At 53.7% G+C, this 60948-nt stretch overlaps 3 protein-coding genes across 6 annotated transcripts in view; 1 reads left to right on the forward strand and 2 right to left on the reverse strand.

Moving 5' to 3' along the window:
• TMEM128 (transmembrane protein 128) overlaps window positions 1–2347 on the reverse strand; it is a 9207-nt gene extending 6860 nt beyond the window's left edge. For both annotated transcript variants that reach the window (XM_060188336.1, XM_007529214.3), the window contains exon 1: window positions 2192–2347. In XM_060188336.1, the coding sequence (XP_060044319.1) occupies window positions 2192–2288 (97 nt within the window). In that variant the 5' untranslated portion in view covers window positions 2289–2347. The remainder of the gene's footprint in view (window positions 1–2191) is intronic.
• Window positions 2348–17163: 14816 nt separating this feature from the next.
• On the reverse strand, window positions 17164–35943 carry LYAR (Ly1 antibody reactive). 2 transcript variants are annotated; one of them, XM_060188338.1, is made up of 9 exons: window positions 35815–35943; window positions 29106–29287; window positions 25469–25583; window positions 23772–23879; window positions 23581–23664; window positions 22466–22868; window positions 20026–20112; window positions 19291–19376; window positions 17164–17520 (listed from the first exon to the last, which is right to left on the reverse strand). In XM_060188338.1, the coding sequence occupies exons 2-9, from the start codon at window positions 29225–29227 to the stop codon at window positions 17386–17388; spliced, it is 1140 nt and encodes a 379-aa protein (XP_060044321.1). In that variant the 5' UTR covers window positions 29228–29287; window positions 35815–35943; the 3' UTR covers window positions 17164–17385. The 2 variants fall into 2 exon arrangements, with proteins under 2 accessions (XP_060044321.1, XP_060044320.1); XM_060188337.1 differs by having other exon boundaries at window positions 20026–20115.
• Window positions 35944–36031: 88 nt separating this feature from the next.
• ZBTB49 (zinc finger and BTB domain containing 49) lies at window positions 36032–60724 on the forward strand. 2 transcript variants are annotated; one of them, XM_060188546.1, is made up of 7 exons: window positions 36032–36135; window positions 40686–41515; window positions 45277–45323; window positions 54273–54346; window positions 56014–56096; window positions 56914–57075; window positions 59989–60724. In XM_060188546.1, exons 2-7 carry the CDS (start codon window positions 40738–40740, stop codon window positions 60495–60497), a joined length of 1653 nt encoding a protein of 550 aa, XP_060044529.1. In that variant the 5' UTR covers window positions 36032–36135; window positions 40686–40737; the 3' UTR covers window positions 60498–60724. The 2 variants fall into 2 exon arrangements, with proteins under 2 accessions (XP_060044529.1, XP_060044528.1); XM_060188545.1 differs by lacking the exon at window positions 36032–36135 and adding an exon at window positions 38408–38605.
• The last annotated feature ends 224 nt before the right edge of the window (window positions 60725–60948 follow it).

The raw sequence follows: 60948 nt of genomic DNA on the forward strand, positions 1-60948 counted from the left end.
CCCAGCAGGTGGGTATCGGGGGCTCGAACCCAGTCCTTTCACATGGTGATATGTGTGCTTAGCCAGGACCCCTTTTGTTTTTTAATTACTACTCATAACAACATATTTGAATTAGTCCTAAGATGATCCCTTAGAACTGCACTCTCTCTCTGTTCATGTAAGAACGACTGGCATAAATCTGAAGTTTCCCTGCTTTGGGGCTGTCAGGGAGGGGTGTGTGTGTGTGTGTGTGTGTGTGTGTGTGTGTGATACAAATTCTGCAGAATACTCTCAATATTAGTCAACCAGCATCCCTGAGTGTAGTGTTTCTACTTATTCATTTACCTTTCTATATATAGTTTATTTTCTAATGAAAGGGAGACGCAGAAAGATACAAAGAGACCAGAGCCTGGCTCAGCTCTGGCTGATGGTGGTGCTGGGGCCTGAACTTGGGACTCTGGAGCCTCAGGTACGAAAGCCTTTTTTGCCTAACTATGTTGTTGCCTCCCCCACACTTGTTTATTTATGGATTGGTTTCTCTTTGAATGGAGCCAGTGAGCTACAACACACAGGACAGAACCATTCGGAAAGAGAAGCCCATCTCTTCCAGCTCCCATGAGCTCAACTCCTACCGCACACACGTCGCACCTTGTGCTTTGTGGCCCAGCGACTGCAAACCACAGCCTGTTCCGCACACACCCTTTGAAGTCGTCCGCCCTTGGCACCGAAGCCTGCGCCGGTGTCGAGCGTGCAAACCAGGGGCATTGAAGCAGCCGGTCTGCACACCCATCCCGGCATGTTGGCGACATCGAACCCAAAAAGGTAGCTTTGCTCAGAAAGAGAACCGCAGGGAGTCGGGCGGTGGCGCAGTGGATTAAGCGCACATGGTGCAAAGCCCAAGGACCGGCGTAAGGATCCCAGTTCGAGCCCCCGGCTCCCCACCTGCAGGGGAGTCGCTTCACAGGCGGTGAAGCAGGTCTGCAGGTGTCTGTCTTTCTCTCCCCCACTCTGTCTTCCCCTCCTCTCTCCATTTCTCTCTGTCCTATCCAACAACGGCATCAATAACAACAACAATAAAACAACAAAGGCAACAAAAGGGAATAAATAAATAATTTAAAAATAAATCTTAAAAAAAAAAAAAAAAACAGGCAACGCAACGATTGCCACCTCAACATGCTTCAGCTCAGACTGTGTCCAGAGACTTCAGATGTGGAATGACAACCCTTCAGCTTCATTACTCGGGTGAGACCTTTCCTTTCATAGTACACTCTAATTTCATCTCAGGTGGTTCACTTTCTAACAAAGTCCCATAACCTAGATATACACCAGTTTCTGTGAGAGAGAGCGTATGTGCACACGTATCCATAAACTACTGCAAAATATATACCTGAAAGCAGAAGTGCACTAGAGTTTGCAGTGAGTATCCCCCTAACACTTCCTCTCCACTATTCCAAGCTTTGGGTACATGATTGCTCAACAATTTGTTTGGCTTCATATGTTAACTCTCTTTTCAGCCACCAGGTTCCAGATGCCACCAGGATGCTGGCCAGGCTTCCCCGGACTGAAGACCCCACCAATGTGTCCTGGAGCTCAGCTTCCCCAGAGACCCACCCTACTAGGGAAAGAGAGAGGCAGACTGGGAGTATGGACCGACTAATCAACGCCCATGTTCAGCGGGGAAGCAATTACAGAAGCCAGACCTTCTACCTTCTGCAACCCTCAACGACCCTGGGTCCATGCTCCCAGAGGGATAGAGAATGGGAAAGCTACTGGGGAGGGGATGGGATATGGAGATTGGGCGGTGGGAATTGTGTGGAGTTGTACCCCTCCTACCCTATGGTTTTGTTAATTTATCCTTTCTTAAATAAAAAATAAATTTAAAAAAAACAGGGCAATAAAAGGGGACAAATAAATATTTAGAAAAAAAAAGAGAAAGAGAGAAAGAAAGAAAGAATGAATGAATGAATGAAAGAGAACCGCGGGGGAGAGGTGTCATTCTGTGCGCTGTCACCCAACAGGAGCGACACCAGCTCTCCTCCACGGCCACCGAGGACCCTATCTGACACTAAATAAACATCAGCAGCCGGCCATGGCCGGGCCCGGGCCCTTCCTGCGGGGCGGCGGGGCGGCGGGGCGGCGGGGCGGCCGTTTGCGGGGCCCTCGCCCCCGGGGACCCCGGCGCTGCGCAGAGAAGCCCCGGAGAGCGCCTCACCCTGCCCGGCAGAGTCCCCGCGGTCCAGCAGGGCCTCGGCGTCCGGCAGGAGCAGGTGCCGCCTCCGCAGCTGCTCTCGGGCCCGCGTAGCGTCCATCTTGGCGGCGCCTAGCGACGCGGCGGAAGTGACGTCTCACCGCACTTCCGGCGCCGCCTCCCGCGTCCCTAAATCATTGACACCTTAAGTTAAGGATTGTAGGATCCAAAAGTAGGACTTTCAGCCTCTTAGCTTCTGGGCTCAGGTTTGCAGAAGAAAAAAAAGTTGAATCTTAACAGCGGAACCTTTTCCGGAAGTCGACCGAATGTGGTCAAGCTACGGAAGCGCATGTGGACCAAGCTTACCGGGCGGCGAAACGCAGACTCCCTTTGGAGTAGCTGCTGCCTCTCCTGTGCCAAAGCATCTAGCCGATGACATCTGCTGTGCAAGTCAGGCATCCAAGTTCGACATCCTCGAGGAAACACTCATGAAAGTGTTATCTGATATCTGATTACTGTAAAAAATGGCGACTAATCCCTAGCACTGTAAAAACGGTATCATCTGTTTTCCATCTACACCATGCCTCGGCCTCGTGTGAGCTTAATGTGCAGCTTGGCAATACGAGAATCCGGCATGAAGCCCAGCCAGTCTATCTTGGCGTTACTCTCGATTGCACCCTGTCATTTCACGAACATCTCATAAAAACTGCAGCAAAGGTGGGCGCGAGGAGTAACATCATTGCAAGACTGGCCAGCTCCTCATGGGGCGCGAGCGCTTCCACACTGCGATCATCATCTCTGGCATTATGCTATTCCACTGCAGAATACTGTGCCCCAGGATGGTTCCGTAGCCCCCATGTCCACTTGGTCGATTCCAAATTATATTCCTCCATGAGGATAATTTCTGGAACCATCCGTTCCACCCCGGCTCCATGGCTGCCAGTTCTTAGCAACATCGCCCCGCCAGATATTCGTCGGGATGCGGCATCATCTAAGTTCATTTCCCACGTCTACGCTCCACCGGACCTACCAATATAGGCGGATATCTTCGCCCACCCTGTCCAACACTTGACGTCTCGTCACCCAATCTGGTCCCCTACGCCTACACTGAACGTCTTTCTCTGTTCCAGACTCTTGGAAACAGAGTTGGCAGTCAGCTGAGGTCAAGAACAAACACCTCATCACAGACCCCTGCGAGCGTCAACCCGGCTTTGACCTAGCACGTTATGATCGGGCCCTCCTCAATCGCTATCGAACAGGCCATGGCCGGTGCGCCGCTATGTTCCATCGCTGGGGAACCAGAGACGACCCGAACTGCCCCTGCGGCTCCAGACAGACTATGACCCACATAGTCAACGACTGCCACCTCTCCAGATTCAAAGGAGGTCTCGAAACTTTACATCAGGCTCAACCTGACGCTGTTGACTGGCTACGGAAGAAGGGCAAACGCTAGAAGAAGAAAAAGTCCCCAGCCGCTTTCCTGCCCCTTCTTCTCTGAGGTCGCCCTGGTAGGCTCCAAAGGGCCCCAGGCAGCCGGGAGAGAGAGAGAGAGAGAGAGGAAAGGCCTGATTGGGACTCGTTGGGCATGAATCACATCTCTGGGATTCCTCTTCTGCACAAGGACTCTATACCCCAATGAAAAGCACCCCTACTTGGTCCGGGGAAGAAGTCCCCTTCCCCTTCTTCTAACTTGTGAGAAACTGCTCCAACTTGGAGCTAGATGTCCTTTCCCAGGAAAAAAAGAGAAAAAAAGAAAAAGCCATTCTCCACGCACTCCCTTCCCCCATCACCACCATCCTAGTGTCCAAGCAAATGTGTGACCTGCCCCAAGTTGCTTGCTGATGGAAGCCCACCACCTCCACTGTGTACCTGTGAGCTGAGAGTCCACATGCAGCTGGCCTGGTTCTTTGCAGAAACTGCACCCCAACGTCCGATGCTCTGCGAGGGAGGCAGACACAGTGTCCTGAGATATGTTACTGTCAAGAGGGGCTAGAGAGACAGTGCACTGGGTAGGGAGCCTGCATTGTCATGCACAGCACCCCAGACTCCAGCCCCTGCACCACATGGGAAGTGCTGCCGTCTTGCTGCCCAACCCACTCACCCCACCCCTCACACACACACTGGAATGAAAAATTAAAAAGTGGCACAGCTATATACAAGATGCTGGGTATTATACAGCAAACCCTAACAAAGGGACTTTTCAAAGTTAACCCCATTACCAAATAATGTGATGATAACAATAACTATCCATTGTCTTCTTGAACCCTAAGACAGCAGGAACCTCGCATCTCCACTACAGAGCCTATATTTCCCCCAGTCCTGGAACCTTAGGATGGGGCCCACTTTCCTGCATGCTTCTCTCAATTCATATCAAATAATATTGCATCCGCCAATCACAACCTAATCAACGCAACGAGTGCCACCCCAGCATGCTTCACTTCAGACTGTGTCCAGAGACTTCAGGTGTGGAATGACAACCCTTCAGCTTCATCACTCGGGTGAGACCTTTCCTTTCATAGTATTCTCTGATTCCATTCCAGGTGGTCCACTCCCCAATAAAGTCCCCAAACCTAGATATAGTCCAGGTCCAGCATAGGTTCACCCATGCCCATAAACTAGGGGAAAAATATATACCTGAAAGCAGAAGTACACAATAGTCTGCTGTGAGTACCCCCCAACACTTTATCTGCACTATTCCAGCCTTTAGGTCCATGATTGTTCAACAATTTGTTTGGCTTTGTATGTTAACTCTCTTTTCAGCCACCAGGTTCCGGATGCCAGCTTGATGCTGACCAGACTTCCCTGGACTGATGACCCCACCAATGTGTCCTGGAGCTCAGCTTCCCCAGAGACACACCCTACTAGGGAAAGAGAGAGGCAGACTGGGAGTATGGACCCACCAGTCAACGCCCATGTTCAGCAGGGAAGCAATTACAGAAGCCAGACCTTCCACCTTCTGCAACCCACAACGACTCTGGGTCCATACTCCCAGAGAGATAGAGACTGGGAAAGCTATCAGGAGGGGATGGGATATAGAGATCTGGTGGTGGAAATTTGTGTGGAGTTGTACCCCTCCTATCCTACGGTTTTGTTAATGTCATCTTTCTTAAAAAAGAAAGAAAGAAAAGAAAAGAAAAAGAAAGAAAAATTAAAACGTGGCCCAGAGCTGCAGAATAGTGTTTGAACAAGGCCCGGTCCACCCCACTCCTTAGTCCACACACACACCAAAAAAAAGACACACAAAAGAACAAACATTCCTTGATATCTAAACTCCCAGTTTCCTGAAGAATGGGTCGAAAATAGGGCAGATTGGGCAACAAAAAGGAATAAATGAAAAAAGGAAAAAGTAAGAGCAAATGGAAGTTACATGAGAAACTTATCTTTATGCTTTCCTGTTTCAGGGCTCAGCTCTAGTCCTGTCTGTGTGAAGATGTGGACTCCACCTCCTCTGACCCTGAAAACCTATGGCACTCAGGACATGGGTAAAGCTATCTGTCTCCACCATACATATCTGTAGCCTGGCAAGAAACAGCAAGACTTATTCCAGACCCCAGTTCTCATTCCTGCTACAGCCATCATAGACACCTGCTGACACTTAAGAAGAAAAAGACTAGAATCCTCATAAAAGAACATTCTTGAACCCTGGAAGCCAAAGAGAGAGATGAATGTCAGCTTTTAAAAATTACCTCTTCTCAGCAGACTGGGAGTATGGATCAACCAGTCAACGCCCATGTTCAGCGGGGAAGCAATTACAAAAGCCAGACCTTCAACCTTCTGCAACCCACAATGACCCTGGGTCCATACTCCCAGAGGGATAGAGGGTGGGAAAACTATCAGGGAAGGGGAGGGGAGATGGAGATCCGGTGGTGAGAATTGTGTGGAGTTGTACCCCTTCTATCCTCCAGTTTTGTTAATGTCTCCTTTCTTAAATAAATAAATAAATAAATAAATAAAAAGAAAAAAGAAAGAAAATAGGGCAGATTAAGGAAAATGCAAGTCTGTTTACAACTAACACTGTCAAGTACCTTCCAACACTCTGCTGTGTTATGTGCTGAGAGTACTTGTGCTTTAACCACTCAAACATTGACAGAGCACCTGCTATGAGCTCGTAACACTGGGCATCACCTTCTAGGGAAACAAGGTGAATACAATGAAATGTTGGCCTCTAGCAGCTCCTGGACCAGAGAAGGCCACAGAGGTGGACAGCAGCAGAGTGCCGCTGAGCTTACACGTGTGCAGAAGTGTTGGTATGCATGAGACCCCTTCTGTTTCATTTGGCTTAAATCCCCCCTGCTTAACACTATTCTATTTACATAACCACTTCATTCTATTTACATAACCGCTGTTAACAAGCATCTCCCTCCAGGGCATTGGTTCAATCCCCACTGTTTCATGATATGTTTTTGCTCCACCCCCCCTCCTTGTCACACCCTGATCCCCTCTTTGTCACACTCTGATTTTCACCAGTCACTTTTCTCTCCACCCTCTCTATGTCACATCCTGTTTCCACCCTACTTGGCAAGTATATATAAAGACAGCATTGTGAGTTTTAGAGTACTGTACTGTACTTTGAGTTTAACTTAGCTCGTCTTAGATTGTGCTGAGTCCTGCATGAATAAAGAGATACTGCCTACAGCTCAACCATGAGTCCCTGGTCGTCTGTTACCCGCCGGTGAAGCTAACCCGGCGAAAACAACATAACCTGTCGAAAACAACACAGAAGCACTTGGTTAACTCAGTCTACACACATTTTCCTAGTAGCTGCAGGAACCAGAACACTAAAAGGAGAGATATGTTTGAGCCTAGTGAAGGAGACATTTCCAACTCAGTGCCATGATAAAGGCTGCACTGTGGGTAGTGGGTTCAGCGAGACCAGGCAATTTATTCTGCTGGTGTGTGGGTAAAGCAGGGAGAGTGACTTGAGGTGGGACGGATACTGGAACAGACAGCCCAGGAATTTTACAGGAAGTGAAATATGTGACATATATTTATTTATTTTCCCCTTTGTTGTCCTTGTTTTTTATTGTTGTTGTAGTTATTATTGTTGTTGTTGTTGATGTCATTGTTGGATAGGACAGAGAGAAATGGAGAGAGGAGGGGAAGACAGAGAGGGGGAGAGAAAGACAGACACCTGCAGACCTGCTTCACCACCTGTGAAGCGACACCCCTGCAGGTGGGGAGCTGGGGGCTCGAACCGGGATCCTTAAGCCAGTCCTTGTGCTTTGCGCCACGTGCGCTTAACCCGCCCAACTTCCAAAATGTAAGTGACTTATAGACACTCTTTAATATCTTTATATAGCCTGGCTATTTGCAGGGAAAGTTTAATAAGAAATATTCACCAAGGAGCCACAGGACATGGTGTAGCCAGTTGAGTGGATGTATTATAATGTACAAGGGCTCAGGTTCAAACATCCAGTCCCCACCTGTAGGGGTGAAGCTTCACAAGGAGTGAAGAAGGTCTGTAGGTATCTCTCTGCCTCTAGATATCCTTCTCCTCTCTCTATTTCTCTATGCTATAAACAAATGAAATTTTTAAATATTTATTTTTAAAAATAAAAATGGGGGGTGCCTGGGTGATGGTGTACTTGGTAGAGTGCACGTGCTACCATGTGCAAAGACACATGGGGGGGTTGAAGCCCCCGCTCCTCACCTGCAGGGGGGAGGCTTCATGAACAGTGAAGGAGGTCTGCAGGTGTCTCTCTTTCTCCCTCTCTATCTTCTCTTTTGTTCTCAATTTTTCTCCTATCAAATAAAGCGTAGGAAAAAAGGAAGAAAGGAGAAGAAAGAAAGAAAGAAAGAAAGAAAGAAAGAAAGAAGGAGAGAGAGACCAGCAAGCAGGTAGGAAGGAAGGATGGATGGATGAGGGGCAGGGTGGTGGATGAGGGCACATGTTACAATACACAGGGACCCAGGTTCAAGCCCCCAGTCCCCACTTGGCAGGAGGAAAGCTTTGCGAGTGGTGAAGCAGTATTTCAGGTATCTCTCTGTATCCCTCTCTCTATCAGTCCCGTCCCTATTTATTTCTGGCTGTCTTTATCCAATAAATAAATAAAGATAATTAATTATTTTAAAGCATCAGGGACTTGGGCGATAGTGCAGTGGGTTAAGCACACGTGGCACAAAGCGTTAATGGACCGGCATAAGGATCCCGGTTCGAGCCCCTGGCTCCCCACCTGCAGGGGAGTCACTTCACAGGCAGTGAAGCAGGTCTGCAGGTGTCTATCTTTCTCTCCCCCTCTCTGTCTTCCCCTCCTCTCTCCATTTCTCTCTGTCCTATCCAACAATGACGACATCAATAACAACAACAACAATAACTACAACAATCAAACAACAAGGACAGCAAATGGGAATAAATAAATAAAATAAATATTAAAAAAAGGAAGGATCATTGGGAGCTGTGGATTCATAGTGCTGGCACCAAACCCCAGTGATAAACCTAGTGGCAATATAAATAAATAAATATGAATGAGTGAATGAATAAATAAATAAATATTCACCATACGAATGTCAAGTTTCTCTGGTTTGTTTCCATCACTTCTTCAGCCTTTGGAGCAAACTACTTTGAACAGATGGTTTCACAGCTGGGTGGATCATATGGCCTTTCTACACAGTACCTTCTTTTACCTGTTGTTTTTTTTCCCCTCCCTTTTCAGACTCCTAAGGAATCCGAGTTCATCTCTTCAGCCAACAAGGGTCTTTGGCCTCCCTCTTCTCTCTTGTCCAGGGTAGTTAGAAGCCTTGTGAACAGGACCTGCGTTCCTCTTCCCAAACATAGTCTGCTTTGATGGTCTCCTTGCGGAGGGTCAGTGCTGGGTCTCTCCTGTAACCCAATATTCCCCCGAGCTGGACAGCCCTACCAGAGTTCCTATATGGAGCATGTTCAGGTCAGATCTGATTTCTCTAGCCTTTGTAATTGGGTCTGAAATCCTTACAACTGTCACCTGCTGATACTTTAAATGACCTTACTTATACACACTATTGATGACACTGAAAAGCAAGTTGGAACAAATCCAACCCTTAATGGCAGCATCATCCTTGCTGAGGCCTACTAAATAAGCTTCTAAATGTGTGTGCTCGACACCTTGATTATACTTGCAGGAGAGCAGACTGCTCATTTTCAATGTGGATTCCTCCTGACTGCATTTCTTTTCTGCCCCTAAGAGAGAGGCAGGGCCTCAGAAAAGCAGCACCAGTTGGCAAGAATTGATAGGGCTTATCAGGACCTTTTGCTGACCTGGGCTGCAGGTGCTATTGTGTCAATGGGAATCAAAGTATTGTTGTCACTATACAACAGCCAAGCACTAGAAACAACTTAGGCACAGATGAGTGGATAAGGCAGACACCATAGATAGTATGGCTGAAATACTGTGCCGTTATGAAAAAGGTGAAGTCTTAACCATTTGCAACAACATTTATTGCCGGGCTAGCCTGAGGGTGTTTCTTCCTGGGCACGTGCTCTCTGGGTTGGAGAGAATTCGACCAGAGCCAACCTGCTTACTCAGCGATGCGGGGGAGAAACCAGGAACTCTCGTAGCTGAGCGGGAACGCAATGCAATTCTTTTATTGATCAGAGAAAAATGCCTTTCTATCTTCTGTAGTGGAAGTGGCAGGTCGGAAAAGGAAATTGGTAGGATAGGGGATGGAGAGGAGAAAAGAGCACAAAAGTAGCAAGCTTCCATCTGACCAGTGGGGATTAAACCAATACCCTACAGGCAGGGCGGGTCTCAGGCAAAACAATGATTATGTAAATAGACCACAGCATCAAGTAATGCAGGGGGCCTGGCGTAATGACCAACAATTTATTCCATTCTATAGGACAGGACAGAGAGAAGTTGAGAGGGGAGGGGGAGATAGAGAGGATGAGAGACAGAGAAATACCTGCAGACCTGCTTCACCGCTTATGAAGTGTCTTCCTGCAAGTGGGGACCAGGGACTCAAGCCCTGGTCCTTGTGTGGGTCCTTGCACTTAGTACTATGTGTGCTTAACCAGGTGCACCACCGCCCGGCCCCCAATAGTTGTGTTTCTTTATCTTGTTTTTTTTAATTTTTAAAAAATATTTATTTATTTCCTTTTGTTTTCCTTGTTGTTATATTGTTGTAGTTATTATTGTTGTTGTTATTGTTGTTGTTGGATAGGACAGAGAGAAATGGAGAGAGGAGGGGAAGACAGAGAGGGGGAGAGATAGACACCTGCAGACCTGTGTCACCGCCTGTAAAGCGACACCCCTGCAGGTGGGGAGCTGGGGGCTGGAACCGGGATCCTTACACAGGTCCTTGCACTTTGCGCCACCTGCGCTAAACCCGCTGCACTACTGCCCCACTCCCGTTTCTTTATCTTCTACAGGCAAGTGGTTTCAGTGGAAGTTGGTCTTCCTCCTGACTTACTTCATTGGGCATAATCCCTTCTTCATAAGCAGTGAAGCAGGTCTACAGGTGTCTCTCTGTCTCTCTCCCTCTCTGTCTCCCACTCCTCTCTTAATTTCTCTTTGTCCTGTCCTATAGAATGGAACAAATGGCCTCCAGGAGCAGTGAATTCATAGTGCTGGCACCAAGCCCCAGAGAAAACCCTGGAGGGAAAAAAAAACTAAAGAGATCTATGTGCACCTGTGTTCAGAGTAGCACAGTGATAGCCTAGACTTGAAGGCATCTCAGATGTCCAACTCTTATTTTTATGTGTGTGTGAGAGATAAACAGCAGAGCACCATGCAATCATATGCAGTGCTGAGAATCAAACCAATAGGCCCTCAAATTGAAAACCTAGAAAATGAAAGGGGAGGGAGCCGGGCGGTGGCGCAGCAGGTTAGGCGCAGGTGGTGCAAAGCGCAAGGACCAGAGTAAGGATCCCGGTTTGAGCCCCCGGCTCCCCACCTGCAGGGGAGTCGCTTCCCAGGCGGTGAAGCAGGTCTGCAGGTGTCTGTCTTTCTCTCCCCCTGTCTGTCTTCCCCTCCTCTCTCCATTTCTCTCTGTCCTAGCCAACAATGATGACATCAACAACAACATTAATAACTACAACAATAAAACAAGGGCAACAAAAGGAAATACATATATAAAGGAAAGAGAATCATAGAGGAGAGACCACCAGCCTGTGAAGACTGACTGCAGAGAGCAGAGTCCAGGCTTCGAGGCCACAGCACAGAGAGGACGCCCAGCCCTGGGTTCAAAGAACCCTCAGGATTCAGCGCCCAGCTGCCAGGATGCAGTGCCTCTCCTTGCGGCTCCCCGACTCTCAGGCTGATTCAAACAGCAAAGCACCTGGAGCCATTGTGTGACGCCAGGTAATCAGAATAGGGTGAACAGAAAAGACGCACGTGCTGGGCGAGGACAAGGTGCTGCAATGGCTGGCGCTCAGGGTCCAGGGGCCTGAGGGTGCAGTGCAGGGGCACCTTGAAGCTGAGAATGTTCTAGCACCTTTGTGCTGCAAACTAGAAACCAGATAGTCATTTGAAGTTCAGCTGCAAAATGCATCTCTGGGGGCCTGACAGTGGCACACTCAATAGAGTAGACACCACTTGTGAAGCTTTCCCCATACAGGTGTGAACTCGGGGCTTGAACCCAGGTCCTTGCACTTTGTAACATATGCGCTCAACCAGGTGAGCCATCACCCAGCTCCAAGATAAATTAGGTGTTTAGAATCCGAATCAAATAAAATTCATCTCTATTAGGATTAAGGCAAGTCCCACAAGCAGTGGCGTTAGAAGTCAACCAGTAGATCCAAGTCTTCTCTCACCTTCAATCTACAGCTGGGAAACAGAACCCAGTGACCGGCCAGGACTGGACAGAAAGCAGTTGGGGGTCACCTGAGAAGCAAGGCAGAGGCCCAGGTCACATTTCAGCCTCTGACAATGGCAGCTCTGTGGCCAGACAAAGGCCCGGCCGTCCCCGGTGCTGTCTGACCTCTCAACTCTGACAAACATGTGTCTCTGCTCCTCAATTACAACCTGCACCACACAAGGAGCTCGGAGCTCACTCCTGTGAGACGGAAGAGGCGAAAGCTTCCCAGGGTCCCCTAACAAGGAGGGTGGAGCAGGTGCTCGTGACGGAACAAAGACGCCTCTCTTTGCAGCTGGGCTCACAACTGTTTCTCAGAGGCTCCTCAGCAGAGACAGCAAGATGGGCAGTTAGAAGGGAGCCTCCCCCACCCCCCAATTACAGAAGCTGCAACGGCCAATAAGTGAGTTAGTGAGATGTGGGAATTCCTGAGATGTTTGAAGAGCAGAAGAGTGTCTTTGAAGATGCCACTCTTTATTTTTTATTTATTTACTTATTTATTTATTGCCTCCAGGGTTATCACTGGGGCTCAGTGCTGGTGCTACACATCCGATACTCTTCGAGGCCATTTTTTTTTTTTCCTGTTTTTACTGGACAGGACAGAAAGAAATCGAGAGAGGAGGGGAAGATAGACAGGGGAGGAGAAAGACAGACACCTGTAGACCTGCTTCACCACTTATGAGGCGACCCCCCTGCAGGTGGGAGGCCGGGAGCTCGAACCAGGATCCTTGTGCTTAGTACTATGTGCACTTAGCCAGGTGTGCCACTGCCTGGCCCCTCACTTTTTTTTCAATTTTTTGTGGGGGGGATTAATGGTTTACAGTAAATACAGTTGTTGGTACATATGTAAAATTTCTCAGATTTCAGCAAAACTCTCTCACCCCCAGCCTAGGTCCTCTTCCACCATCATGCAACAGGACCTGAAAGACGCCCTGCCACGCCCAAGTCCTTAACTTTGGCACATCGTGTAAGCCCAGTTTAAGTTTTGCTTTGCGTTTCCCTTTCTGTTCTTATTTCTCCACTTCTATCCATGAGTGAGGTCATCCCATATTCCTCTAGCTCTTTCTGGCTGATTTCATTGAACATGAGTCCTTCAAGCTCCATCCAAAAGTGTGGTAAGGTGAATTCATCATTCTTCAAAGCTGAGTAGTATTCCATCGTGTATCTAGACCACAACTTTCTCAGCTGCTCATCCGTTTTGGACACCTGGTTGGTGCCACTCTTCTCTGATGCATGAAGGAATGGCCCAGGGGTATCCTCTCCATGTAATGCCATTTAAGTGACCTCCCCAGACCAGTATTTCATTCTGCACACTCAGAGAGGCAGAGATGGAGGAACACCAAATCACAGCCCTAGTAGCCATGAAGTTCCCCCCTGGGGTGCTTATGGTATCTTCTGGTCCCTGTGTTCTTTTTCATATATATATATATGGAGAGAGAGAGAGAGAGAGATATTGCATAAAAGAAGGGCCAGGCAGTGGTGCACTTGGTTAAGCACACACAACAGTGTGCAAGGACCCAGGTTCAAGCCCTTGATCCCCACCTGCAGAGGGAAAGCTTCACAAGTGCTGAAGCAGGGCTGCAGGGGTCTCTCTCCCTATTTCCCCCCTTCCCTCTCAATTTCTGTCTTTACCCAATAGTTTAAAAGAGAGAGAGAGATTCCTTCAGTGCTCTGGTGGAAGCCAGGCTCTCTCACACTTGGCAAAGCAGCACACTGTCTGTCTGTACAAGCTACTTCTTTGGCTGTTTATTTCAAGAATGAGATATAACTATCTATATATATATAGATATAGATATAGATATACATATTACATTTAACACAGTATCTACATATACACATAGAGACACAAAGACATGTAATTTGTTTTTCATTGGATAGAGACAGAGAGACACTTTAGCACTGAGTCACCTCTCGTGAAGATCCCCCCTCCCCCCTCCCCCGTAGACAGGGGATGAGGCTTGTGCATGGTGACCACTGAGGCCTGACTGACACAACTGCAGAAGTAAGGACTCCACCGGTCCAGGGACGTGTTTTAGTTGGCTTGGCATCCATTTGGTCTAATAGCAATCTCAAGGAGCCGAGTCCTTAGAGAGCAGCTCTGCACCCCTGCAGGTGGAAGCCCCCAGGAGCAGGAAGCCCCCCGTCACACTCATCTGTGGGGACAGCCACCCCCAAGTGATACCAGCTCTCCCTCACCCCACCCCAGCCCAGGGACTACACCGCCCCATGTCCCGAGGAGAAAGGGACCTTCAGAGGGTCACTGTTAGAGACCCAAAACAGGATGGGACCCCGAGTCCCCGTTCACCCTGACACAGGGCCCCCAAGCTCCATCTCTGTACAGCACCATGTCCCCAGGTCAGGAGGGACAGGCTGTGGGCCCAGCTGTAGCTCAGACTTCACCAGGGGCCCAGGCTCAGGCTCCTCCCTCCTGTCCCTCCAACACGGGCTCCAGGCTCCTCCTGCCCTTGTCCCTGCTCTTGTCCCTCCTTCCTTCCCTCTAGTCCCTCCTTCCTTCCATCCTGTCCCTCCAACACGGGATCCAGGCTCCTCCTGCCCTTGTCCCTGCTCTTGTCCCTCCCTCCTTCCATCCTGTCCCTCCTTCCTTCCATCCTGTCCCTCCAACAGGAGCTCCAGACTCCTCATGCCCTTGTCCCTGCTCTTGTCCCTCCTTCCTTCCCTCTAGTCCCTCCTTCCTTCCACCCTGTCCCTCCTTCCTTCCCTCCTGTCCCTCCAACACGGGCTCCAGGCTCCTCCTGCCCTTGTCCCTGCTCCTGTCCCTCCTTCCTTCCCTCCTGTCCCTCCAACACGGGCTCCAGGCTCCTCCTGGCTTTGCCTGTAGGTGGCGCCAGGCAGCCGGCAAGCTCACCAAGTGCTCCAGCTTCTAAGGGACTTGAGGGGAAAGTGCTCAGATGTCAGCAAAGGTGCCCGGCTCCCCTCAGTGGAGCCAGCTCAGCCCCGAAAGACCATTTTGCAGGACCGCCACCCAGCGGAGCCCTGGGACGGTCCTGGGCCAAAGGGTGGGCTCTGTGTTCAGGGAGCCACTTGCTGCCCTGGCCACAGCTCACACCTGGAGTCCAGTACTACTGACAGATCTGCCCTGGAGCACAGGCAGACAGGACCAGAGCAGAGGACGAACCTGCCTCAAGGGGCTGGGCGCTGCTGCACCTGGCTGAGCACACATGTTATCACGCACAAGGATCTGGGTTCGAGCCCCCGCTCCCCAGCGGGAATGGGGAATATGCTTCACAAGCAGTGAAGCAGGTCTCTCCTTCTCTCTCCCTCTTGATCTTCCCTCCTAATTTCTCTCTGCCTCATCAAAAATACAAATGGAAATAAAAATAAAAATAGTTTCCAGAGAAGGAACTCTGGGCGGGGGGCTGGGTGGTGGCACACCTGGCTAAGCACACATGGCACAAGGACCTGAGCAAGGATCCAGGGTTCGAGCCCCACCTACAGGGAGCATGCTTCACAAGTGGTGTCTCTCTGTCTCTCTTCCTCTCTATCTCCCCCCCTCAATTTCTCTCCATCCTGTCCAATAAAATGGAAAAAAAATGGCTATCAGGGACAGTAGATTCATACTGTTGGCACCGAGCCCCAGTGATAACCCCGGAGGCAAAAAAAAAAAAAAAAAAAAAAGGAACTTCTGGCTTCATGAGGATGGTTACATACATAGTACTAAGCACAAGGACCCAAGTAAGGATTTGGGTTCGAGTCCTCACTCCCCACCTACAGGGAGGACTGCCTATAGGTGTCGGGTTGTGTCACAGGGGAGAGAGACCATTTGAAGAACCTGATTCACAGACTCCAAGGGCAGAACGTTACCGCCTTTCCCTCGCCCATCGCTGTCTGCCCTTCCTGCTTCTGCTTCACCTGTCACCTTTTGGTGGTTCCAGCTCACTCTCTACAGAGAAGCAAAGTCCCAATGGCTGTCCTCCCCCATCGAGATAGACGTGCTGCATTTCTTCCCCTGGTCGTTGGTATTGGACTGACGCTTCTATCGGACTTGCTGGTACACCTCTGGACACTCCCTTTACAGTGCTGGACTTCTCGAGGACTGACTGTAGCAGTCCACGGACCTTGCAGCCAGCTGTCTCGGGACTTTGCAATGCCAGGTCACCCCTCTCACCCCTCGGCCTATCAGGCCCCCACTCCTCCGCCTATTAGGCAGTGCCCCCTTTCTGGCCATCAGGCAGCCCCTCTCCACCTACCAGGCCTCTCTCTTCAGTCTCACGCTGTCCCTTACTACTCTTATTTATCACTCCCTGTCTTATTCCAGTTCTTTTAAATAAAACGCCTGCACGATATCATTTAGGTTTCTGCCCAACAGGTTTCTGTTCACCCCTACACTACTATTCCTCTGTCAGAGATGGAGTCTTTTACAGACATTGATCCATTTAAATGTGGCTATTGGAAAGAGGGAGATGTCGGGAAATTGTGAGGATGTGGTTGAGCTTGGTAGGGCTTGAACCTGAGGAGTGTGTCAATCCTGTTAGTTTCTCTACCGAGAGGTTGAGCAAGGAGAGACAGGAGTAACCCCAAAGGTGTGCCTTGTCCTATCAGACTCCCTGCCTCACAAAGAACCCCACATTCCTGATACTATGGCCATCAGATAAAAAGAAAGGGGGAGATGTTGGGCCTTAAAGCCAGCCTCCCTGCTCTGCTTACATAATCATTGTTTTGCCTGAAATATCCCCACCACGTTATCCCCTCAGGGTATTGCTAATTCAGTTAAAACCATCCCAACAGTTGCTAAGGACGCTTTCACCTTCCCAGCATGCCTTTTGCCTCTTTCTTAGCCATTTCCAACTTGCCACCTCTGGTTTCTACCCTATAAAACCCACTGCTGTTCCAATTTCACCGCTTCTCTTCAGCATCCTGACCCGGAGAAGGGCTGGTGGACATAGTGGGAGGCGGCCATTTTGCTAGCTCCACGTGGCCTAAACCCGCTGTGCCTGCACCCAACTCTGGGGCGTCCGCGTGAATAAAGATCTGCGTTCCCGCTCCGCCACGAGTTCCTGGTCTCTTCTCTCTCCCCAGCGACGCAACCTGACATATAGGATTTCACTCACACATACACACGCACTCGAGACTCACACTCAAACATGGCCAGAGATGACATAATGAAAATGACTCAACTCTTTCCAGAGCTGTGACTGACTTAGCATCCATTAAGGAAAAAAAAAATTTTTTTTTTCCATATGACAACTTTCACTACTATGAATGTGGAGTTTGGGGCAAGAAATATACACTTTATTCTCACATAAAAGTTCTACCAGAAAATATATTTCACTTAACTTAAAATACATTTTCAGAAAGACAAGTAGGAGCTGTTACAACGGACCATAGTGCTTCCCAAACAGAGCGTGAGGAAGAAGGGAAGAAAAAAAATATATGAACAGAACAGGGTCCCTTTTTTTTTAAAAAAAAAATATATATATATATAAAAATGTTCATTTCAATAGCATGACTTTGTCCTTCAGCAACTTGAAGCTGGGGTTCTTGCTGATCTTCCTGTTGAAGATGACCAGGAGTTCTTCCTCAGACTTGTGATGCTCGTTGGTCACTGCGTGATACTGAGCTAACACCTGACAGAGGAAAACAGTTGTCACATGGAGAGGCTTTGTCCTGGAAATGAACCGGTATGTCTAACCCAGAAGCAGGCCAACAGTAAACGCAAATAACAATAATCAGGAAAATTGGAACCAGATGCTGGCCTGTTCTGTCTGTGGAAAAGTGGGCCTCTGGAGTCTGTGTGGGACAGAAAGGCCAGACACACAGACACTGGCGCTTTGAGTCAAAGTCATGCAGCAACCTAACTCCCGTCAGCAGACAACTGGATCAAGTGCGGTCTGAGACTTAGGATGCTACTGCACTACAGGTAGTGGCGAACCTGGGTAAGCGCACACACTACCGCGCACAAAGACCTGGGTTCAAGCCCCTGGTCCCCACCTGTAGGGAGAAAGCTTCATGAGTGGTGAAGCAGGGCTGCAGGTGTCTGTCTCTCCTCCACCCCTCTCAAATTTCTGTCTCTATCATAATAAACAAGAAAAATGAAAAGACTACTGTTATTGGGGACAAAATGGAGAGAGCTGGAGGTGATGAAGCTTAGTAGTTAGGTAAACAGATGAAAGACAGCTCCCATCTGGCTTCCCCATACAGACAACAGAAACACATGAATTGCAGAAGATGCATGACTCAATCTCCTTGGACTTTTGTGGAGATTAGGAGGACCTGGGCAGTGTCGCACCTGGTGAGCACACACGTTACCATTAGCAAAGAGTTCGAGCCCCCATCCCCACCTGCAGGGGGGAAGCTTCACATGCAGGGAAGCAGGTCTGCAGGTGACTGACTCTTTTTCTCTTTTTTATGGTGGTGGGGGGAAGAGGGCACAAACACAGAGGGGTGAAACCTTGCTCTTGGGTGGAAGGAGACAGCATAGTGGTTCTGCAAAGACTTTCCTGCCCAAGTTCAACCCCCAGCACCACCGTCAGCCAGAGCTGAGCAGGACTCTGGCAGGGAAAAAAAAAAATTGCAATTATGTCCCTGGATTTGTACAGAAGCCTCTGCGCAGGAGTGATCAGCAGGTAAGAAAACATGCAGAATGGGACCAGGTGGTGGCACGACTGGTTGAGCGCACATGTTAGTATGTGTCAGTTCAAGCCCCTGGTCCCCATCTGCAAGGGGAAAGCTTCACAAGTGGTGAAGCAGGGCTGCAGGTGTCTGTCTCTCCCCCTCTCTATCTCCCCCTTCCTCTCAATTTCTGGCTGTTTCTATCAAATAAATAAAGGTAAAGAAAGAGAAAGAGAGGGAGTCGGGCGTAGCTCAGCGGGTTAAGCGCAGGTGGTGCAAAGCGCAAGGACCGGCATAAGGATTCCGGTTGGAGCCCCCCCCCCCCCCCGGCTCCCCACCTGCAGGGGTGTCGCTTCACAGGCGGTGAAGCAGGTCTGCAGGTGTCTGTCTTGCTCTCCCCCTCTCTGTCTTCCCCTCCTCTCTCCATTTCTCTCTGTCCTATCCAACAATGATGACAGTAATAACAACAACAACGATAAACAACAAGGGCAACAAAAGGGAAAATAAATAAATAAATGTAAAAAAAAAGAAAGGAAAAGAAAAAGAAAAGAAAGGGAGGGAGAGAGAGAAGGAAGGAGGGAGGGAAGGAAGGAAGGAAGGAAAGAAAGAAAAAAGAAAATACGCAGATTTAGCCCCTGCAGTGAACCCCAAAAGCTTTTGGGGAAGCCTAGTGTCTCCTCATGGCCACAGCTGTGACGCTGCTGGCTGCTTGAACGCCAGGCCGTCCCTTCGGAAAGAAAAAGCAGCTGTCCCCCACCCCGCACACCTGGGTTCAAGCACCATACCTTTTTCCTCAGCTTTTTGACAGCAATCTCGTGGTCGGGGGCCTGCTTTAGCACGGCCTTGATCGTGCCCTTCCAGTTGAATTTACCTGCAAGCCCGAGGAGGAGGAGGAGAGACTGGGTTTGGCTGTGATGGCTCCAAGGGTTGAGGAGATGCTGTCTACAAGGCGCCCGTGTGAATCGCCCTGGCGGAGACAGCTCAGAGGCGAGGCCTGAGCCGGTAGTTACAGACGCTCAGGGGCTGAGGCCTCCTTTCCCTGCTGGGTCCCGGGGGAGACAGGACCCCAGGGATGCTGGAGGTCTGGGGGGTGGTGGTGGATGGGCACAGCTCTGAGGAAGGACAGCCTCCAGGAGGGAGCCAGTAGGTTCCCCTGACCTGGACAGCTTCCAGTAGGGGGTGGGGTAGGGCGCAGAGCTCTAACTATTGAAACAGCTGGGGGACAGGCAGCCTGGGGGACTCAGGGGTGAGCAGAGCAGCAGGACAGGGAGGGTATGGGAACCCCCCACTCTCAAGAGGCCACACTAGGTTCATGCGACATGCTGAGGTTACCTACTCTAGATGTCTCTGCAGAGACAGAGAGATGCTCTGACTCCTCAGAGTCACGAGGCCATCAGACCGCAGGCTCCCCTCAGGTCTCTTTCATGACTTTGGGGGGGGGGGGGTCCCAGCTACGGAAGTGACACTGGGGCCAAATCCTCCCTGTGCCTAGTGCCTGTTCCCCAGGAGGGGAGCAGTACCTCTCGCAGGGGTCTCCTCGTGGTTCTCTGCCTCCTCCTCGTCCTTGTCCTCTCCCCGAGACTTTATCTTCTTACACTCGGCTTCAGCCGCTTGGAGACAGGGAAGAAGCCACAGTCACGATAAAGGGCCCTGTGACCACTGACAGAGGGCTCCCGGGCTGGCCCAGGCCACCCGCCACCTTGCTAGTTCCCCAAGCAGCCCAGCCCCAGGGGGACCCCTCCTTGGCTGAGGAGGATATGGGGTCCTGCCTGGCTGGCCCGAGCCCCAGTTCCAGAGCTGATGCTCTGCCTCGCGCGGCTTGAAACACAAAGTCGAACAGACTCTCTGTGCCACAATCACCTCAGTTCTCCGCTTCTGTCCTCTTTTTTTTTTTCTTTACTCAAATAAACTATTCAACCAGACCCTATAGATTAGCTTTTTCCCCCCCATCTCTCTTTTACTTTTCTCTCTCCTTCCTTCCTTAATTTTTTATTTCTATTTTATTTGCTATGGCAAGACGTTACTGCTCAGGCTCAGGGCCAGCACTACAAATCCACCGCCCCTGGCAGGCGTTTTTTCTTTTTTCTTTTTTTTAAATGTTTATTTGTTCCCTTTTGTTGCCCTTGTTGTAGTTATTATTGTTGTTGTTGATGTCATCATTGTTGGATAGGACAGAGAGAAATGGAGAGAGGAGGGGAAGACAGAGAGGAGGAGAGAAAGACAGACGCCTGCAGACCTGCTTCACCGCCTGGGAAGCGACTCCCCTGCAGGTGGGGAGCCGGGGGCTCGAACCGGGACCCTTACGCCGGTCCTTGTGCTTTGCGCCGCCTGCGCTTAACCCGCTGCGCCACCGCCCGACTCCCGTGTTTTTTTCTTTTCTTTTCTTTCTTATGCTTTCTTTCTAATTTTTATTAGATAGGACGGAGAGACGCTGAGAGAGGAGGGGAAGTAGAGAGAGGGAGAGAAAGATAGACACCTACAGACCTGATGCACACCGCTCATGAAGCTTCCCTCCTGCAGGTGAGGAGTTGGGATTCGAACCTGGTCCTTGCACACAGTGATGTATGCCATCTACGCCCTTAACCCTGCCTGTCTTCTTTCTAGATTATTTCTTCATTGATGACAGGGAGAGAACCAGAGCATCACTCTGGCACATGTGACGCTGGACCTCAAACTCGGGATCTTGTGCCTGGGATGCGACCCCACCCCCCCACCCCCAGCTGCTCAGAGCTGATTTCTTCAGCTAGAAGGAGACGAGAGAGAGAGAGAGAGAGAGAGAGAGAGAGAGAGAGAGGGAGAGAGGGAGGGAGGGAAGGGAGAGAGAGACGGGGGGGGGGGGCACGGCATCAAGGTGCTGTGCTCAGGCCCGGGTCCCCCATGCAGACAAACCCTCTTACTGGCCCATCCTGAGCCTTGGGGGCCTCAGGGTGGCCGCCGTCTGGTGCCCTAACTTGGTGGTGCTGGGGATCGAACTGGGAACGTCATGCTTGAGAGTCCAGCGTCTTATCCACTTTTCAACAAAACCCAGAGAACAGTGCAGTCAGCACAGTGGTTCTGCGAAGAGCCCTTTGTGCCTGAGGCTTCTGAGGTCCCAGGGTTCGATCCCCAGCACTACCATCAACCGGAGCTCAGCAGGGCTCTGGTCTCCCATTAAAATAAAATTTTAAAAAAGTGCGCAATAAACAGATCAACGAGATATTTAAATGAACAAATGAGGCCCGAGGGACTTTGCTCCCCCAAAGCACCCAGACCCAGGGGACCCCCTCATTGGCCGATGAGGACATGGGGGGCTCTCTGTAGCTTTCTCTCTGTCTGTCTCTCCATTAAAATAAGTAAGTAAGGGAGTCGGGCGGTGGCGCAAAGCGCAAAGACCGGCATAAGGATCCCGGTTCGAGCCCCCGGCTCCCCACCTGCAGGGGAGTCGCTTCACAGGCGGTGAAGCAGGTCTGCAGGTGTCTGTCTTTCTCTCTCCCTCTCTGTCTTCCCCTCCTCTCTCCATTTCTTTCTGTCCTACTCAACAACATCAATAATAATAACTACAAGAATAAAAAACACAAGGGCAACAAAAGGGAATAAATTTTTTTTAATATTTATTTTTTCTTTATTCCCTTTTGTTGCCCTTGTTGTTTTATTGTTGTAGTTATTATTGATGTCGTCGTTGTTGGATACAACAGAGAGAAATGGAGAGAGGAGGGGGAGACAGAGAGGGGAGAGAAAGACAGACACCTGCAGACCTGCTTCACCGCCTGTGAAGCGACTCCCCTGCAGGTGGGGAGTGGGGGGCTTGAACCGGGATTCTTATGCAGGTCCCTGCGCCTTGCGCCACCTGCGCTTAACCTGCTGCGCCACCGCCCGACTCCCAATATTTAAAAAAAAAAATAAAAACAAGTAAATTACTTTATTAAATAGCAAGAAAAAGATGGCAGACAAGCCAAGCGGGAGCAGGGAGCGGCCACCCACCTTGGGAGTCCTTGCGCTTGCGTTTCCTGGGTGCGTCGGCCTCCGTGCCCCCGGCCGGGGTCTGCTCGCTCCGGCTGCTTTTGCGCTGCCGCTTCTTGCCGGCGCCCTGGGCTGCGCTCCCCTCCTCCCCGCCTTCCTCCGGGCCGGCCTGGCGCTTCCGGGCCTTCTGGCTCTTGGCCGCGTTCTCCTGCTGGCTTCCCAACTTCAGCTCCTTCTTCTCCTTCTTCCTGTTCTTCTGCCTCTCTTCCTTCCTCTCCCGCTTACTCTTCTTCACCTCCGCCTGCTTCTCCGTGGCCTCTTTGCCTTTGGAGGCCGGGGCCTTGGCGAGGGTCTCCGCCTGAGCCTTGGCCCCCGGGGCCTGTGACGGCTGCTCTGGCCTCTTGTTGTTGGCTGGTTCCTGATCCTGAGGGGACACACGGGAGGCGCAGACGGGTCAGCGCCCACGGCAGGTGCGGCTGCACCGGCTCTGCGGAAAGTGATCTTGGGGCTCGGGTCGCATCGACTGTCGGCCCTCGAGTCCACACACCGCAGGAAGACCCCTCCCCAGCCCAGGCCTGCTCTGTCCCCCCAGACACTGGATCTCGGGGACAGGGAAGACCCAGGAAGCGGGCAAAGTCAGAAGGGGACTCCAACTCTGCTTCCGGCTTCTGTTGCCGACAGAAGCAGAGCGCACAGGCGAGGCAGGAACCATGTGTCAGAGCTGCCCAACTGCTAAGCAAAAAGTTCCCACCGGCTGGGACCGTCACCAGGTGTAGACTCCCCACACAGCAGGTGCAGAGAGGCTTTCTGAAGAAAGGGCAGTCCCATGCTGCAGGCGACTGGCTCTCACCCTCCCCCCCCCCCCAACACACACACCTCTTTTTCTTCATTTTTATTAGCTAGGACAGAGAGAAATTGAGAGAGGATGGGAGACAGAGAAGAGAGGAAGACAGACACCTGAAGGCCTGCTTCACCGCTCGTGAAGTGCCCCCCACTGGTGAGCAGCAGAGGCTTGAACTTGGGTCCTTGCGCTCGTAATATGCACGCTTTACCAGGTGCACCACCACCCGGCCCCTGGGTTCCCCCCCCACCCCACTCTCTGTAACCCATCACTTCTGCCACACTGCTGGACTCACACTGCTGGACGCTTCAGAGAAGACAGCCCACACCTGCTCCAGGACAGACTCGTTGTAAATCTTCAAACTGTTCTTCATCCAGTTCTGAGAGGCAGGAAAGGCACAGGCTGAGCCCACAGCAGCGGTCCTGAGGGCGCCACACCCCCTCAGCTGGGTAGTGGGGGAGGTCGTCCCTGGCCACGCACACGTACCTGGAATTTCGCCTTTTTCCTGGGAACGTTGTCAAATCCACTGATTTGCACTAAGAGATCCCTCACTTTGGGGCTGACGTTGGGCTTTTTCATTAATTCGTTAATTTTCTAGCACAGAGAAAGGAAGAAGGTGAGACAAAAGGCATTAAGATTAAAAAAAAAAAAAAAAAAAAGAGGGCCGGGCGGTAGCACAGCAGGTTAAGCGCAGGTGGCACAAAGCCCAAGGACCAGCTTAAGGATCCCGGTTCGAGCCCCCGGCTCCCCACCTGCAGGGGAGTCGCTTCCCAGGCGGTGAAGCAGGTCTGCAGGTGTCTGTCTTTCTCTCCCCCTCTCTGTCTTCCCCTCCTCTCTCCATGTCTCTCTGTCCTATCCAACAATGAACATCATCAACAACACTAATAATAACCACAACAAGGCTACAACAACAAGGGCAACAAAAGGGGAAAAAAAAAATGGCCTCCAGGAGCAGTGGATTCATGGTGCAGGCACTGAGCCCCGGCAATAACCCTGGAGGCAAAACAAAAAAAAAAAAAAAGCATCAAGATTAAGCAGATGACACAGGAGCTTCACAGAAGCCAAAGGGTTCTCTGTCTCAGGGTTCCTTCCGGTGAAGACCGCCTAGCACTGCACAAGCTCCCTGAACAGACCCAGCTGTCTTCCCTTCCCTTTTCTTTTGAACAAGGTTGAAGGAGGGACGGAGGGAGGGTGAGAGAACAAGTGTGTGAGCAAGCAGGGAGGGGAGAGACAGAGAGGGAGAGATGCCTGCAGTGCTGCCCTACTGCTCTTGAAGTTTCGCCCTGCAGGTGAGGCCCAGGGGGCTTGAACCCGGGCCCTCACACACAGTTGAGTGTGTGCTCTTACTATGGGGCAACACCGCCCAGTCCCGTAGCTTTTGAACAAGCCCAGTAGAGCACTGGAGGGTCTCATCACAGCAGTCGGGCAGGGAGAAGAAAGAAAGGGGCGTTCAGGGAGTTGGGCGGTAGCACAACGGGTTAAGCGCACGTGGTGCAAAGCGCAAGGACCGGCATAAGGATCCCGGTTCGAGCCCCTGGCTCCCCACCTGCAGGGGAGTCGCTTCACAGGTGGTGAAGCAGGTCTGCAGGTGTCTGTCTTTCTCTCCCCCTCTCTGTCTTCCGGTCCTCTCTCCATTTCTCTCTGTCCTATCCAACAATGACGACAACAACAACAATAACTACAACAATAAAACAAGGGCAACAAAAGGGAATAAATATTTTTGAAAGAAAGAAAGAAAGAAAGAAAGAAAGAGGCGTCCAACTCAGAAAGGAAGAAACACTTCTCAGGACACACAGCTAGTAAGCAAACAACATGTGGGTTTGGAGAAGACAAAATATCTACAAGTCGCAGCCCGCAGACGTGAACATGGTTTGAATGTCAAAGTCTCGTTATCCCTGACAGCGGATGCTGCTGAGAGTGTCCCCAGGGAGAGCTAGTGGGGGCGTGGAATCGTTCCAGAGGAAATACACAACGCACATGGCGGTTAACAGCCAAACCCGGGGCAGCTCAGTTCACACGAGGGAACTCTTTGTTTCCTTGGGCCTGGAAGGCCGGAGCAGGACTGCGGAGCCACCTCTCTGCCCCGAGAGAGGCCTTCATTCGCCCTTCAATTACTCAGGCCCCATCGACCATTACAAGTGGGGCTCCCAGGCCGCCCCCCCCTCCCGCCAGGCCAAGCTTACCTGCAGCCACACCTGCTGCTTGGCGTCTCCTTTGTAAGTCTTCCCCTCATAGCCTTTGCCTCCGTACTTCTGGTCCTCACTGATGCACTTCACGTGGCTCTTATAGTCATCCCCCCTGGAAACGAGGTGACCATGGGACACCCTTCCCCGTGCCAGTGTCACCCCGTCCTCCCCGCCAACAGGGCTCATGACAGGGCAGTCACTGTCCTCCCTCCAGACTGCTCAGATGCCCCTCCCACTCCAATTTTTTTTTTCTATTTACTGATTCCCTTTTTTTGCTGTTGCCCTTGTTGTTTTTTATTGCTGTAGTTATTGTTGTTGATGATGTGGTCATCATTGCTGGATAGGACAGAGAGAAATGGAGGGAGGAAGGGAAGACAGAGAGGGGGAGAGAAAGACAGACACCTACAGACTTGCTTGCGAAGCGACTCCTCTGCAGGTGGGGAGCCCGAGGCTCGAACCAGGATCCTTAAGCCGGTCCTTGCGCTTTGAGCCATGTGCGCTTAACCTGCTGCGCTACCGCCCGATTCCTTTTTTTTTTTTTTTTAAGAGATTGATTTGTGTGCTTACGAGAGAGGGAACTAGAGCATCACTCTGGCTTCTGCAGGGTCCAGAACTGAACTCCGGACCTGACGCTGAGAGCTCAGGCCTTGAAGCGCTGTGCCCCTCCCCGGCTGCCACACCCACCTTACATCCAGGTGAGTGAGTCCTCGCTTGTTGTGCCAGGCAATGGCACACCTGGTTGATCAAACACATCACTGTGGGCAAGGACCTGGGTTCAAGCCCTGGTCCCCATCTGCTGGGGAGAAGCTTCATGAGCTGTGAAGCAGGTCTGCAGATGTCTCTCCCCTTCTCTACCACTCCCTCCCATCCCAACTCCTTTTCTCTCTGTCCCAGCAAATAAAAATAAAAAGGAAATAAATAAATATGGCTGTTAGTGGTGGATTCAGCATGCAGGCAGCAAGCCCCAGTGAGACCCTTAGAGGCAAAAAACAAAGAAAAGAAAAGAACTTGTGGGGGTCGGGCGGTAGAGAAGCGGGTTAAGCGCATGTGGCGCCAAGCGCAAGGACTGGCGTAAGGATCCAGGTTCGAGCCCCCGGCTCCCCACCTGCAGGGGAGTCGCTTCACAGGCGGTGAAGCAGGTCTGCAGGTGTCTGTCTTTCTCTGCCCCTCTCTGCATTTCTCTCGGTCCTATCCAACAACGACAACATCAGTAATAACTACAAGAATAAAACAACAAGGGCAACAAAAGGGAATAAATAATAAATAAATTTTAAAAAATAAATAAAATGAAGACAAGAACTTGTGGCTTTCAGCAAATCAATGTGTAGTGGAAGTAGTGCCTCTTCAGTGCTGGGATTCTTTCTTTTCTTTTTATTGCTACCAGGGTGACTGCTGGGACTCAGTGCCAACAGCACCACGAAGCCACAGCTCCCAGCAGTCATTTCTTTCTTTTTTTTTCGTTCTCATTTTTATTAGATAGGGCAGAGAGAAACTGAGAGAGAACGGGGGGATAGAGAGGGAGAGAAAGGAAGAAAGACATTTGCAGATCTCTGGCCCACCACCTGTGAAGCTTCCTTCCTGTAGGTGGGGAGCAGGGGCTGGAACTCAGGTCCTTGCCCTGCCAATCTGTGTGCCTAGCCAAGTGCACCACCACCAGCAAACCCCCCCCCCCCGGGACTCTTTCCTAAAATAACATTGTAAAGAAACTACATTCCACGCAAAGTTCTTCTATACTACTTGGTTTATTTATTGGTTTGTTTCCTACCACAATGTCTTCCTGTTCCAGCTGCTCAGCACTGGCTTCTGGTAGTTTCAGGGATTGGACCTGGGACCTCGGAGTCTTGAGTTTGGAAAGTCGCTTGCATGACCTCTATGCTCTCTCCATAGCCCTTGATAAATGTCTTCCGCCATACTGATAGGCGGGTTGTTTCTGGTTATACATGACCGTGTGTGATAAAAAGGGAAATAAATAATCCTCTGTAATCGAGTGTCTCTATCGTTAACTACAAAGTCTGAACAGCTTCTTTGAGACAGCAGGCCAGCAGGAATGTGGTTCTGAATAAGTTAGAACTTGATGCAAAACAGTGGTCAGGTCAAACAAATGTTCCGATCTCTGACTTTTAGGAGACAACGGGGGGAAAAAACTAATGTGTTTACTGTCAACCACTAATTCCCCAAATTTAAATTTAAAAAAGAATTTGCAAAAAAGGGAAAATAAACTATTAATAGCTAGTCATCCAAAAAGAGGAGGAGGTGGAGGAGGAAATAAGGGAAGGAAGGAAGGAAGGGAGGAAGGGAGGGAGGGAGGGAAAGAAGCTTGGTTCTACCTCCTCTAGGAGGTCCATGGGGTCTCTTTGGGGAATGTTCTGGACTAGGCCAAGAGCTGAGGCCCTCAGTGAGAAACAGACGAGCTTTGGGCTGGGGAGACAGCACAATGGCTCTGCAAACAGACTCTCCTGCCTAAGATCTGGGGTCCCATCAGCCAGAGGAGAGCAGGGCTCTGGCCTCTCTCTGTTTATCACTAAAACAAACAAACAAGCAATTCCCTGAGGCTCTAAGGTCCTAGGTTCAATCCCCATCACCACCAGTCAGAGCTGAGCAGGGCTTTGGTAAAAATAAATAAATAAAAACAAAAAACACTCCAGTCTCCCCTAATTCACACCTGCCTTCCTCCAAGGATGGGGCAAGAAGGAAGACTAGCCGTTTCTAAAAAACAAAACAAAAAAACCTGTTTTTCTTTTTCTTTTTTAAGTATCTTCATTTATTGAATGAAGCCAGAAACTGAGAGGCAAGGGGGAGATAGAGAGGAAGAGAGACACCTGCAGCCCTGCTTCACCACTTGACAAAGCTTTCCCCCTGCAGGTGGGGACCAGGGGCTCAAACCCGGGTCCTTACACACTGTAACATGTGTGCTCAACCAGGTGTGCCACCACCCAGCCCCAAAAGTTTGTTTTTCTTCATCATCATCATCATCATCATCATCACTGCTTTTCCAGTGGGTAAAGGCCTTGTGGACAGCACGGGGTAGGGGGGAGGTACAGGGGGTGTCCAGCCCGTAAGGCCACAGGGCGTGACACTGGGTCCATTCCCCAGAGCAGCTAATTAATTAATTAAAATCAGACAGTGGTACAAATGTCCCAGGTGCCACTAAGGATGGGGACAGAAGGATTGTGAGCTGCTTTTTATCTAGAAACGTCTGACGCTGAATCTGCAGGAGCCAGGCCGGCAGGTCCAGGGCTATCCTGCCCAGACCCCTGCCTCAGCTTGGCTGACACACTTGACACACCTGCACCCTCCCCATGACCACCATCACCTCCCACCAGTCAGCCGGACCCTCCCTTCTGTGCCTTGTGACACTTACAAAGCCTCACCCCCTGGGGACAGCTCACTGGAGCAAGGCTGGGCAGCTGTGAGGTGGCAGCCACCGGCTGAGGCTAGGTGTCACCACCACCCCCTCCCCAGCCTCCCACAGAGTTGTCCCCAGGAAGGAAGTGGCCTCATGGAGTGAGGCCGTGAGCCCTGCTGTCCCTCCCTCAGGTCTGCCCCATGGCTCGAGCCCCGTGACAGCCAGGACCCCTCCCCACACACACTGGACCTCGGCTCCGGGTCCCCTCGAGTGATGCGTGGAACTTACCAGAAGTCCTTCCCGCAGTCGATGCACGAGAGGCACTCACAGTGGGGGCACACGGCCACGTGCTTCTCCACCTGCACCTTCTTCACGGACTCCCCGCAGGCATTGCACGTGAAGAAGACCATCTTCCGCTGAATGCTTGGACGGCTGGGTACTCTCTGGCGAGACAACCCTGACTCCTTCCCCTGAGAAGCGGGAAATGTCAGAGAACCACTGAGCCCTGGCCTTGTCCCTGATATCTTGTCCCTGATCCACCAATCACAGGCTTGACTTGGCCATCACTGGTTCAGGGGTCTCTAAACGCCAATCACAGGCTTTATCCTGGAGTCTCCCTCCACCCAGATAATCTTGAGGGTGTGTCCTCTACCTGCCAGGACCTGCTCTAAACAGATCTGGGGATTATCCCACAGAAATCCCACCAACCCTCAGGCCTGGGGGAGGGAAGGGTTAGAGGTGCCTGCCACAGAGAGTCACAGGCTTCCCCGGGGTCACACGGCAGCGGAAGCAGCTCTGAAACTGAGCTTCACTGAGGTCTGCAGATGGAGACTTGTCTCAAGTGGCCTCCCCCAGGGCTCTGTTCCGGCTCCTACGCTATTTAATATTTACATCAATGACCTCACAGAAACTTCTTCAAGGAAGTTCATCTACGCCGATGACATCTGCTGTGCAACTCAGGCATCCAAGTTCGACATCCTCGAGGAAACACTCACGAAAGACATGTCTCTGATATCTGATTACTGTAAAAAATGGCGACTAATTCCTAGCACTGCAAAAACGGTATCATCTGTTTTCCATCTACACCATGCCTCGGCCTCGCGTGAGCTTAATGTGCAGCTTGGCGATACGAGAATCCGGCATGAAGCCCAGCCAGTCTATCTTGGCGTTACTCTCGATCGCACCCTGTCATTTCACAAACATCTCATAAAAACTGCAGCAAAGGTGGGCGCGAGGAGTAACATCATTGCAAGACTGGCCAGCTCCTCATGGGGTGCGAGCGCTTCCACACTACGATCATCATCTCTGGCATTATGCTATTCCACTGCAGAATACTGTGCCCCAGTATGGTTCCGTAGCCCCCATGTCCACTTGGTCGATTCCAAATTATATTCCTCCATGAGGATAATTTCTGGAACCATCCGTTCCACCCCGGTTCCATGGCTGCCAGTTCTTAGCAACATCGGCCCGCCAGATATTCATCGGGATGCGGCATCATGGAAGTTCATTTCCCACGTCTACGCTCGACCGGACCTGCCAATATAGGCGGATATCTTCGCCCACCCTGTCCAACGCTTAACGTCTCGTCACCCAATCTGGTCCCCTACGCCTACACTGAACGTCTTTCTCTGTTCCAGACTCTTGGAAACAGAGTTGGCAGTCAGCTGAGGTCAAGAACAAACACCTCATCACAGAGCCCTGCAAGCGTCAACCCGGCTTTGACCTAGCACGTTATGATCGGGCCCTCCTCAATCGCTATCGAACAGGCCATGGCCGGTGCGCCGCTATGTTCCATCGCTGGGGAGCCAGAGACGACCCGAACTGCCCCTGCGGCTACAGACAGACTATGACCCACATAGTCAACGACTGCCACCTCTCCAGATTCAAAGGAGGTCTCGAAACTTTACATCAGGCTCAACCTGACACTGTTGACTGGCTACGGAAGAAGGGCAAACGCTAGAAGAACTGACGTCTGCTGAGCTGGCTCGAGTTCAGTAGCAACTAAGCCAAGCACCCTAGTTGCTTATTTGGCCCAGAGCCCTGCTCAGCTCTGGCTGGCGGTGTTGTTGGGGATGGAACCTGGGAGCTCAGAGCTTCAGGTACAAAGAGTGTTTTTGAAGAACCATTATACTATCTACCCAGCCCTATTTGTTTTAGTCTAATGAAAGAGAAACAGAAAGAGACAGAGCCCAGAGCCCTGCTGAGCTCTGGCTGATGGTGTTGCTGGGGATTGAAACTGGGACTTGAGAGCCTCAGGCAGGAGAGTCTTTTAGCCAAAGCATCATTCTATCTTCCCCGCCCTAAATTACCTTTTTCTAAGAACAATTCCACATTATTTGTTAACGAGAAAGAAAACACATATGAACTCTGAGTACCACTCTGGCAAATGCAATGGGACTCTGCCCGCGCGTCAGGCGCACTGCCTGCTGGGCCACATGGAGGGACCCGTTCTAGTAACGGCTCAGCACATGTGGGTTCCTCCCTCCCCGTTCCCCTTCCCTTGAACCCTCCAATGTCTTTACATCTGCCCTGACTCTCAGTTCGGCCCCCAAACACAATCAGAACGTGCCCTGGGCAGGTGAGGTGGGATTAAGGAAAGTTTAGACGGTGGAGAAGTCTAGGAACTAAGAAAGCAGCTTTTTTGCAGTGTGAGCGCCTCATGCCTGTGTGACTCCACCGCTCTGGCCCATTTCCTTCATTCTTTCAATCTGAGAGACACCACAGCACTGCCCCCGCCATCTCTGGAGCTTTCTCCTGTGCTGTAGGGCACCACAACTCCAGCCCTGGGCTGCTGGGCGAGTTCTCTCCTGGCCCCTCAGATAATTTCTCTGAGCACTGAAAATGCCCCCTTCCCCCTCCCCCACATCAGTGAGCCCTCCTGGGTGGTGACAGTGAGGCTGGGGGTCTCTTCTGTCCCAAGAGATGGGGAAGTGGGGAGGGGCTGCTCTCACACACTCGAAACTCCCCTCTGCACCCCTCATTCCCACCGGGTCACCTGAGCCAGGACCGTCCCCTGTTCAGTGTGGGGAGATGACGAGAGCCCATGACTCTGGCGTGGGGTCACGCAGACACCCCGCCCCGCCCGTAGCCAGGGGCCCCACGCTCGCAGTGAACCAGAGCTGCCCAGAACGTCCATGCGCCACTCCGTGTCCACTAACGGGGCGCGGGGACACTGGGGTCAAGGACAAGACAGGTCCCTCGGCAGTCACCAGGCCTCTGTCTGGGAGAGGCCGCTGCCATGACGGCCTGCCGAGAAAGGGACAAGGACTTCGCTTCCTTCGGTTGGTGGAACCGGGGACAGACATGCGGCGTCACCACTCGGGGCCACTCGTCACTCAGACCTAGAGACAGAGAGGCAGGGGGACACCACAGCCCCAGAGCTTCCTTGGTCGCCAAAGCTCATTTCCAGGTGATGCTGGGGCTCAGACCTGGGTCACAGGCACGGAGAGGTGGAAGCCCTCCCCGGGAGCAGGCTCTGCGGCTCCCCAGGACTCCATCAGGATGGCAGCCCCCCTCCCTGAAGCCCCAGCTGCAGCCTGCAGGGTAGCTGATTGGGGGGGTGGGGTGGGACTTGGGGCGTCGGCAAGAAGCAGCTGGGAACAGCATGCAAACATGGGGTCCCCTGGAGGCTGGGCTCCCAGAGCCGCTGTGAGGTCAGGACACCTGTGCAGACAGACAGACACCTTCTCCGTCTCTGCAGCAAAGGCTGGCGGGTGGGGCGGGCTGCTTCTCTGGAACAGGGCGGGGTCTGCGCAAACCACCTGCAGGCTGGAGACCCCCCCCCCAGGCCTTGGACTTAAACCCTGGCACCACCATGAGCCAGAGGTGAGCAGTGGGGATAATGAAAGCCAGCAGAAAGAAAGGGAGGGTGGGGGGGCGGCGCACCCATATAGCACACACAGTATCGTGCACAGGGACCCGGGTTCGAGCCCCCGCCTTCCCCCCACCCTCCACCTGCATGGGGGAAACGTCAAGAGTGGTGAAACGGGTCTGCAGGTGTGTGTCTCTCTCCCTACCTCCCCTTCCTTTCTCACTTTCTCTCTGTCCTGTCAAATAAAATAAAACAAAATAAAATGGAAGGATGGAAGGCGGTGAAATAGCTCAGTTGGAAAGTCTGCTGTTGGGTCACATATGTGACCCAGGTTTTCAAGCCCAGCCTTGAAGGCATTTAAAAGGGCTTCAAGGGAGTCGGGCGGTGGTGCAGCTGACGCAAAGCGCAAGGACCGGCGTAAGGATCCCGGTTCGAGCCCCCGGCTCCCCACCTGCAGGGGAGTCGCTTCACCTGCGGCGAAGCAGGTCTGCAGGTATCTGTCTTTGTCTCCCCCTCTCTGTCTTCCCCTCCTCTCTCCATTTCTCTCTGTCCTATCCAACAACGACAACAATAAAATAAGGGCAACAAAAGGGAATAAATAAGTAAATAAAAATAAAAGGGCTTCAGTTTTGTGGTCTTTTTTTTTTTTTTTAACTCTACCTAAAAATAAAAATAAATAAATAAATGGCAGGGGTATATATAACATAGTGGTTATGCAAAGAGATTCTCATGCCTGAGGCTCTCAGGTTCCAGGTTCAATCCCCTAAACCACCATAACCTAGAGCTGAGCAAGGTTCTGTAAAAAATTAATTAATGAAAAAAAAAATCACTAGACTGGCATGCGAGGAAGCAGCTTCAGTAGTGGAGTAGTCCGGAGTGCTGCTCGTGTTTGCCTGTGTCTCTGGCTCCATCCCCAGCACTGGTGACTGCAGTGAGTGGAGTGCTGTCTGGCTTCTCTCTCTCAGTCTCTTTAGTTTCATGTGAAACACTGTATCTGTCATATGTATCAGGAACATCAGTTTAAAATAAAAATATCAATACACTCAGAACTCAGCCTGGGGGCGCCTGAATCCAGAATGGTGAGTGCTGTACTGACCAAGGTGGGGACAGAGGGCGAGGGACAAGGGGATTAGGTTTGTGAGGAGCTAACACCCCCAGCCCAAAATATGAGCCCCAAAGAGCAGTGAGCTTGTAGGCCGGGCAGTGGCACATGCATTTAAGCGCATGTAGTACTAAGTGCAGGGACCTGCTCGAGGATCCAGGTTCAAGCCCCCGGCTCACCACCTGCAAGTGGAAGGTCTGCAGGTGTCTTATCTTTCTCTCTCTCTCTATCTTTCTCTCCCCTCCTCTCTCAATGTCTCTCTGTCCTATCCAATAAGATGGAAAAAATGGCCACCAGGAGCAATGGATTCGTAGTGCCAACACATCGAGCCCCAGAGATAACCCCGGAGGCAATAAACAAACAGCAAATTTAAAACCTCCCCAAAACACAGCTGAGCCCCCCCCCCCCCAGTCCAGCTCAGGCTCCACAAGCTCAGAAGAGGATGTGCTCCCTGACTTCCTAAGGACCCCAGGAGAGAACTCAGCACCTCTCACTGATGGAGCAGCATTGGCCTCACATGCGGGCTTGGCTGGGTGCGTCCTGGCTTCCCGAATACCAGCGGAAAAATGCAAATGCTCACAAGAGGTTTTAGAGCAAGAAGCACTGTTTCTCCTCGGGGAGTGAGGGGGCCTGGAAATACAATGTCCAGACTCCTGGACATCCCTGAGGTCCCCTCCTGTGTGGTCAAGCCCCTCTACTCCCACCCTTAGCCCCAAGGGTGCTAAGATGTCACTCTTTAGGGGGCAGAAGCTGAACAAGACCGCCCCCTCCCTTCTTTCTCTCCCTGGCCACGAAGATCACCCTAATCTAGCCACGAAGATCATCCTCTGAGGTCTCGTAGAGTGGAGAGTGAGCGTGTGAAGAGAGAAAGAAGCAGAAAGTGACATTGACGGAGCAGCTGAGAACAAGCCCGGTTCTCCTCCTGTCAAGTCTGGGTGAGCCCTGAGGTCCTGAGTGGGGGGTGCTGAAGCCCCCAACCAAGAGTCTGGCGGTCTGGAGTGAGGGAAGGACAAGTGAGTCCAGGCCTCCCCCCATCCTCCCCGGGCCCTGTGGAGAGGGCTGCCAGGGACCGTCCTGAATCTCTCTGCATCCTCTTTGCAAAAACCCAGAAAGGACCAACGGAGGCTGGAGGCTGGGAGAGGTCGGGGGTGCCCCTGAGCCTCTGAGAATCCCCCCAACTCTCCTGCCCAGCACGCAGGGCATCAGCTGCTTCAGAATAGCCTGGCTGAGCTGGTCGCACGACCACTCGGGCAGGGTCCCACCCCTGGGGGCTCGCAGGGGGGCTGGAGTGGAGGTGCCGGCTGGGCGGGTGTCCGGGGAGATGGGTGGTCGTGGAGGGCAGGACGTGCAGGCCTGGGTCCCAGGTTCCATCCCCGGCACTGCGTGTGCCAGAGCGGGCTATGGCCTGTCTCCTTAAATCAACCTGGGGGTTCGGGGAGGTGGGGGGCAGCAAGTTCCCAGGGGGCCTGTCTGCAGGAACTGTCCCTCTTGCCAAAGGTGACTCAGCTGCAGCCCCCTCCCTGTCCAGGCCCACACCCCGTGCTCATGCAACCCTCACGATCGGTCCTTGATCTAAGACTCTTCCCCCTGGGGCAGACGAGGGAACTGAGGCACAGAGAGGAAGGAGGTCGCCCAGCCAGCTGGAGGACAGCAGAGAGATGAGCTCTCGGTTGTAGCGGTCCTGAGTCTCCGTGCTCTCAACCCTCACTGAGTCCTCCTCCTCCTCCTCCTCCTCGGGGACCGGGATCCCCGGGACTCCCAGGGGACAAGCTATGGGTTCCCAGCCTACAGGCCAAGGTTTTGCAGCAAGGCTGAGCCCTGCATGGGGCTGCCCCGGCCGGGGGTGGCGGAGGCGGGGACGCGTCCCGATGCACCTGCCTCGCAGGCTTGCAACCGGGGAAGCCGATTCCCAGCAAGCGCAGGACCAGCCCGGAGCTCGGCTGCACGCTGCCCGGCTGTAACACCCCTTCCCCGGTGCAAGCCCGGAGGGGGGGGGCTTGCAGAGTGACAGCGCAGGCCCCGATCGCGCCCTCGCCCCCTCACCCTGCGAGCCCGGCCCCGGCATCGGGCCGCCGCGTCCTCACCTCTCGGCCTGCGCCCGCCAACGGTTTCAACCGGCCGCCGGGAGCACGTGGAGCCGCTGCCGCCCGCCCAGCTCTGCCGCCGTCGCCTCCCTCTCCGCCTGCCCGGCGCCGAACTGGCTTCACAGTCACACCGTGCGCCTGCGCGGACAGGCCACGCCCCTCGGGGGGGGTTTGGGGCGGAGGTGACGTCACCGGAAGCCAGAGCGTGGGTCCGACCGTCCGAGGGGGCGTGGTCGCGATGGTTCCGCGAGCGGCCGGTGCCCGCCGGCGGCGCTGAGTTGGCGGGGCGGTGAGGCTGCGGGGCTACAGCGGCCTCCGCGGGTAAGGCGGGCCGGGCGGGTGCGTGCGGGGCCCGCAGGGCGCGGGGGGGGGGGGGTGGGACGCGGAGAATGTGGCTGCATGGGGGGGGGGAGGGCGGAGTTCCGGGGGGCCTGGGGCTGTGTCTGGGACCGCTGACCTCTGACCCCCTGACCCCTGACCCCTGACCGCATGGGGCTCCCCCGACCCCGGTCGGCAGACACCCCCCCCCGCCCCGCACAGGACCCCGGACACGCTGTTTCCGGCCGTGCAGACCCCGCCCCGGCCTCCCCCACCCCCCCCCCCGCCGGCCCCGGTAGAAGGGAGGGCGGGCTGGCCGTTACTGTTATTCGTTATTGTTGCGGGGGGGGGGGGGGCTCGCTGCCCCAGAGCGCTTTGCGGCAGCCTCCTCAATCTCACTGTTGATTGGATTTTACTCCGTGTTGCCTCCAGGGTGCTCGCCGGGGCGACTCGCTGCCCGCACTAGGAATCCAGACCCAGGGCTGCTGGAGGAGACCCAGTGTGGGCCCCATTGTCTCGCCCTTGTTGTCTGTCTGTCTGTCTGTTTTTTAATTGTTGTTGTTGTTATTATTATTGTGGTGGTGGTGGTGGATGTCGTCGTCGTTGTTGTTGGCTAGGACAGAGAGACATGGAGAGAGGAGGGGAAGACAGACAGAGAGGGGGAGAGACAGACAGACACCTGCAGACCTGCTTCACCGCCTGGGAAGCGACTCCCCCTGCAGCTGGGGAGCCGGGGGCTCGAACCGGGATCCTCACGCCGGTCCCTGCGCTTCACCCGCTGCGCCACCGCGGACTGCCACTCGTTTTATTTATCTATTTTCCTCCGGGGTTATTGCTGGGCTCGGTGCCTGCAACCCATGAATCCACCGCTCCCGGAGGCCATTTATTCCCCCTTTTTGTTGCCCTTGTTGTTGTAGCCTCGTTGTGGTCATTATTATTACCATTGTTGATGTTGTTCATTGTTGGACAGGACAGAGAGACATGGAGAGAGGAGGGGAAGACAGACAGAGGGGGAGAGAAAGACAGACACCTGCAGACCTGCTTCACCGCCTGGGAAGCGACTCCCCTGCAGGTGGGGAGCCGGGGGCTCAAACTTTGCACCACACACTTTGCACCACTTGCGCTTAACCCACTGCACCACCGCCGACCCCCCCCACACACACACTCGTTTTATTTTAAAGAGACAAGGAGTCGGGCGGTGGCGCAGCGGGTTAAGCGCAGGTGGCGCAAAGCACAAGGACCGGCGTAAGGATCCCGGTTCGAGCCCCCGACTCCCCACCTGCAGGGGAGTCGCTTCACAGGAGGTGAAGCAGGTCTGCAGGTGTCTGTCTTTCTCTCCCCCTCTCTGTCTTCCCCTCCTCTCTCCATTTCTCTCTGTCCTATCCAACAACGACAACAACAACAATAACTACAACAATGAAACAAGAGCAACAAAAGGGAATAAATAAATAAAAATAAATATTAAAAAAAAATTAAAAAATAAATAAATAAAGAGACAGAGAGTGAGCGAGCCCAGAGCTCTGCTGGGCTCTGGCAGATGGTGGTGCTGGGGGACTGGATCCCGGGGCCTCAGAGCCTCAGGCAGGAGAGTCTTTTGCAGACCCCCTGTGCTGCCTCCCCAGCCCCCAGCCCCCAGCCGCCACCACCCATCCCACAGAGACAGACAGATGGGGAGAGAGAGAGGGGGGACGCACCCCAGCACCCCAGCACGAAGTCCCCTCCACCCCAGGGTGGCGCAGGCCTGGACGTGGGCAGCAGAGCAGGTGCACCCGCGGGAGGGCTGTCTCCCCAAGGTCCTGGCTTCACCCCCGTCCTGGAAGCCCACCTTGCCCTCCCATCTCCTCCTCCCCGGCCGAGAGTCTGGGGACTCTGCAGCCCCAAGGGGGGGGACCAGCTCCTGTCCCTCGGCCCGACATCCCCTAGCCAGTGCTCAGCGCCCCTCTCGTGTCCGCGGGAATGTGGCTGGGGAGGGTGGCCCAGCCGCCGGGTCATCCTGTCGCAGGGTCACTCCCCTTCCTCTCGCTGGCAGCTGCCACCAGGCCACAGGTTGGGTCCCCAGCAGGCCTCCTGCCAGGCCAGGGCAGGGTCTGCTTTGCCTTGCCCTGCCCCTTCCCCACCCCAGCCCTCCCCTTCAGGGGTAAAATGCGCTCATCCATCCGGTCTGTCCCCACGCTGCCACCCAGCATGGACAGTCCTCTCCAGGCTCGAGGGGTCGGCTAGCTGCCCAGGGCCACACACACACCCCGCGTGGACCGTGGTCGTGCAGGGGCAGCCTCCCCACCGTCACCGTCTGTCCTCCCGCAGGTCCTCGCCGTTGGAGCATGGACCCCGCGGCCGCCCACAGCCGCCACCTCCTCCAGCAGCTGCAGGAGCAGCGCATCCAGGGCCTGCTGTGTGACTGCATGCTGGTGGTGAGGGGCGTCTGCTTCAAGGCCCACCGCAGTGTGCTGGCTGCCTTCAGCCACTACTTCAGGTGGGCGGGGCGGGGACCTCAGAGACACACACACACACACCCCGCCACCATCCAGGGCCCTGAGGTTGTCCCTTTAGAAGGCCTAGTGGGGGATATGCCATGTGGAAAACTGGGAGATGTTACACATGTGCAAACTGCTGTGCTTACTGTCAACTGCAAAGCATTAACTCCCTAATAAAGAAAAGAGGAGAAAATTTAAAAAGAAAAACCAAACCCTTTAAGGAGGACTGACAGCTGTCTGGGTACAGTCCCTCTCAGCATGTCAGTCCTCTCTGTGTGTTTTAATTTGACCTTTTCAGGAGAGAGAGAGAGAGATCCCTGCTAACGTGTTGTATAATAAGAGGCCAGCAGCCCAGGCTCTGGGCCAGCTCCCCGCCCCCAGACCCCAGAGCAAACTCTGCAGCCAGGAGCGCTGGGGGGGCTGGGGGGTGGGTAGGGGCCTTGCAGCCCCACGGGGTCTGTCTCCTCCCCGCAGCTGTGATGGAGAAGGGAAATGAGGCGCTGGGAGCAGTGGAGATGCTGGTGTGAAGCCCCAGGGGCCAAGACCAGCCATCCTGTGCAATTGACTGAATCGGCGGCCTCTGCTTCCTGGGGCCTTGTGCCAGCACAGTTTCCCCACTCCGGGCCACTTGTCTTTTTTCTTCTTTCTTTCTTTTTTTTTTAATATCTTGTTAATTTATTGGGTAAAGACAGAAACTGAAAGGGAAGGGAGAGATGAGAGAGAAAAGGGAGAGACCTGTAGCCCTGCTTCAACAACTCATAAAGCTTCTTCCCTGAGATGGGGAGCTGGGACCTCAAAGCTGGCTGATTGCTTATGCCAGCGTGTGCTAGCAGCCCCCTCTATTGCAATCATTTTTTTAAATTTATTTTATTTTATTTTTTAACCAGAGCACTGTTCAGCTTTGGCTTATGGTGGTGCGGGGGATTGAACCTGGGACTCTGGGGGCCTCAGGCATGAGAGTCTGCTTGCTATCTACCATATGCATTATGCTATCTACCCTCCGCAGTCTTTTTGTTTTAATACTTATTTATGTATTCCCTTCGGTTGCCCTTGTTTTTTTGTTGTTGTTGGATAGGACAGAGAGAAATGGAGAGAGGAGGAGAAGACAGAGGGGGGAGAGAAAGACAGACACCTGCAGACCTGCTTCACAGCCTGGGAAGTGACTCCCCTGCAGGTGGGGAGCCAGGGGCTCAAACCTGGATCCTTATGCCGGTCCTTGCGCTTTGCGCCACCTGCGCTTAAGCCGCTGTGCTACCGCCCGACTCCCTCGATTATACTCTTTAAATCTTGGCATTTAGAGGGTGGTGATTTTGAACAGTAACAGTGTCATTGGATTCTCAGGCAGAGAGACTGGACACCCCAAGGCTTTAGTGCAGGAAGCCGTGTCTGTGCTGCCTGCAGACCCAACCGGACTCGTGTCCACAGGAGACGGGGGCCCGGGGCACCATGGCGCTGGCCTTTATACAGTGACCACCTTCCCACAGTCACTACAGCCACCAGCTGCACAGGGCCCTGTCTCTCCTGTGTGTACAGAGAGTGCACCTTGTCTGGCTGGTCAGCAGATTCTCAGGTCACTTGGGTGACAGCAGGAGGAAGCTCTGTGTGTGCCGGGGGGGGGGGGGGAGGCAGGTGGCCGCCAACTTGTTTTTCTTTAACTGAGAAGTGAAGCCCGGCTTTTCTCTTTAAGAGCTACCCCTCAGGAGTCGGGCGGTAGCGCAGCGGGTTAAACGCACGTGGCGCCAAGCGCAGGGACCAGCGTAAGGACCCCGGTTCGAGCCCCCGGCTCCCCACCTGCAGGGGGGGTTGCTTCACAGGCGATGAAGCAGGTCTGCAGGTGTCTGTCTTTCTCTCCCCCTCTCTGTCTTCCCCTCCTCTCTCCATGTCTCTCTGTCCTATCCAACAACGATGACATCAACAATAACAACCACAGCAATGAAACAAGGGCAACAACAGGGAATACATAAATAAAGCGCTACCCCTCGCCCACCTGGGCAGGAACGCCCAGCACCAGAGGCGCCCTGGGCAGTGGGCGGGCAGCGCCGACCCCCATGCCGACCTGGATCCCCCATCTCTCCCCAGGAGCCTCTTCCAGAGCTCATCGGGCCCCAAGAACGACGTCTTCCACCTGGACATGAACAGCGTGAGCGGCATCGGGCAGCTGCTGGACTTCATGTACACCTCGCGCCTGGAGCTGAACCGCGACAACGTGCAGGCCATGCTGGGCGCGGCCCGGAGCCTGCAGGTGCAGCGCGCCCTCAGCCTGTGCCAGGCCTTCCTCTCCTCCGACGCGCCCTCCGGCCCGCCGCCCACCCAGCCGGCCCCCGATGGCCTGGACTCGGGCTGCCCGGAGCCGCCTCCCCCGCGGCCCAGCTACTACCGCAAGCTCAGGAGCTTCTACAGCAGCGCGCAGCGGCCCCGGCCGGCCTCGGGTCCCTGCCCCGGGAGGCTGGCACCGGCGGGGCAGCCGGGCACCGTGGACGGCCCCCAGCCCGCAGGTGATCCCAGCCCGGCCCCCGCCCCCGATGGCCCCGGCCCGCCGCCCGCCAGGCCGATGAGGCTCAAGAAGGCCGTGCACCTGAAGAAGCTCAATTTCCTCAAGGCCCAGACACCCGCCGAGCGGATGCCCGTGCCCCCCGCAGGTGCCCCTCCAACGGAGGGCACGGAGCCTGCCGCCGGGGACGACGGCGCCCAGAAGGGCGGCCCCCAGGACTCGGGAGAGAACGAGAGTGGGGAAGCCGGCCACCCCCGGGACTCGGGCCACCTCCCCGAGACGGTCAGGCCGGAGGACGCCGAGACCCCCGGAGACCAGGCCCCGATCCCCCCGGCGCAGCGACAGTACGCGTGCGAGCTGTGCGGGAAGCCCTTCAAGCACCCCAGCAACCTGGAGCTCCACAGGCGGTCTCACACAGGTACCCCCACCCCTGCGCTCGGCTGCTGTTCCCAGAGGTGTCGGCACCCTCCCTACCCACCCCTTCGGGATTCGAGGCTCGTTTATTTATCTGGGTTGGTGAGACAGCCGCCTGCATGGATGGGGCATCTACCTGGGGGCATCGTGGTGTCTCTCTGCCTCTGTCTCTCTGTCTGTCTGAAAGTCGGCCAGGTATGATGAAGCTGAAATGACAGCCAGAGGAGGAGGAGAAGGAGGCTGATGGGGCTGGGGGACACCAGAGAATCTCTTTGGAGAGAGAAGGGGAAGCAGAGCCCCCCTGTGACACCGGCGATGCTGGCGGTCAGACTCAGGACGCCTCCTGGCCTCAGCTCCTTTACACTTCGGGGCAGCGTCTCCTGAAGAATGATACTGCAAGCTGTGCAAATTCTTTTTTTATTTTATTTTATTTTATTTATTTATTTATTCCCTTTTGTTGCCCTTGTTGTTTTATTGTTGTAGTTATTATTGTTGTTGTTGTTGTTGGATAGGACAGAGAGAAATGGAGAGAGGGAGGGGAAGACAGAGAGGAAGAGAGAAAGACAAACACCTGCAGACCTGCTTCACCGCCTGTGAAGCGACTCCCCTGCAGGTGGGGAGCCGGGGTTCGAACAGCTTTTTTTTTTTTAAATATTTATCTATTGACTTGTTTTGCCCTTGTTTATTGTTGTAGTTCTTGTTATTGAGGTCATCGTTGTTGGACAGGACAGAGAGAAATGGAGAGAGGAGGGGAAGACAGAGAGGGGGAGAGAAAGACAGACACCTGCAGACCTGCTTCACCGCCTGGGAAGCGACTCCCCTGCAGGTGGGGAGCCGGGGGCTCGAACCGGGATCCTGACGCTGGTCCTTGCGCTTTGCACCACCTGCACTTAACCTGCTGTGCTACCGCCCGACTCCCACAAGCTGTGTAAATTCTTTTTTTTTTCTTCTACAGATTCTTTCTCAGAGCCAGTTTCAGTTGTTAACTTCACTTACCGTTTTCTGTGCTAAACCTTCCCCCTGTGAAGAGATACAGCAGCTGTGAGCCTAGACTTCAGTGTTATGATCTCTCAGTCTCTCCCTCTCTCTCTATCAAGAATGAAAGAGAGAGAGAGAGAGAGAGAGAAAGGGGGAAGGAAGTTATTCTGATGTAATCTAGATTTCAAGTTCATGCTAACACAGAGAAGCTGTATTTAGTTGTCTCTTTAAAATTTTGATTTTTTTTATAAGCACAGATGAACTCAGACTAAACTCATTGAATTTGATTTGACTTTTTTCTTTAAAATTTATTTATTTACTCATTACCGGTTTTATTATTTGTGAGAAAGATAGGAGAGAGAAAGAACCAGACATCACTGTGGTACATGTGCTGCCAGGGATCGAACTCGGGACCTCGTGCTGGAGAGTCCAAACAAAGCTTATTTTATCTGCCCCCAGAATTCATTCGGGCTCAGTGCTCGCACTAAGAATTCATTGCACCAAGCGCAAGGACCCGCGGAAGGATCCCGGTTCGAGTCCCCGGCTCCCCACCTGCAGGGGAGTCGCTTCCCAGGCGGTGAAACAGGTCTGCAGGTGTCTGTCTTTCTCTCCTCCTCTCTGTCTTCCCCTCCTCTCTCCATGTCTCTCTGTCCTATCCAACAACGATGACATCAATAACAAGGACATTAATAACTACAACAATAAAACAAGGGCAGCAAAAGAGAATAAATAAATAGGTATTTAAAAAAAAAAACAACAAAAAGAATCCCTTGCTCCTGGCTGCCCTTCCCCCCCTTTCATTCTGTAGGACAGAAAGACATTGAGGGAGAAAGAGAGACACCTGCAGACCTGCTTCACTGCTAGTGAAGCTCCCTCCCCACCCCCCACACAAGGGGAGCAGGGGCTCGAACCCGGGTCCTTGTGAGTATCCTTGCACATAGTACAATGTGTGCTTGACCAGGTGTGCCACCGCCCGGCCCCTTTCTTTAAGATGTCTATATGTCTATATTTTCTTTTAATAAGACACCAGAGCGCTGCTGGGAACTGCATCTGGGGCCCCTGAGCCTCAGGCATCAAGGCTAGTGTGCGCTGTCTGCACCTCCTCAGCCCCGGAGTTACTAAAGTGATTTAGATTCCGAGTCTTAGGAAAGATGATCTGGGAAGCAGAAGGTAAGTTTTTCATATACATGCATCTCTTTAAAAAAACAAAACAAAACTTCCCGCCCGGCAGCCCTGCAGGAGCCGCTGAATAGTCCGCCCGGCAGCCCTGCAGGAGCCGCTGAATAGTCCTAGGGAACCTCAGAGCCAGAACACGGGTCCAGATTCTAATGGCCAGCAACTTGGAAAAGCAGAAGACATTCTAGCCAGGGAATTGTTATCTCTGAAGTAAATAAATAAACATTTGCTTACTAACATGAGAGAAGACAGCGAGAACCAGAGCATCACACTGGCACATGGTGGAGATGCCGGGGATCCAACTTGGGACCTCGTGCTCCCAAGTCTAGCTCCCTGCTCACTCGCTGCACCACCTCCCAGGTTCCCTGAAGATGGGCAATTCTCAGCGACGCCTCCTCACCTGAGGGGGCCGTCGGGAGGGGCGCAGGGGGCCGGGATCTTCAGAGACTGCTTATTAGAACCAGTGGTGCACATTCAGGGAGGCACCGTGAAGCCTGACTCTGAGGGGCTGGTTCCCTAGAGACTGGCTGGGTCCGCTGAGGCTTCTCCGCATAGCAGGGGCCGTGACTGCCGCTCCCCCGGGGCTCCAGTGCCCCCCTCGGAGTGGCCCAGGCAGAGGTGAGGAAGTCGGTTCCCACCGGGGCTGGAAGGCGGTAGAAAGAGCTGCAGCACTGACGCCCTCTCGAGAGGGTCCGCATCCCCGGGCGCAGATGGGAAGGAACCCCTCATCCTGCTGGCTGCTGTCAGCACAGGGCCGGGCAGCGTACCCGGTGGAGCAAACATGTCACTACATGCGAGGACCCCCATTGGGGCCCCTGCTCCCCACCCCGGGGGGGAAGCTTCACGAGCAGTGAGGCGGGCCAGCAGGTGTCTTATCTTTCTCTCTGTCCCTGTCTCTTCTAAACTTCTCTCTAATCAAACAGAAAGCGCGGGGGGTGGTCACCGGGAGCAGTGGATGCACAGTGCCAGCACCGCACCCTGGTGGCAATAAAAAAAAAAAAAAGGAAATTGTGATCAGGTGGGGGAGGGGTCTGGTAGAAGGACAGGTGATTTGAGGTCTGTGCTGCTGGGCCAGAAAGCTGACTTTGGGGCTGGGTTAAGCGCACACAGTGCTGAGTGCAAGGACCCAGGTTCAAGCTCCCCCGCCCACTCCCCACCTGCAGGGGGTCCACTTCACAAGCTTCAGAGCAGGTCTGCAGGTGTCTGTCTTTCTCTCCCCCTCACTGTCTCTCTGCCCTGTCCAGTACAATGGTGAAAATGGCCACCGGCAGCAGTGGATTAAAAGTGCCAACACTGAGCCTCAGCAATAACCCTGGAGGCAGAAAAGGAAAGGAAGGAAAAGTGACTGGCATTTGACTTTTCCCTGAAGGACAGAAGTATCCAGACCAGGCTTGGCAACACCTGGTCCCAGCAGAGATCTGCAGCTGGGTGGGGGGGTGGCTCACCGCTCAGAGAAAGTCCATGTGGCCTCCCATTGTCATCTGCCGGTCGTCAAAGGACTCAGGCCGCGCACGCACACACATGGCATGCATCATGGCCCTGTCTGGAGGGTACAGTCGTACAGTCCCACGTTCCCCGGTCTCACACGCTATTGTTTTGTTTTTGTTCCAGGTGAGAAACCTTTTGAATGTAACGTTTGTGGCAAACGTTTCTCTCAGGTGGGGATACTCTCCTTTCCTTTCATGGCGGGAATCCTACAGTTGGTTTTGAAATTGATTCCCAAAAAGCCCTAAACTGGGGGCCTGGGAGCACAGCCTCCGATGTCTTTCAGGAGACGAACTGCAAGTTCCTTAGAGAGAGAACCGGAGAACAAAAGCCACCTACAGAAAAGAAGCCCGTAGGCTCCCCCAGCACCTCCCCCTCCCCCGCCCCAAGTTTGCCTTCCGCCTGAGAGGCGTTCTGGGGAGAAGTTCTGCAGACACGGTGGCTGAGGGCCCCGGTGGGTGTCCTCTTCCTGGGGGTGAGGCCGGAGGGGGTTGGGGTGTCGGGGAGGTGTGTGACTGGAGGCGAGTCGGAGCTTGAGAGAGAGTGTCTGTGTCATCTGAGGGTGAGAGAGACAAGAGTGAGGATGCAGAGACACCCTGCGCGGTAGAAAGCGGGGTTGGGGGTTCACTTTTCTTGGCCGCCTTTACTGCCTCTGAGCTGCATGAAGAGCCGGGGCTGGGGAGGCCTGGGTCACACGGGGATGTGAGGACAGCTGGGGAGGGGTTGCCGCCACTAGGCGGACGCGGGTGTGCAAGGTGAGAGACTCGGTGCGGGCTGCACCGTGGGCCCCGTGTGCAGCCCCTGGCCATGTGCAGACTGGCACCAGGGGGGCCCAGGCCTTGGCTGTCAGGCAGCGAGTCCCCAGAGCGGAGAGGTGGCTTCTTCCCAGCCCGGCCCAGGGTTCCTGCCTTTGCAGCCTGCCCTCTGGAACACTGACTTGCTCACCCCCCAGGCTGGCAGCCCCTGCGGAACGTGTGGGGTAAAGGCCGAATGGCACAGAGCTGGATGCCAGTGTCCCATCACTGTCGCCCCTTCCTTTGCCCTTGGTCCTCTCCCTCCCCCCCTCTGTTCTCACGAACCGGTAGTCACCCTGCACCCTGGCCCCCCACCCTAGGACAGACACCTCCTTTGAGGCTTCAGTGTGGTGCCAAGTCTGGGGGCCAGGGTTGGTGGCCGCCGAGGGTGAATGAGAACGTCATCTCTGGGTCCGGGGGCACCAGCCTGCCGGCAGGACGATACCACTCCGAGGAAGCGTCGGGAAGGTGGGGTGGGCATGCTGGTGGGAGAGCCCTGGGCATACCCACCACTTCAGCCACGAGGGGCTGGCTTCCCTCCTTGCTGAGGGGCATTCTGTGCTCTTTTCAGCTCAGCCTTTAGACAGTCATCACGTATCATTGTTATTATTATTATCGTTATTATTTTAAATCTACGTTCCCTAATGAGAGAGCCGGCACAGGTGACACCAGGGGTCGAACTCGGGACCTCATGCTTGAGAGCCCTGCACGTCTACTCAGGGCACCACCTCCCAGGCCACGAGTTTAGCTGGTTCTAAAAGCTGCTGTGTAGGCCCAGGGGGTGGAGCCCCAGCTGAGTGTGCCTGTTACCGTGCCCAAGGACCCGGTTCAAGCCCCCAGTCCTCACCTGCAGTGGGGAAGCTTCATGAGCAGTGGAGCAGGGCTGCAGGGGTCTGTCCCTCCCTGCCTGTCGCCCTCTTCCACCTCGCTTCCTCTGTCTCTAGCCAGTAAGTGAATAAACCAGCTGACCTGGGCGGTGAGCGCAGCTCGCTCCTACCCATCGCTCTAGTTCGTCGGCTGCGTGACGCCAGGCTGCAGGCCGGTGTGCGGCCGTTCCCTCTGGGAGCCCAGCGCGTCCCGTGCGGACCTGCCGGTTCTGCAGCACCGGTTAGAGGAGGAACCGCCCACCGGCAGCAGTGCGGTCATCCTGCGGGCACTGAGCCCCAGCAGTGACCCTGGTGGGGAGGGAGGGGATGCGACGGAGGGATTCCACAGCACAGAAGCTTCCCTCTGTGCGGTGGGGGCTGAGCTCGAACCCAGACCTCCTCGGTGAGCTGCGGCCACCGTGACCGGCCACGACGGCAGGGGCCGCTCACTCGGTGACCGCTCGCCCAATCTGGTGGTTCTGCTGGCAAAATCTGGCTCCGACCTCCTTTACGGAGCAGTTTGCTTGGAGCTGAGCTCACTCCCTCCCTCCCTCCATCAGTGCACTTGAGCTCTGCCAGACAGACGCAGACGCAGAGCCCAGGCTGTGGCTTCCCCACGGCCCCTTCTGCCTGTTGGTCAGTCTGTCTGTCTGTCACCAGACCACTCTTGTGCTTAGGGTGGTGCTGGAACCTGGGACCTTTGATGCCCTGGGCATGAAAACCAGTTTCCATAACCAGGATGTTCTCTCTTCCCCTAGCCCTCTACTTGCTTCTCTGTGTTCTCCCTCTCTCCCTCTCTCCCTAGCCCTCCACCTGCTTCTGTGTATCCTTCTCTTTTTCCCTCCCTCTCTCCCTCCCTCTCTCCTCTCTCCTTCTCTCCCTATCCCTCCACCTGCTTCTCTGTATCCTTCTCTTTTTCCCTCCCTCCCTCTCTCCCTCTCTCCCTGTCTCCCTAGCCCTCCGCCTGCATCTCTGTAACAGCGAGTCAAGCTGCTGGGTAAGGGACTCGTGGTAACGAAGCCAAACCTCATTTGCAGATGCCGGCGGAGCACCTCGCTGGCAGGGACCTTGCAGATGAGGCCGGCATTGCCTTGGCGTTGGTTGCCCTGCCGCCTGCCAGTCCCCGCAGCCCTCACCACAGCTCCTCTCCTTCCTTTTGGCCACTGGGGCTTCTGTGCCCGCACAGCACCACCACTCCGGGGAGACTTTGTTTTGTCCTTTCATTAACCAACAGAGACACCACAGCACTGTCTGGCCCCTCACGGTGCTCCCCTGCATGTGGGAAAGTGGGGGCCCTCCCAGGGGAGCCGTCTCCCAGCCCCATAAGTGTGGTGTCTTCCGAGACGCACCCTCTGCTTGAGACATGACTAGGACCAGATTCTCCAAAATTGAAAGCGTCATCTCAAGAGCAAATACTTGGCGTTGGGCTGTAGCGCAGCGGGTTAAGTACACAAGACACAAAGCACAAGGACCGGCATAAGGATCCCGGTTCGAGCCCCCAGCTCCCCCCCTGCAGGGGCGTCGCTTCACAGGCGGTGAAGCAGGTCTGCAGGTGTCTGTCTTTCTCTCCCCCTCTCTGTCTCCCCTGCCTCTCTCCATTTCTCTCTGTCCTATCCAACAACAACAGGGATTAATGTTTTACAGTCGATGGTAAATACAGTAGTTTGTACACGCGTAACATTTCTCAGTTTTCCACACAACAATACAACCCCTGCTAGGTCCTCTGTCATCCTGTTCCAGGACCTGAACTCCCCACCCACCCCAGAGTCTTTGACTTTGGTGCAATACACCAACTCTAGTCCAAGTTCTGCTGTGTGTTTTCTGATCTTGTTTTTCAACTTCTGCCTGTGAGTGAGATCATCCCATATTCCTCCTCCTGTTTCTGACTTACTTCACTTAACATGATTTCTTTAAGCTCCATCCAAAATAGGCTGAAAACAGTGAAATCACCATTTTTACTCTGAAAATGTCCAATAGTTCTAGTTTATCTGTCTCCTCATTTAGCTCCCTCATGTCTTTATTGATTTTCTGCCTGGATGACCTGTCAAGTTGAGAGAGTGGGGTGTTGAAAAAATATATTCTATCTATATCAATAAATGTTAATGGCCTGAATTCACCTCTTAAAAGGCAGAGAGTAGGAAGATGGAGCAGAAAACATAACCCAACAATATGTTGTCCCCTTCTGTGACTGTGTTGCTGTGAATATATTGCTGTAGCTCTTTCAGTAGACGTCTGATGTGTTTAGATGGCTTCTCATTGGGTGCATAGATGTTAATTGTTAAGTCCTCTTGATTGACTGATCCTCTGAACACTAAGTAATGTCCATCACTATCTTTTTAAATTTTATTTATTTTAAGGTCTGTCTGGTCAGATATGAACATAGCTGTTCCTGCCCTTTTTTTCTGGTCCATCGGCTTATATGATAGTTTTCCATCCTTTCACTTTGAGTCTGTGTTTGTCTTGTTGAATTAGATGGGATTCCTGCAGACAACATATTGTTGGGTTATGTTTTCTGATCCATCTTCCTACTCTCTGCCTTTTAGGAGGTGAATTCAGGCCATTAACATTTATTGAGATAAATAGAATATATTTTTTAAATATTTACTCCTTTTTGTTGCCCTTATTATTTTATTGTTGTTGTTACTGATGTTGTTGTTGGATAGGACAGAGAGAAATGGAAAGAGATGGGGAAGACAGAGAGGGGGAGAGAAAGACAGACAGACACCTACAGACCTGCTTCACTGCCTGTGAAGCGACTCCCCTGCAGGTGGGGAGCAGAGGGCTCGAACCAGGATCCTTACGCCGGTCCTTGCGCTTTGCACTTAACCCGCTGCACTACCCGACTCCCAGACTGAAGATATTTCAATGCCACTATTGTAGATTTTTAATTTTTTTTAATATTTATTTATTCCCTTTTGTTGCCCTTGTTGTTTTACTGTTGTGGTTATTGTTGTTATTGATGTCATTGTTATTGGATAGGACAGAGAGAAATGGAGAGAGGAGGGGGGAGACAGAGGGAGAGAAAGACAGACACCTGCTGACCTGCTTCACCACCTGTGAAGCGACTCCCCTGCAGGTGGGGAGCCGGGGCCTTGAACCTGGATCCTTACGCTGTTCCTTGTGCTTTACGCCACCTGTGCTTAACCCGCTGCGCCACCGCCCGACTCCCGCTGCCAGACTTCTATCAGCCACTCGGGAGTAGATGTGGGCTTCAGCCCCAGGAGTCTCTCCATAGGCTCCTCTCTGTCCACGAGCCACACGTGTTTTCACTCACCGGTGACGTGGGCTCCCAGAGTAGTCCCAGTCTCGTCTTATTGCAGTCTCCCATGACCTTTGATGTTCCTTGTTCTTTAGAGAAGTTTCTCAGCTGGTTAGAGCCGGAGGTCTGGGCAGAGTTGTTGTGGTCTCTGGATGCTCTGGTGATATGGTGGGTTCCCAGAGTAGTTCTGGTCCTGTCTTGTTGCGGTCCCAGGTGGTCTCCTTTGATATTCCTACTTGACGGAGGAGAGGAGAGAAACGCAGCTGCTCTGGTTCGGATTATCTTAAGGATATGTATAGTTGCCTCTGTGTAATGGTGAAGTTACCGATTTGTCTTACCTTTTTTTAGTATTGGATAGAGACCACCAGAAATCCAGAGGGAAGGGGGAGATAGAGAGGGAGAGAGACAGAGAGACACCGGCAGCCCTGCTTCACCACTCGTGAAGCTTCTCCCCCTGCAGGCGGGGACCGGAGGCTTGAACCTGGGCGCTTGAGCACTGTAATGTGTGCCCATTCGCTAGACTTTTAAACCTTAACCTATTTAATCATCTTTTATACCATTTATGAGATCAATATGTGCTCCTGTGGTCCAGGAGGTGGCACAGTGGGTAAAGCTCTGGACTCTCGAGCATGAGGTCTTGAGTTCAATCCCTGGCAGCACATGTACTAGAGTGATGTCTGGCTCTTTCTCTGTCCTCCTACCTTTCTCATTAATAAATAAATAAAAATCTTTTTAAAAAAATATGTGCTCCTTCCTCTGGGGAAAATTAATTATCTTCATTATGTATTCCTAGTATAAAGTAGCTTCAGAAAATGTCCTTTTTTGTTACTAAAATTTAAGTGGGAGACCATTCACTGATGGCTGCTTTGAAAACAAGTAGTGGTGATGCATCTTAAGAAGAGAAATGCTAAGAGTTGACTCTACATTTTTTTGGATTTTTTTTCTTATTTATTTCCGTTTGTTGCCGTTGTTTTATTGCTGTAGTAATTATTATGATGTTGTCGTCGTTGGATAGGACAGAGAGAAATGGAGAGAGGACCGGAAGACAGAGAGGGGGAGAGAAAGACAGACACCTGCAGACCTGCTTCACTGCCTGTGAAGTGACCCCCCTGCAGGTGGGGAGCCAGGGGCTCCAACCGGGATCCTTACGACGGTCCGTGCACTTTACCCGCTGCACTACTGCCCAACTCACGCATTTTTTAAAAATATTTTTATTTCTTAAACCTTTTATTACCTTTGTTTAATGGATAGAGACAGCCAGAAATCTAGAGGGAAGGGGGAAGATAGAGAGACAGACACCTGCAGACCTGCTTCACTGCTCACAAAGCCCCCCACCCCCCCGCAGGTGGGGAGAGGGGCTTGAACCCAGTTCCTTGCACAGTGTAATGTGCACTCAACCAGGTGTACCCCCGCCCGCCCCCCTCTGAATGGGTTTCAGTCACAGAGTGTTGTTGGCAGGGTCACTTGAGGCAGGAGGGATCTGGTTCGGTATGGCCCGAGGCGTCAGGCACCCACTGGGGGTCTTCCAACGTGCTCTGCGCACACACAGGAGACAGCTGTCACAGCAGTGCCGTGTGCGAGAGACGGGAGTGTGGACTCACAGGCCAGCACCTGTGCCTGGCTCAGCCTTGTTTGTTTATTTAATTTTAACGTTTGTTATTGGATAGAGCCAGACATTGAAAGAGGAAGGGTGGAGAGAGAGAGAGAGAGACACCTGTAGCCCTGCTTCACCACTCGTGAAGCTTCCCCCCCTGCAGGTGGGGACCAGGTCTTGAACCTGAGTCCTTGCACACTGTAATGTGTGAACTTAGCCGGCTGCGCCACCCACCGCCTGGCCAGTAACGGTACACCCTTATGCAGACCAAAGTTTCTTTCCCTGAATCTTTTTTTTATTATTATTTAGAAAAATACAGTGATGCCTGTAACTAAGGTGATCTGCTAAAATACACAGTGGCCAGAGCAGACCTGGTGCCTGCTTCTGTGCCCAGTGAAGGTTTTGCTGTTTCCTGATGGACACCCTTAAAAGCCGGCTACCTCCCAGCATTTCCCTGAGTTCCTTCTCTTCCTTTGTCTAAAATAGACCGAGTCTGCGGCAGGCAGGGCAGGCCAGGGCATGATAGCGATAGCACAGTGTTTCTGCAAAAGGACTCCTGCCTGAGGCTCCAAGGCTCCAGGTCCAGCACCCCCGTTGGCCAGAGCCGTGCAGGGTTCTGGGCTGAGTCATATTCGGAACATCGGTGTCTTAACTCGGTGATCTCCCAGAGCCCAGTGGCATGGAGAACCTTTCCTGTTTTACAGGCGTCACAAGCAACACTTTTTCTGCTCGTAGTTTTCCGCTCACAGGTCGGCCTCAGACCCGTGGCCGTGAAGCCTCTCTGCGATGGAGTTGGCAGAACGCTGGCCTTGCTCACTGGGCGTGACCACCTGCGGGTCTTGACTCTGGGGTGCCCGGAGGGACAGATTGAGACTCCGCCCTAATTCATGCAGTGGGGAATGCTCCGCTAAATACCTGTGGCATTTTGCCATCTGGACTTCCCCATGCCAGGCAAACTTTAGTTGATCCCCTGTGGATTGAGGCAGTCCGCTTGGCTTCTGGGCCTCACGAGGGGGTAAGCCTCTGACTCTCCCTCACCAGCTCTAGAGGCTAAGTGACTTAGAAAGAGGCATCGGGGAACATTCTGGTACGAACATTCATTTATTTGGAGGAGGGTACAAACCTTTATACTGAGTTAGACAAAGAACATTTTTCGCATATGTCAGAGATTACAGGTTTCTTAAAGGTCAGCTTGCCCCTATGGTAGGGGGCTGGTATGACAAGAAATGATGAGATATGTCGGGCAGTACGCCAGCTTCCCCAGCTTAACTCTGCGGTCTGTTTACATAACCACTAGAACCGCCCTGCCTGCAGGGCATTGGTTTAATGCCCACTGGTTCATACTCCCTTTTTGTTCTGCCCCCTCTCCTAGACACACCCTGATTTCCACCACTCTCTTTTCGCTCCGCCCTCTCTACGTCACATCCTGTTTCCACCCTACTTGGCGAGTATATATACTGCTGCTCTTCTGTTTGAACACACTGGCGAGAGTCCCAGAGTCTCTCTCCTGCGATGCTAGCCCAGCTCGAGTTTCTGATCCCTCTCCCACGCAGCAGCCTAGGTTGGCTCCAGCTGAGTTCTCTCCAACCCAGAGAGCACTTGCTTGAGAAGAAGCACCTTCAGGCTCTCCCGGCAGAGATACATAAAGGTCAAAACGATTAGTCTCCATGATGCAGGCGAGTTAATTATCCAAAGGTATTTGAGAGAAGCATAGGGGTTCAACCAGTAAGGTGAAGTAGAGAAGAAGAAAAACAAAACTTGATGTAAATCACAGATATCAAAGGCCACAAGGAAATAGAATATGGGGGGTCTCACTGCCGGGTACTGGCAGGGGTGTATGATAGAGTGTGTTCTCCTATATGATCAAAAGGTGAAGTGGATGTGTGAACTTTGAGTGAACCCTCAAGCAGGCAGCCATGTGGCCTGCTGCTAGCAGGGGGAACTAAATGTGAGAGGCCTGTAGGCTTTCTGTGAGCTTGAGAGACTAACAAGGAGAAACTGAGTCTGGGAGACTTTTCCCTCTTGGCTCATCTCTATGAGGAGAGAGGCTAACAAGTGGGGTGTCTTTCCAGACCTCCATCCGAGGATGGGAGAGCTCCCCTAAGCTCTGCCAAGCTCTCACATAGTCCCACACCTGGCCACCCCACTTAAGTCCACGCCTCGCCCGGGTCAGAAGGGGCCCTGCCGGCAAAAGCTGCCTGCTGGCCCCCCTGGTTTGCACTTCCACCCAGAGGCAGCAAGGGCGGTCCCCTCAGAGAACGCCCCCGTGCTGTTCAGCACTAAACAATCCCATGTAAGCACTGCTTGGTCGTGGTTCAAGTGACACTCGCCTGTGGTGGCGCAGAGGGAGAGAGACCATGAAAGCCAAGGGGAGAGACCTAGTCAGCGTCAGTGTGAAACCAGAGGCAACCCCCGGGGTCACACTGCCAGGCTGCTGGACGCCACTGGGGAGGTGAGGGTGGGGCGGGCAGCCTGGAGCTCCAGGGCTGCTTCTGAGGGGGCTCCTTCGCCTCCCTCTGGGAGCTGGGCCTGTCAGTTTATAAATGTCTGGGGGGTCGTCTAAGAACCAGCAGGACGCGCTCACTGCTGCTGTGCTCTCTCCTCCGCAGGCCGGGAATCTGCAGACCCACCTGCGCCGCCACTCTGGCGACAAGCCCTACATCTGCGAGGTCTGTGGCAAGAGGTCAGTGCTGCCCCCCGCTCCCCCCCCACCTACGTCCTGCGGCCCCCACCTCCTCCCCCTCGAGCCGAGCCCACAGACTTCTCAGGCCGCACGGGAACGAGCAGAAAGAAATGTTGGTCAAAAAAGCAAATCGAGGGAGGACAGAGGTCTTAGAAAGGAGGTCTTGCGTGAGCCGAGATTGCTGTCTGCCGAGACTTCCCCGAGTGTCTGTGGGACGACACTAGAGTCCCGGGAGGTGGCCTGTGCCGGGACGTGAGGTCTGCGTTGCTGAATGCCACTGCAGGGAAGGGCGCGGGGCCATAAGGGAAATGGTCAGACAGACGCAGGTTCAAACGGGGAGAGACAAGTACAGGGGCAGCTGGTGCCCTGGCTGTAGGAACACACAGGGAGCAGCCAAAATAGAAACTAAGTAAAGTAAGTGTGTGTGTGTGTGTGTGTGTGTGTGTGTGTCTGACTTGATAGTGATTTACAAAATTGTCAGATAACATCAACAGTTCTTTCCCACCCCCAGAGCTCTGTGTCCCCACTCCCTCCACTGGAAACTGCAGTGGTTCTCCCAAGGTCACAGATAGGGGCTGACTGTTATTTCTTTTTTATTTTTCCCTTTGTTGCCCTTGTTTATGTTCTTTTTTTTTTTTTAATTATTTATTTATTCCCTTTTGTTGCCCTTGTTGTTTTATTGTTGTAGTTATTAGTGCTTTTGTTATTGATGTTGTCGTTGTTGAATGGGACAGAGAGAAATGGAGAGAGGAGGGGAAGACAGAGAGGGAGAGAGAAAGACACCTGCAGACCTGCTTCATGATTGTGAAGCGACTCCCCTGCTGCTGGGGAGCCAGGGGCTTGAACCGGGATCCTTACGCCAGTCCTTGTGCTTTGCGCCACCTGCGCTTAACCCGCTGCGCTACCGTGCGGCTCCCTATGTTATTTCTATAGTAAGATTTATATATATTTACCCTTTTTTCCCCCCTGTGGTTCTGCCTTCTTTCTATGTCACACCTACACCCATTGCTACTTCCAAATGTCCTTCTTTTCCTCTCTCTGGGTCCTGATGGAGTTGAAGTTCAGAGCCCTCTGGTCATCTCCCCCTCTGGAAGCCAGGACCCAAATTCTCTATGGGGAGCAGCAGGTGGGAGCTCTGGCTTCTGTCATTGCTTCTCTGCTGGACATGGGTGTTGGCAGGTGGATCCACACCCCCAGCCTGTGTCTGTCTGTCCCTAGTGGGGCAGGGCTCTGGGGAGGGGAGGCTCCAGGACACACGGGTGAGGGCGTCTGCCCAGGGAGGTCAGGATGGCATCATGGCAGCATCTGTAACTTGGTAACCAAAAGGCGGTAAGATATAAAGCAGGACAAAACAGTAAAATTCAACAATAGACAGGAACCAAAAAGTATAAATACAATGATGGGGGGCGGAGAGGGGCTGTGTCCCCATCAGGGTTTCTCCCGGCCCAGGCAGGACACAGTGGCCCCGCCCGGGTGAGCCGTCTCGCCAGCCCCAGCAGTGAAGGTCTTCACGCCGCCTGTGTCAGGTGGCATCAGGCCGCTGCTGAACTCAGCCCTCGGGCCGCAGAGGGTGTCCCCTCCCCGTTCGGTGCCGTGAGGTCAGGAGGTCAGGAGGCTTCGTGGCAGCACCCAGAGGCCCTCAGCCCCACCTCCAAATCCCACAACAGGTTTGCAGCCTCCGGTGACGTCCAGAGACACATCGTAATCCACTCGGGGGAGAAGCCACACCTGTGCGACATCTGCGGCCGAGGTGCTGGGGGGGGGGGCACACACACTGTGCCCTTGTTCCCTTTGGGGGTTGCCCCTTGGGTGAGTTGGCTCCCGAGGTTTCCAGCCTGAACCCTGGATCCGGTGACTCACCTCAGACGCCCCAGGCAGTGAGAGAGGCGTCCAGAGGTGGCCGCATGGCGTGTGTCCCTCCCTGGGGCAGACCTCTCCTTCCGCCTTTTTTTATCTTTATTTCTTTATTAATGTTTTACATGCAACAATAAATACAACAGTTTGTGCATGCATAACATTGCCCAGATTCCCCTATAACAAGACAGCCCCCACTAGGTCCTCTGTCGTCCTTCTTGGACCTGTATTCTCCCCACCCACCCACCCCAGAGTCTTTGACTTGGGTGCAATAGGCCAACTCCAGTTCAGGTTCTACTTGTGTTTGCTCTTCTCATCTTGTTTTTCAACTTCTGCCTCCGCCTTTTTATCGAGCAGGCGCTCTGCAAAACAGCCCGTCAGGTGTGAGCCTCTGAAGGGAGGACACATTGGCGTCATCTCCCCCCGGGCGTCTGCTGCCCGCTGTCACCCCCGGGTCTGCTCACTCCAGCAGATGCCACGGTGACTAGGCGACACCCGACGTGCTCCCAGGGGTCTGTCAGAGGCTGGGGACGGGTGTAGCAGCAGAGGGCAGAGAACCCCTGCCGGACTGTCAGGCATCCCACGGCCGTGACCCACAGCGCTAGATGGTCCGCAACGGGTCCGCGGAAACCAGCGCCGGGAACACACCTGAAAGCGCTGAGCGCGGGGGCATCCAGGCCCTTCCGCCTGACGCCCCTCCGCCCTCCCCCCAGGCTTCAGCAACTTCAGCAACTTGAAGGAGCACAAGAAGACGCACACAGCCGACAAGGTCTTCACGTGCGATGAGTGCGGCAAGTCCTTCAACATGCAGCGCAAGCTCGCCAAACACCGTGTGCGGCACACGGGGGAGCGGCCCTACAGCTGCGCGGCCTGCGGTGAGCGGCCCCTCCACCGGGCCGGACCCCTCCTTCCCCCCCCACCCCACCCCCGTCCCAGGCCCTCGGGTGCTGTGGGCTGGGTGGAAGGCAGTCCTTATGTTTTTTTTTTTATTCATTCATTCATTCATTCATTCATTCATTGGAGACAGAGAAATCAAGAGAGATGGAGACAGAGAGACGCAGCCCTGCTTCACCACTCCTGAAGCTTCCCCTCTGCAGCAGGGACCAGGAGCTTGAACCTGGATCCTTGTGCACTGTGATGTGAGCGCTCAACCAGGTGCGCCACCGCCTGGCCCATCAACAGTTGTTTTTTGATAGAGGCTGAGAGTCAGAGAACGAGAGAGAGAGAGTCAGGCAAGGAGAGACACCTGCATCTCTATGGTTCCTGAAGCTTTCCTCCTGCAGATGGGAATCAGGGCTTGAACCCAGGTCCTCATGTGTGTTAACCTGTGCGCTCTACCTGGTGAGCCATCACCCACCCACCCCCTTTTTAATAGGTTATTTATTCCTTTATTGGATAGAGACAGAAATTGAGAGGAAAGGAGAGATAGGGAGAGAGGCAGAGTTACCTGTAGCCCTTCCAAGGTAGGGAATGGGGGCTTGAACCCAGGACCTTGTGCACTGTAATGTGTATGCTTGACTGCCGGGTTAGCGTGGGGGTGCCTCTTTCCAGGCGCGTACTCTCTGGGTTGGAGAGTACTCAACCGGAGCCAGCGTGGGCTGCTACTCACTCAGCGAAGCGGGAGAGATGACTCAGGAACTCGTGGCGGGGAGGCAGTGCAACGTCTTTATTGATCAGAGAGCCAAGGCTTTTAAAGGGCAGACCCGGAAGTGGCAAGTCGGAAATGGAAATGGCTAGGAAGGGGGCTGGAGAAAGGCAAAAGGGGGCTGGGAAGGTAGGAACTTCCTTAGCAACTGTTGTGAGGGTTTTAACTGATGGGATTAATAATACCCTGCAGGCAAGGAGGGTCTTGAGGGTAGAAAGAAGACAGATCAAAGCAATGGAATGAGTGGGTGGGGATCTCTCAGGCAAAACAGTGATTATGTAGATGGGCCACAGTATCAGGAATGCAGGGTGGATCCACGCAGGGGAGCTGGCTTAATGCCCGACATCTCCCCCTTTCTTTTTATCTAATGACCATAGTATCAGGAATGCGGGGTGCTTTGTGAGGCAGGGAGTCTGATAAGACGGGGCAAACCTTTGGGGTTATTCCTGTCCCTCCTTGCTCAACCTCTCGGTAGAGAGAGAGAGAGAGAAAGACTAACAAAATAGACACAGTCCTCAGGCCAAGCCCTGCCAAGCTCAACCGCATCCTCACAATTTCCCGGACACTTAACCAGGTTCCACTCTGGGCTCTCCGTCCTGGGCCCTGGGAGCCGTTTTCTGGGCAGGTAAACGCTTCAGAGCCCAGATCCAGGGTGGCATAGACCGGCTCCAGGAAGGTCCCCCCAAGCCCCAGGATTTGTGATCACAGCCTCGGGGGTCCCCGGACGGCTGGGCTGGGCCCTGGCAGGATGAGAGCTAATGCAGGAAAGGACTGAGTGGCTGGGGCAGCCCGGCGTTGGGGCCGCTGGGAGGGGGACACTTGCTTGCTGGCTGGCTGTCCTTGGCTTCTAAAATGGGGCAGGGCTTTGGGGACGCCGGCAGCCTCCCAGAAACCTCGGCCGCTCGGAACCAGGACGCCGCCCCACTGGGGGTCCCAAGTGACCCTGATCCACCAGCCGCTGACGTCAGGTTTCTTCTCCCCTCCCGGTGGGGGCCTGCTGTGTGCTGAGGAGCGGGGGCGGGGTGCAGAGAGGGGTCTGTCTTCTCCCGCCACCCCCTCCACCACCCCGACAAGGTCAGCCTGGGGAGGGAGGCAGCGAAAGGCACAGGAAGCTCCACACGCCAGGACCCGGGAGGTACATTCAGTGCTCGTCTCCTGGTCCTCTGAGCTCTGTCCCTGGAGCTCCTGCCCCTGCCTGTGTCCCGCTCAGAGAGGAAGGTGGGATCAGCAGGGGGAGAGCCGACCCCCTCAGCACCTTCTGCAGAGATGCGTCTCCCACTGGGGACTGACCGGGAGGCCCACGGGAGGTCCCAGGGCCCTGCCCCAGTTGGCAGGAACAGGCAGGCATGAACCAGGAAGCAGCACCAGTGTCCGATCACAGATAGGTGACTGAGAAAGCTGTGGTCTAGATACACGGTGGAATATTACTCACCTGTGAAGAAGGATGAATTTGCCTTCTTGACCTCATCTTGGAAGGAGCTTGAAGGAATCCTATGAAGTGAGATCAGCCAGAAAGAGAAGGATGATTCATGGGCAGAAGTTGAGAAATAAGAACAGAAGGGGCAACACTAAACAGAACTTGGGCTGGCATGGGTGTATTGCACCAAAGTAAAGGACTCGGGGGGGTGGGGGGGGGGGTCTTTCGGGTCCTGGTGCTTGATGGTGGAGGAGGACCCAGGCTGGGTGATGGGAGTGTTCTGCAGAACACTGAGTAGTTTAGGGGCCAGGCAGTGGCATACCCAGTTAAACGCACACAGTACTAATCGCAAGGATCCAGGTTCAAGACCCAGGCTCCCCACCTGCAGGGGGGAACGCTTTCTCCCGAGGTGAAGCAGGTCTGCAGACGTCTGTCTTTCTCGCTCCCTTTGTCTCCCCTCCTCTCTCAATTTCTCTCTGCCCTATCCAGAAAAAAATAAAGAAGAAGAAGAAATAAAAAACGGAGTAGCTTTACCGGTGCATAGCCAACTGCGCTTAGAGTAAACCCTTCACTTCAAAAGAAGCCCAGGAGCAGGTGGAGAAACTGTCTCTGGACGCACCACCACCAGGACAGCCCAGACCAGGGGGCCTGGGGGAGGGGAGGGCAGGTGCTGCGGGCTGGGCCGGGTCCGCCCCGAGCCGCCCCCTTGTCTCTGTCCCCCCACAGGGAAGTGCTTCGGGGGCTCAGGGGACCTGCGGCGCCACGAGCGCACCCACACCGGGGAGAAGCCCTACGCCTGCCAGGTGTGCGGCCGCTGCTTCAGCCGCTCGGCCGTGCTGCGCCGACACCGCAGGCTCCACTGCTCGGCCGGCGACGGCGACCGGGGCCCCGACGCGCTTGACGAGCTGGCCCAGGCCATCGAGGCCTCCGACCTGGACAGACCCCGCGGCCCTGACCCCTTCGCCCCGGACGCCGCCGTCACCCTGCTACCTGTGGCGGTCAGCCTCCCGGGACCCCGGCGGCCAGACCCCGCCGCCTTCCCCGGGGCCTCCCAGCCCTTGCAGGCCGACGGTGGGGCTCCGCTGGCCGCCCTGGACGGTCCCTGCGGTGCCCCCGAGGGTGACCGGACACCCGCCTCCACCCAGAGGCCCTCGGACGGCCAGTTCTTTTCCAGCATGACGCTGTGGGGGCTGGCCATGAAGACCCTGCAGAACGAGGGCGAGCTGGACCAGTGACCCCCGGCTGGCCCTGCCTTGCCCGGGGTGGGGGCCGTTCCCCCCAGAGCCCTTGCCTCAGATGCCCAAGGGAAGCACACACCTGTCCGCCCCACTGATGGCTTATTTTTGCATTTTTACACGACTGGAGCCTTGTAGCACTTCGTTATTTCTTGTCTCCGCAAAGGTTTCTGTCTCCGAAAACCCTCGGGGACTCGCCCTGAATAAATCAGAGCTGCCTTTCTGCACAGGGCGTGCGTGCCGGCGTGTGTCCCAGGCAGGCCTCGGCGGCCATCCTGGGGCAGAGGTGGCCAGAGCCCTGGGAAGGTCTGGCCTGCTGCCCACCCCGGGCGGCCGCTCCAGGTGCTGCCGGAGCCACCAGGGAGGTCAGTCTGCCAGGCTACGGGTGGGTCCAACTCTTCCTCCTCGATGCCACCTGCAGACCCCAAGGTGCAGAAGGCCTTGGGCGGGG

Source organism: Erinaceus europaeus, chromosome 3, assembly GCF_950295315.1.
Source record: "Erinaceus europaeus chromosome 3, mEriEur2.1, whole genome shotgun sequence".
NCBI lineage: Eukaryota > Metazoa > Chordata > Mammalia > Eulipotyphla > Erinaceidae > Erinaceus > Erinaceus europaeus.

Excerpts from the sequence above, each read along its gene's own strand:
- LYAR (XM_060188337.1), bottom strand. The coding sequence starts at position 29,227 with ATGGTCTTCTTCACGTGCAATGCCTGCGGGGAGTCCGTGAAGAAGGTG. Across the intron at positions 23,880-25,468 it reads AGCAGCAGGTGTGGCTGCAG|AAAATTAACGAATTAATGAA; the intron begins GTAAGCTTGGCC and ends TCTCTGTGCTAG. Across the intron at positions 17,521-19,290 it reads TCAAAAAGCTGAGGAAAAAG|GTGTTAGCTCAGTATCACGC; the intron begins GTATGGTGCTTG and ends TTCCTCTGTCAG.
- ZBTB49 (XM_060188545.1), top strand. The coding sequence starts at position 38,454 with ATGGACCCCGCGGCCGCCCACAGCCGCCACCTCCTCCAGCAGCTGCAG. Across the intron at positions 45,324-54,272 it reads GTGGCAAACGTTTCTCTCAG|GCCGGGAATCTGCAGACCCA; the intron begins GTGGGGATACTC and ends TCTCCTCCGCAG. Across the intron at positions 56,097-56,913 it reads GTGCGACATCTGCGGCCGAG|GCTTCAGCAACTTCAGCAAC; the intron begins GTGCTGGGGGGG and ends CCCTCCCCCCAG.